General features: G+C 36.8%; 3 protein-coding genes across 5 annotated transcripts; 2 read left to right on the forward strand and 1 right to left on the reverse strand.

The window, feature by feature from the left end:
• Positions 1-398: 398 nt before the first annotated feature.
• Positions 399-986, reverse strand: LOC127808967 (uncharacterized). Its single transcript, XM_052347764.1, has one exon. The coding sequence runs from the start codon at positions 984-986 to the stop codon at positions 399-401; it is 588 nt and encodes a 195-aa protein (XP_052203724.1).
• A 15,194-nt stretch (positions 987-16,180) lies between these two features.
• On the forward strand, positions 16,181-17,008 carry LOC127809088 (protein FAR1-RELATED SEQUENCE 5-like). Its single transcript, XM_052347813.1, has one exon. It carries the CDS (start codon positions 16,181-16,183, stop codon positions 17,006-17,008), a length of 828 nt encoding a protein of 275 aa, XP_052203773.1.
• Positions 17,009-32,972: 15,964 nt separating this feature from the next.
• Positions 32,973-59,234, forward strand: LOC127800978 (probable magnesium transporter NIPA3). 3 transcript variants are annotated; one of them, XR_008022918.1, is made up of 9 exons: positions 32,973-33,219; positions 33,332-33,388; positions 39,097-39,187; positions 39,381-39,541; positions 39,629-39,756; positions 41,660-41,797; positions 42,438-42,485; positions 57,775-57,867; positions 58,140-58,187. XR_008022918.1 is itself a non-coding variant. In XM_052335700.1 (9 exons), the coding sequence occupies exons 1-9, from the start codon at positions 33,087-33,089 to the stop codon at positions 58,513-58,515; spliced, it is 1,056 nt and encodes a 351-aa protein (XP_052191660.1). In that variant the 5' UTR covers positions 32,974-33,086; the 3' UTR covers positions 58,516-59,234. The 3 variants fall into 3 exon arrangements, 2 of the variants coding, with proteins under 2 accessions (XP_052191674.1, XP_052191660.1); XM_052335700.1 differs by lacking the exon at positions 42,438-42,485 and adding an exon at positions 58,382-59,234 and having other exon boundaries at positions 32,974-33,219; positions 58,140-58,260; XM_052335714.1 differs by lacking the exon at positions 58,140-58,187 and having other exon boundaries at positions 42,438-42,491; positions 57,775-57,873.
• Positions 59,235-60,948: the final 1,714 nt, after the last annotated feature.

The following is a 60,948-nucleotide window of genomic DNA, read 5'->3' on the forward strand; positions in this document are numbered from 1 at the left end:
TTTTGTGTTTCCTGGAAAGCCATAAACAGACTAGCAGATTCATTCTCCTGCTCATCTATAAAATTTGCTTGTTGTGTGGACTGACCTTGAGATTGACTTTGCTTGGCCCTACAATTTCTTTCTATGTGACCAGGCTTTTTGCAAAACTTGCATTCTATTTGAGGTTTTCCTTTGTACCAACAATCCTTCTCCAGATGATTGGTCCTTTGACAAGTGTTGCACGGTGGAAACTTGCCATTTTTTCCAAATTCCTTGGACCCCATAATACCTTTTCCTTTACCTCATTTGTTTGATGTAGGCTGTTTTGAGTCTTTAGCAGGCTGTTTCCCTTTATGCCTGGCTTGAAATGCCCCTTCAGATACTTCTTCCTCCCTTATACTTGTTCTCTGCTCTTGTGCTTACAGTTTACTAATCAACTCAGCAATTGTTAAAGTCTTGAGATCACAAGATTCCTCAATGGCTGAAATCTTGGACTCAAATCTTGCTGGCAAACTGATTAGAATTTTTTCTACCACCTTACTATCTTCATAAGTCTCTCCAAACAGCCTTATCTTATTTACAAGCTCCATGAGCTTAGCAGAATAATCTTTCACCGTTTCACCTTCTTTCATCCTTAGCATTTCAAATTCACGTTTTAAAGTTAGGAGTTTAACAGCCCTTACCCTGTCACTTCCTTCAAATTCTGATCTTAGCTTTTCCCATGCTTCCTTAGGACTTTCACAAGTCATTATTCTGGTGAAGATAACATCTGACAGTGCTGAATGAATGCATGTGAGAGCCTTTGGTTGTTTAGCTTTCTGTTCTTCATGATTCTTAATCTGAGCCATTGTTGGATTAGGCAGCAAAGGCAGAGGATCTGCTCCTACTTCCACTGCATCCCACAAATTTAAAGCCTTGAGGTATGCCTTCATCTTTATCACCCATATGTGATAATTTTCTCCTGTAAACATTGGAGGACCCGTCCCTAGGAAATTGCTGGAAGCCATCTCACTCTCTCAAGTGTTTGATCTCTCACCTCACAAACACTCTCAGAATTTTCCTCACAGATCCCTCAAGAAGACAGCTCTGATACCATTTGTTAGAATTATAGCATAGAAAGGAAGAAGCACACTTTCCTGTTTTTCAGAACTTTATAATGCCTCATTGATACTTGCTGATATATATACACAAAAGACATAATCCCATGATTTAAGGAGGGGTCATACCTATTACAACTTTCCCTTTAGCAACCCTTACAAAAAACTTTCCATAAAACAAGGACATCCATTCCTTTTTACTAACCCTCCACAGCCAAATATCATTACAAATATTCTAATCTAACTTGGGAGTATCTAGAAAAACCCGACTTCAACAAAAACAAAGGAGAAAATCAGGTGTTTTTGCTGATTTTTTTTAACTTTTCTGAGAAAAACTGAAACTTTGCTGATTTTTTATGCATTTGCTGAAATTCTTGTTTTTGCTGAATTTTATAATCAGAACTTTTTGGGTCTAACAAAATAATGTCAGAGTGGCTTTTTGACTGCGTTGGATGATATTATTGCTGAAATTATTTTTTTCTGTATTTTTTTGGATTTTTATATTATTTTTTATGCATTTTGTATGTCTAAAGAAAATAAAAAAATTAAATTTATAATGCTTTTTGAGAAAAAAAATTAAGCACAGAGTCTAAGGATCAAACATTGTTTTAAGTTTTTCTTTTCATTTTTTGACAACTGACAGCAAAATTAAACATTTTCAGTTTCTGTTTCGCTTAGCTAAATCTTCCCTACTCATTTTTGGCATCTTCTCAGCACTAAACCCTCTCTTTTCACATTTAGTAACGGGCATCTTCCTTTCGCTAAATTCTCCCCCTTTTCATTTAGTAGCGACGGGCATCTTTCCGTTGCTAAATGAGAAATGAGAAGGGTTTTAAAAAAATTTAAAAAATATTTTAAATAAATGTTTGAATTTCCGTCGCAACATCGAACATTTATTTATATATTATTTTATATTTATTTTTGAGTATAAAATATATTTTTCTCTATATATTATTATTATTATTATTTATATTTTATGATGTTTCTCTTTTGCTTAGCTAAACCTTCTCTACTCATTTTTGGCATCTTCTCATCACTAAACCCTTTCTTTTCACATTTAGCAACGGGCATCTTCTTTTCGCTAAATTCTCCCCCTTTTCATTTAGTAGTGACGGGCATCTTTCCGTAGCTAAATGAGAAATGCGAAGAGGTTTAAATTTTTTTCAAAAGATTTAAAAAAATATTTTTAAAAAACATCATAAAATATAAATAATAATAATAATAATAATAATAATATATAGAGAAAAATATATTTTATACTTAAAAATAAATATAAAATAATATATAAATAAATTTCAAAATAATTTTAATGTCTTTTAGCGACGAAACTAATCTGTTGCTAAAAGATTTGTAATTAATTTTTAATTTTCTTTATTTTAGCGAAGGATTTTTTTTGTCGCTAAATATAAAAAATATTTAGTGACGTGTCTTTTCGTCGCTAAATTTGCAAAGATCTTTTCTATCGATAAATTTTTGCGATGATACATCCTTCGCTGGCCTATCGCTAATTAGTGACGAATTTTTTCCCGTCACTAAATAGTATTTTTCTTATAGTGGCACCTCTATCTCCTCTTGGCACACCCTACACATCTCCCCTCCTCCCTCCTCTATCGACGCCTTCCTCAACCCTGCCACCACCAAATCCACAGCCCCAAGCCACCCATCGTCATCATCGTCTTCTACCAGATTGCCCGTTGCCATTGTCATCTTTTTCATTTTTGTCGTCTCCTGCCATCTCCTTTGTAGTTTTATCCTACTAACCATTTTTTGTATATGTATGAGATAATTGAACTTCAATTCAAATATTGTGTGTTATCTAATTTTGGATTTTGTAATTATCAAATTTATTTGATTATTAATTATTGTGTCTTATCTGATCTTGTAATTTTGTAATATATATCAAATTTATAGAGAAAACAAATATATATTTAAGTATTAATATTTATACTTGATATATGTTGATAAAATATAAAAATTAAGAAATTTTATATAATGTCTCAACTTATATATTAAAGATTTTTATAAATTAAATTTAAATTTAAGCATAAAGTATTGTATTAATATATTTTTTAATAATTATATATATAATTTATCAATATGTAATTGTAAGTATTTAATCAGACATTAATTTATAAAAATTTTTTATTAAAAATTAGTATTTTTATAAATTTTATTTATATTATTCAATAGTATGTATATTTTAATCTTTTTATCAATATCACATTTTACAAATTAAATACATAACTATTAATTGATAACTTAAAAATATATTTATCTAAATACATAAATACTACCTAACTTAAAAATTTTAAATAGTTAAAAAGGTGAGGCTCCTTAAAAAAAAGTTTAGTCAAACTGGCCCCCACTTGACAACCTGTCACAATTGAACCGACAGTGGAAGAGAAGTAGGTCTCTCGGTTGTGTAGTTGTCTTTGTCATTATCTACAGGGGTTGCCATCTCCATCGTTGGTGTTCTGTTCTTAAGACCTCGTATCTGTTCATCTCCCTACAAGGCTGACCACCATCAAAGTACTAAAAACCATTGCCATTATCGTCGCCGGTCTTCATCGTTGTTTGTTGTCGACCTACGTAAAGCTTCGACGTCGGCATCTCTCGTTGTCTTTGGTTCTCCGTACAGATTCTGCACGTTATTGTAGACCATTTATTCCTGATGACTATTTGTGTTTCTTGGCGGGAAAATGCTACACGAACCGACTGATGAACAACTTAGTAGACAACTCTCAATTTAAATTACAATTTTTCCCTTTACTTCCCCCCCGGTCATTTACTTTCCCCCCACTTCATTTTCAGTCTCTCTTTTCACTCTCCCCCTCTCTCTTTCTTTCCCTCTTACCACAATAGTTCGCACCATCGTCTCCGGCCAACAACTTTGGCACCGCCGTCACTCTCCACCATCGCTTACACCACCGTCGCCCCCGCTAAACAGATTGCATAGAAACTGGCAGTTGCCAATCACCTGGTTGTCCACAGAAACCGCCAGTCGCACCAGCCATCGTCGCTCAATTTGTTGTCTCTCCCTTCATTCGCCGCTTGATCCGCTATCGCTCCTGCCACCGCCGCTCGATCTCCCTTCCTCCGCCGCTTGATCCACCGTCGATCCCACCATTGTTGCTCGATCAGCCATCGCTGCTAGATTTGTCGTCGCTCCCGCCACCGCTGCTCGATCTGCCGTCCGTTGCCTCCACCCGCCACCGGCCATTATATATTTTGATTAAACTGTAGCCTTGCACGTCAATTTGGGCGATCTCATAATTTTTTCCATTTTATGTTGTAGATTTGCCAATGAAATGCAAGTAGTTGAACCTAAAATTTATTGGTCGTTGGGATTATTTGGTATTGCGTGCATTTGCATTCAAGTGTACTTGACTATTGTTGTAAAATTTTGAACGTTTTGTTTCGTTTTGTTTGTGTTTATACTTCCTGAATATGTGTCTTTTTGTTTTTAGTTGTGTGCATCCAAAAATTTAAGAAAGATAAAGAGGGGAAAAAATTTTAGAATTGGTACATTATTTGAAGAATGAAATTTGCATTTGGACACTAATTACCTTTGAGTTCTATGCCTTAACTAGGCAAGGCTTTCTGTTTGAAGAAGTTTTTGTTTTGATATTTGCATATGCACAAAAATTAAAACTACGAAGTAACTTAGAGTGGGTAATACTTAATTTTAAAATAATTGAAAATACTAGTAGCCATTGGTGTTTACATATTGATTGTAGGACTTGATTGTGTCCTTATCAATAAGTTTAGTGTTTAGAGTTTCCCTGACTTTCCATTTTTTGAAGTTTCCATGCTTGCTTGGAGGCTAAAATTTCACTTGATGAATGACTTCTTTGTTTATGTGAAAGATAAGATCTTTTTGGATCCCTCTGCTATTGGGTTCTTGTTATAGACACCAGCTATAAATATACAAAAGCCTTGGAATTTTGCAACCGTGCCCATGATCTTCCAATTTCTTCATCCTATTCAACTTTAAACACCTATGAGCTCTCTTTATTGCTTTTTAATGGTTTTGAGCTTGTGGTGTATTCGAGTTGCTAGAAGTTCACTTGATGTATTGGCTGCTTCAACCAGGCATTTTGAGATGCTTTTATTAGCATGGATTTAGCTTTCTCTCCATGCCTTATGTCTGGAGAAACCAAAAAAAAAAAAAAAAAGTGATTTAAAACCCATGAGCTCGGTCTTCTATAATCTTGTGTGTTCTAAATGACAGTGTTCGATACAAATATACATAGCAATATTTCGTGTTAGATCAAGCAAAAGTCATACAACAAAATAATAGAAAATAGAAAAATTCAATCCCTTTGATTAAAACAAAGTTGCAGAAACGAGTGAGTGGCCGGCGGAGGAAGGGAAATCGAGCGGCGGTGGCAGGAGTGACAGCGGATCGAGCGGCGAAGGAAGGGAGGGACGACAGATCGAGCAACGGTGCCTGGTGCAACTAGCAATTTCTGTGGACGATCGGGTGATCGACGACTGTCGATTTCTGTGGAGATCGAACCGCTGTGGAGGGAGCGACAGCGGATCGAGCGGCGAAGGAAGGGAGGGACGACGGATTGAGCGGTGGTGCCTGGTGCGACTGGCAATTTCTGTGGACGATCGGGTGATCGACGATTGTCGGTTTCTATGCGATCTTGCTGGTGGGGGCGACGGCGGTGCGAGCAGCAGTGGAGGGTGACGACGGTGCCAAAGTTGTTGGCCTAAGACGATGGTGCAAACTGCTGTGGTAGGAGGGAGAAAGCGAGAGTGAGAGAGAATGAAAAGAGAGACTGAAAATGAAGTGGGGGGAAAGTAAATGAACTGAGGGAAAGTAAAGGGCAAAATTGTAATTTAAATTGAGAGTTGTTCACTAAGTTGTTTATCAGTCAATTCATGTAGCATTTTCCTTCTTGGCGAATGTTTCGAATTAAGCTACTTGTAGAGAAGCGTTTACCGAAAGCTTTTCTGAAATTATTTATTTTATTTTTAATTTATTTTTTCAACTTTTATCTTTCTAGAAGCCCGCCCATTTTCTCTTTCCCCATTTCCCCCCCTCTCGCTCTATCTCTCTCTTTTACTGTCTCTCCCACACTCTCCCTCTCAAAGCCACTGCTGCAAAGAGCACTGGCCGGAGCCCCCCCTCCCCGCTTGCCCTGCCACCGCCACGAGCACCTTCTACCGTTGTGCCCCCCATCGCCACGAGCACCTTCCAGTGTCGCCCCCCATCGTGAGGACAGGCGTCGCCCCCCCCCCCCCACTTACCCCACCACCACTACGAGCTCCACTATCTCGCCTCTCACCGCCGTCGCCCCCCTTCTCTACAAGTAGCTTAATCCGTAGATGGATTGGTTACAATACATGGCGCTGCCATCTGCCAATGGGTGTGGGCTGGTGCCATTCTTTGCTTTCTTCATATGGTTTTGGCTCTCATCTCTTCCAAGTCACGTTGCATCCATCCCTCCATCTCTCTCTCTCGTGCGCACATGCCAAGCTTCGTCAAACCCATTTAAAAACAGGGGAAGTGTGGGTTCATGTTGGCGCAGTGGTATGAGTTCCAGCAATAGGCTATCATATGCAAGTACATAGTCTATGGCCTCGTTGTGGCCTTCTACCTTATTCTCCCCATCTATATGAGTGTTGCCAGGTGCTTTGGCTCTACTAATGGTGGAATCTATAATCAGTTCTCAAGTTGTAAGTGGGCTTCTTTCTTCGTTTTTTTTTTCTTTCTTTCTTTCTTTTGTTGCTCTCAGTGCTTGAGTTAGTGATTGTGCTTTGCTCGTGCTTGTTTTCTTTTTTCTTTTTTCTTTCGTTGCTCTAAGTGATTGTGCTTTGCTTGTGCTTATTTTAGAGGTTTAGATTTGACATTTGAGTTATTCGCTCGGGGGGGGGGGGTTGAGATGGTTTTATGTTAGCCAAGTTATAAATGGATTTTTGTTGTGTTAGTAATTATGTTAATGACTTGTGCTTTGAATTATGTTTGTTTTAGGGGTATAGAGTTGAAACTTGAGTTTTTTTTTTTTTTTTTTTTTTTTTTTTAAGATGGGTTATGGTTTAGCTTGAAATTAGGATAGATTTTAGGTTATGGAGATAGGTGCCTCTAGCTAGCACAATCTATAGCCATTGGCGAAAGTCCCCTATCGTATGTTGAAATTTGTTGTTTTGCTAGTTATGTTGCTGATTTGTACTTGAAATGCTGTATCTTTTAGAGGTTTACACTTGAAAGTTAATTTCTTTTTAATTGGGTTTTGATTTCAATCTTGAAATTTGGGATGGATTAATTTATGTTGTGGACACTGTATTCACTCATTTGTATAATTTACTAGGTTATTTGGAAATGTGGCATTATTTGCTTGAGAAACTATAGATGAACTGGAATTAATCTTATTGTTTGCTTGATACCCTTGGCTTGTGTCAACTCACTTGCCTCCAAGAAAATTATTACTTGGCTATAGATATTTCAAAGGGGAATGTTGGCCTGAATTTTCTTTCTTTTTGCCTTGATTGGTTTCAGTTATAGGATTCAATCTTCAGGCCTTTCATTGTAAGGGTGAGATGGATCCAAAACTAGGGAAATGTAGAAGAACTGACGAGAAGAAGTGGAGATGCAACAGGGATGTTGTTCTCAATCAGAAATATTGTGAGAGGCACATGTATAGAGGGTGCCAGCGTTCAAGAAAGCATGTGACAGATTCTGCCATTGCTTCACAACCTGGTACATCCATTGATGCCAGCAAAACCACTAAAACATCCAATTCCAGTAACATTACTAGTACAAAGAGCAACCTTTCAATTTCAAGTCCTGTAGATTTTGAATTTTCTATCCCCTCTTCAAATATCGGCACCAACAGTTCTGCTACAACATCTCCCACCACCAACTCTGTTAGTGATATCAAGAAAGCATGTGTGATAGTATTATTTGAAAGTTGAGGGTGAATCCTCCTGTAGCAGTAAGGTTGCTCCACAACAACCTAGGTATTACTGTCGTTGCATATGTATTTGTATAAAATCTATGGATTTCTATATGATGTATTATTGTATTTTTTTAATTTCGTGATGTTTCATCTATTATTGAGAGATTGTAATTATTGAACTTGCTTTGTTTTTCTTCATTTGCTGCTCGTTTCCCTTGATTATATTATTTCTAAGATGGAAATTTACTGGAATTACTGGCACTGCTTGTTCAGGATAATTAGATTTGTGCTGAGTGTGCGCATTTTTTTCATCCAAATGAACTTTTTCTCCCATGTAGTCTGGCTTGATTGGTTAAGTGCTTTATCTATTATTTGTTATTTTCATCAGTTAAGTGCAAATTGAGCCAAAATGCTTTCTAAATCAAGACGCAAAAGAAGAAATAAAAGATGATTATCATAGTCAAATATTAAAGCACAAATAGTTTTAATTTACAGCGACACTTTATGCCATCATATGATCTCAAGAGACATTTGCTCTATTCTCTGTTTAATTCAATGTCTTGTAAGTCTCCCCTCAACGCTTGTTTTTGGCATTGGCTGCCAATAAAGCAACCATCATATAAAAAAGATAGAAATTTCTTGGTAATAGAACAAAATCCAATTCCAAAATGCAATGAGATAAAATGGACATCAACGCGCACTTAAGTGCTCCAACTTGCTCAAATCCTACTCCATCAACCTGTTTTGAGACATCTTTGACAATTCACATGGGACTCCAATACAAGGAAATGCTGATCCAAAAAGCTTAGTTGTGAATTCAAATAAATTTACAACATGCAAACATGTTCAATACATCAGTTGGCAACAAAGGTTCCTTGTTAACAGCAACGCATACAAATACAACAACAAAATCATTGGTAGAGAATATAATTTAAAAAAATAAAAAAAGATCACTGGTATAGATACAAAGAGGGAAGAAGATCAAATACAACAATAACATCCAATATGTATCAAAATATATACACATACATACGCACAAATAGATGCGTGGTACAGAAAGAGAAGAGAGACTTAGAGAATGGAATCACGATAAATGAAGTGCAATCACTGTAACGACCCGTTGGTGGGTCTAGAGTTTTACTTGAATTATGACTTATTATGTGTGATAAATTAGCCTCAAGAATTAAATGCTATAGAATTGTGATTTGCCTAATTTAAGGGGTTGGGTTTTTAAAGAAAAACTTGGGGTGAAGCCTAGTGCATTGGGTTGTGTTTTATTTAAGAATGAGGTTGTGAAGCCCTTAGGCCTAAGAATATATATATTGGGGCCATTGTGTTGGGCTAATGAAATGGGCATTGGGCCCATGAGCATAAAGTTTTGTGTATTTTAATTAATCAAAATGAATGAATTATGAAAAGTCTAATGAGGGCTTGACGTTGTTCATTGTGTGTGTGAAGAGTAACGGTGAAATGGGAATTTCATAAATGGGTATTATTATAAATGAATTTATGAGTGTTATGGAGTAAAAAGGAAAATGAAAAAGAAAAGAAAAAAAGAGGCAAAAGACCAAAATAGGTTTAATGTGTTGTGGTATGTTTGTAAAGGAGAGGGGCAAAGTGGTAATTTGGCTAAGGGGGGTGGTTGGAAAGCTGAGTGGCGTCCATCCCTCCCCCATGCTTCTTTATTTTCCTTGTTTTCTTTTCTTTTTCCTTCCCTCTTCTCTCGATCGGCCATCTTCTTCTTCATCTTCTTCTTTCTTTCTCCTTCCATTGTCAATCTCCATTAAAGCTTCAAAGGTGGAAGTTCTAGTTGGTTCTTCTTTTCTTTGGACCAAGCAGCATTAAGGCAAGTTCTTCTTGCATTTCTTTTTGGTTATGCAAGTTCTACTCCATTTCTTTTACATGGCAAGTTCATTTTCCTCCTTGTTTCGTTTTGGAGGCAAGTTCTCGTTCTAAATGCAATTTCTTGTTCCTCTTATGTTGTTTCATTGCAAGTTCATGTTGATTCTCCTTGTTAATGCAAGCTTGGGTTCTTTTTATCTTGGGTCAAGTTGGTTTCCTTCTTGGTTCCCTTGTCTTCGAATCTTCTATTTTATTAGAAGATCTAATCATGAGTTATATTGATTGGTGGATTATTTTCTCATTTCCTTAACTTGGTGTTTTATCATTGGTGGGTCTTTTTGAGAGTTTTCGTTAGGGTCTAGTTCACCCTAAATTCTCAAAGGAATGACACCTGATTGATTAGGAATGTTAGAGAAGCAAGGTTTGGTGTATCTTGCTTGGGATGCTGAGTTTTGTGGGTTATCGTTGTTATTTTTAAGTTTCAGGTCTATGTTAGTCGACCAAGTATTTCTATCGATCGACCAAGTATGTGTTTTGTTCTCTGTTAGTCGACCAAATATTTCTATCGGTCGACCAAGTATATGTTTTGCTTTCTGTTAGTCGATCAAATGTTTCAATCGATTGACCAAGTGTTTTAGTCGGTTGACCAAGTGGGTAATTTAGCTTCTGTTAGTCGACCAAGTGTTTCAGTCGGTCGACCAAGTGTTTTAGTCGGTTGACCAAGTGGGTTGTTAGTCGACCAAGTGGTTTCAGTCGGTTGACCAAGTGGTAATTTAAGTTTCTATTAGTCAACCAAGTCCCTATTTAGTCGACTAAGTCTTCTTCATCGGTTGACTAAGTCCTTAGTAGGTTGACCAACTCTTTTATTCTGTCAACCGACAGAATGTATTAATTTTCTCTTTCTGGTCCGATTCATTTCTAATGCTTGTAATTCTTCCCCAAAGCTCTTGTGATGTTTTTGTTAGCTTCAAAATCATTTCAGGGATATGTAGGTGTTCCAAAAATGGGGAACTTAATTAATGGTGAGAATTAAAAATGAAAATCACGAGCTTTTAATGGTGAATTCATGTAATCAACTTGTTTGACCTTGAGAAATGGTATGGAAATGAATTTCAATAAATGATGCTAAATTATGTGATGAAAATACCATTGGCTCATGTGAGGATATAATCTTGAAATGTCTAAGTTTGTATGATGATCATGATGAGAACCTTTCTAATAATGAAGCATGTTTGATATGTTTACTTGAAACCTACATGAGCATTGCATGGTATTATTATTTGTGCACTTATTATTTTGCGCAGCGGCTATGTACTGCGGGGTGAGAAAATGATATCCTAAAAAGCACCTGACGCGGGTAAGGTGGCCATAAAGCTGGTAGGCGATGTTTTAGCCATGTGAATGAAAGGCCTTGAGGGCCAATATGCTGCATGGAAAATTATATATTCATGAGAAATGAAATGACGCATGAAATGCATAATGACAAAGGCATGGAAATGATAATAATGATGGGATCTAATGGGAAATGCTACTCGTACTTGGAAAGTCGGGTCTATTCCACTTTGGTTTATCCATGCCTTGACTCTATTGCTTCATTTGTTGTAATATATACTTGCTGAGCCTTGTGGCTCACCTTGTTTATTCCTGTCATTCCAGGTAAGGGAAAAGCAATTGCTGAGGGCGAGTCCAGTAAGACTAGAGCCCGAGTCTAGTTGTGTACAGAGATATCCCAGCAGAAAAGGTTCATGGGAGTGATTTGTTTTGAGGGCATGTAGAGTGAGATTTATTTTGTAAATGATATTCGCCCTTATATTTTAATTGTATGGCCTTGAGACTAAAGAATTGTGTAAGTTAAATCGCCATTGAAAATGCTTTCTTTTGGCTCCTGATGATCAGTGAGCAAGTAAAATATATATATACATATTTGATGTTTAATTTGAGTTTTTGCTTTTGTATCCATTTATGTGACGACCTCCTTTCGGATTTTCCTATGCTAGCGGGATTATTTGGGAGAAGGCCGTTACAATCACAATCAGAACTTTCATAGCTCCCAAGCAAAAGAAACGATTTGGTCGTCTTTACAAACCCTAACTCCCTATTATGTGTGGTGCAAGTGGCAGTAGGTGGGGACAAATGGCAATGTTGGGGAGGGGGGGAGAGAGGGGGCAACCTACGGGCGGCAGTGGTTGGTCGAAAAGGCCAGCAGGTAGGGGCGACGGAAGGCGGTGTGAACGGTTGGGGGCCAGTGGGTGAGGGTGATGGCGGAGGGAGGGGCGACAATGGATGGTGCTCACAACGGTAGGGGCGTGACTGCAGAAGGCTCCCAGTGGTGGCGGGGCAAGCGGGAAAGAAGGCGACGGTTGGTGCTCTTTACAGTAATGGATTTGAGAGGAAGAGTGTGAGAGAGACAGTGAAAGAGGGAGAGAGAGAAAATGGGCAGGCTTCTAGAAAAATAAAAGCTGAAAAAATAAATTAAAAATAAAATAAATAATTCCGGTAAAGCTTTTGGTAAACGCTTCTCTACAAGTAGCTTATTAATCCTTTCTGGTGATTGTTGCTTTATTTTTTATGATTGTTATTCTTCCAGTGACTCTTGCTTTACTTCCAATGACTGGTTGTGCTTTCTAGTGACTGTTTGTGTTTTCCGGTGACTGTTTATGAAAAAAATTAATATATATTCATTAAACTTTAAAAATGTAATTATCTACTCATTAAACTTTGAATTATTACTAGTTACTTATTGAATTTTACTCAACATCAATCATCCATCACTCATTACATTACTGTTTGATCTTGTAATCGAAAAATGACCATATGGCTAATTGAATCCAAAGTGACTAACGAAAAATGTCCATGTGGCTAAAGATTTTAATATATACTCACTGAATTTTAAAAATATAATTATTTACTCACTGAACTTTGGGATAACTTTAACATATACTTACTAAACTTTAAAAATGTAACTACTAACTTATTGAACTTTGGAAGCAAACCACGTGGAAAAACCATAACCAAGAAACAGATAAAAAGGCCTACTCAGATGGTTCAATTCTGAAAACAAACTAAAAGTATAAACTCAACCAAAAAATCACCATAAAAGCCCTCGTTAGGTGCCTCAATTCTGGAAGTAATGCATATGCAAAAATTCAACCAAGACAACAGATAAAAATAGGCTGCTCATATGCATTAATTTTTAAAGCAAACCAATAGCAAAAACTCAAACTAATTAATCAACATCCTTTAACCAATCAACAAATGAAAAAATTGTAATTTTTTTACCTCCATTAAAAACAATGAAATCCACAAAGATGTATGAAAAATTTGTGGATTTTTGGCGTAGAAGACTATTTTTGTAATCAATTTTTAGCTCTTGATCTCATTATTGAATACCTCTTTTTGGATTTCGTTGTTCTTAATGGAGGTAAAAAATATGCAGTTTTTTCATTTGTTGATTGGTTAAAGGATGCTGGTTGATTAGTTTGCATTTTTACTGCTGGTTTGTTTCAAAAATTAATACATTTGAGCAACTTGTGTTTTTTTTTTTTTTTGGTTGAATTTTTGCATCTGCATTGTTTTCAGAATCAAGGCACCTGAGCAAACCTTTTTATGGTGATTTTTTGGTTAAGTTTATGCTTCTGATTTGCTTTCAAAATTGAACCATCTAAGCAGGCTTTTTTATCTATTTTTTGGCTTTGGTTTTCCCATGTGATTTGCTTCCAAAGTTTGGTAAGTAGTTACATTTTTAAAGTTTAGTGAATATATATTAAATTCTTTAACCATGTGGGCATTTTTGGTTAGCCACTTCAGATTTCGTTAACCACATGGGCATTTTTTATTTACAAGATCAAACAGTGATATAACGGGTGATGGATAGTTGACGTTGAACAAAGTTTAGTGAGTAAATAGTAATAATCTAAAGTTCAGTAAGTGTATATTAAATTTATTGAATTGTTTGCTTCATTTTTTGGAAACTATTAATTTTTTTGGTGATTGTTCATCTTTTTGTGGCTATCCATCTTTCGGATGCGATCTTTCTCCTATTTCTTCCACCAGATTTCGTGAAAGCAGTGATTCACAAAACCCCTCATATTTCTTCAATCCACTATGCCCTTCTTGTCTTTTTTCCTCAATGTTTAGAACCACATTTAACATAGAAAAGTTTGATGGGAGGACTAGTTTTGCTTTGTCAAAGGTTAAAACGTGAGCCATTTCGATACAAAATGGTTTGTACAAAGCTTTAGAAGAAAATCAAAAACTGCCAAGCACATTGATTGCAAAAGAAAATGAAACCCTCAATGATAAGTGCCTGTCTACCATTCAGTTGTGCTTGCCAAATGACGTTCTTACAGGAAGTCATAAATGAAATACAATTGTTGGACTTTGGGGAAAATTAGAGTCTCTATACATGACTAAGACTCTGATCGATAAGCTTCATCATAAGCTATAGTTTTACAGCTTTCAAATGGAAGAAAGTACATCAATTAAAACACATATTGATGAATATAACTCAATCTTGTTACATTTGGAGAATCTTGACATTAAAATAGATGAGGAAGACACCTCCTCTGAAGTTGTTATGCTCTTTACCATCCTATTAGCATTTTTGAGACACAATGCTTTATGGCAAAAACCTTAATGATATTAAGGCATCATTGCATTCTAAAAGACCTAGTTGACAATGAGATATATACTTACTAAAGGGGATAATCAGGCTGAGGGTTTAGTTGCCAGAGGCAGACCAAAAGAAAGAAAGCAAGATAACAACTAGAAGAAGAGGCAGTCCAAGTCCAAACACAAGATTGACCTACAATTACTGTAAGAAAAAGGGGCACATAGTGAGGAATGCTAGAAACTGAAAAAGAAAGAAGAAGAAAAAAAACCCTAATACTATCAAAACTAGTGTTGTTGATTTTGAAAATTCTAATGTGGATGTTCTTGTTGACACCAATGTTGAAGGAAAGATAAAAGATAAATGGATAATGGATTCTCAATACTTGTACCACATATGCCCAAATAAGGACTAGTTTTAGACTTATGAGTAAATTAATGGTGGGATTGTGTTAATGGGTAACAATGCAACATGCAAGGTTATTGGCCTAGGTATGGTCAAAATTCATATGCATTATGGAATAATAAAAACATTGACAGATGTACATCATGTTCTAGAATTGAAGAATACAGGATTGTTATGTTGCCTGTGGCGAGCAAACTTATGTTGCCAACCGCGAGCCCCACCTCCCCAAAATGCACGCCCCGCCCACAATTGGCCCCCCTGAACACACCCCCTTAACATACCCCCCTACCCCCTGAACGTACCCCCAAGTCACATCAAAACTAATACAAGCATTTTATAAAAAATAAATTAATATTATTTAACAATTTAATAAATTAATATAATTTATAAAAAATAAATTAATAATAGACTTAACACTTGATTTGTTAAGGGCGTCCCTTTATGTGATTTTATGTAATTTTAAAATTATTACAAATTAATTATTATTTTTCATCAAAATATGATATTTAAAATTTAAATCTCTTGAAGACTCATAAACAACCCCTACTCCCAATTTTACTCAATGTAAACCCCTCCCTCAAACAATACATGCGCGCAAATAATTGTCTTTCCTTCCCCCCCTCCCCCGCCCCTCAAATCACCCAGCCAGGACCCCCACCCCCAAACACTCAGCCAAGATCCCCCCGGCGCATGCGCACACAAACAAATAATTGGCCCCCATCCTTATTTCCCCTTGCTCCTTCCCCATAAAATCTTCCAATAAATCACTCCCTATCTTCCCCTCCCCCTAGGTAGCTGCAAATCCCCCTCACCTTTCTGCCCACCCCATTTTGGCCCTCCTTCCACGTGAACACCCCCCCAATTAAATCCCTAAACCACCCTTCTTCTTCCCCATTTAAACCCCACCCCTCCGATGAAACTCTAAGCATCAAAATCTCATTTTCAATTTACATTCATTATGTTCCTTTCTTAATATATTTTACTCCACCATCACCTTTGGTATGTTGCTTATATTTTTTCATCTCTTAAATTTTACCTCGCTCATTTTGTCTAATGAGCATTGTCATTTACTAGTAGTATTGAAGACATACTTTGTAATTAATTTATTGATATATCTTGTGTTGTCCTAATATGTTATTTTTAACTGGAGCGTTAATTTTTTTTTAGGGATGTAATCACAAAGATCTGATAATGTGTATCTTCCTCAAGTTTCCATTGGTCGAATTCCAAATATTGGCCAAGTATTTGAATCACACGAGGAGGCTTACACTTTTTACAATGTATATGCACGAGAAGCGAGTTTTAGCACTTGAATTGCAAATAGCAAAAAGAATAAGGAAATGGGTGAAACTATATGGAAGTTATTTGTTTGCTCTAAAGAGGGAAAAACAGACGAGACCTATCAGATGTCTCGTAAAAATGCTGTGCCACGGGTTAGCGAAAAAAATCGTGGACATACACGGCTTGAGTGCAATGCTAGATTGTCGGTGGTGAAGCAACAAACTGGCAATAGTTGGGTGGTTAGCCACTTTGTGGAGGAACACAACCATGGTCTAACTACTCTTAGTAGAGTACATTTGTTAAGATCACATCAAAAAGTCTCGGCGACAAAGAAGGCACTTGCACAACAATTTTCGGAAGCCAATATACCAACATATCAACAAGTGCCACTGATAGAGATAGAGTCGGGAGGTCCATCATCAATGGGTTGTACTAAGAAAGATATTAGGAATCATGTTAGCTTGTTACGTCATCATGATGCTGAAACACTAATCGAGCATTTCACATTTGAGAGAGAAAAAAATCCAAACTTTTTCTTTGATTACGATACAGACTCGGACAATAGGATGCTTCGTTGTTTTTGGGGTGATTCTGAGTCAAGAAGATCATATGCCTTCTTTGGCGATGTCGTGGTGTTTGATACAACCTACAACACCAACAAGTACTCGATGATATTTGCCCCATTTTTTGGTGTAAATCATCATGGCCAGACCATTATTTTTGGTTGCGGATTGTTAAGTGATGAGACGATAGAATCATTTGTTTGGTTGTTTTCGAAGTTCTTAGAAGCCATGCTAAACCAAGCGGCCCCTGTTGTTATAATCACTGATCAAGACGCTGCAATTTCAAAGGCTATCTCAATGCTATTGCCGCTCACTCTGCACTAATTTTTCCTGTGGCATATTTTGAACAAGTTTTCAGAAAAAAATCAACGTCATGCTGTATAGTGAGCAGTATCACAGGCTGGTAAAGATTATTAAACAGTCTGAATCGCCTGAGGAGTTCGAACAACGGTGGATTGAGATAATGGAAACCACCAATTTAGGTAGCAATGAGTGGTTGATCAACATGTATGAAATACGCAATCGATGGGTACCAGCGTATGTCAACCATGTATTCAGTGCAGGAATGTCTAGTAGCCAAATGGTTGAGAGCAATCACTCATTTTTTAAGAGATATGTCAACAGAAATAACTCATTGATGGACTTCATCACACGTTTCAATAGAGCGTTAGCTCATCAACGCCACGAGGAATTAGTTGCCAACCATATTGATCTCAATGAACAACCGAGGTTGACCTCAGTTGTTATGTTGGAGCAATAGATGGTACAGATATACACAAAGCATATATTTTTGTTGTTCCAGAAGGAAGTTGAGCAAAGCAACTTCTACATTTGTTCAAAGAGATCAAACTCCGTAACGTTTTGAGCAAGGAAAAAATTTTGATAGGCACCGAGAATTGATTTATCACCAGAGTATGATTTCATATCATGCAGTTGTCGAATGTTTGACTTCGACAGTTATCCATGTCAACACATGTTGTGCTATTTGAAGAAAAAACAAGTCTTGTTGTTACTGAAAAAATATATTTTAAGGAGATGGACAAAGAATGCAAAGATTGGACCTGCACACGAACCTTTAACTGGTTCATCAATCGATGATGGTTCTAGTCAATCCTTAATGGCAAGGCATGGGTTATTATCACACAAGGCTTCATTGTTGGTCAATGATGCGTCTTTAACAGATGCTCGTCTCACCTTTCTATTGAATGAATTTGAAAGTTTGCACATTAGGGTTCAAGATATTAACAATGGCGAAAATATTGGGATGAGCAAGAATATGAGCAAAAGTCGCGAAGAGATCTAAGTGGTACATGATCTGAATGCCGTTAGAATGATAATAGGGTGCGGAAAGTGATTAAAGTCATCTAAAGAGAAAGCAATGTCCCAATCTACCAGAATATGCTGCATTTGTAATGTTAGTGGCCATGACAAGAGGACTTGCCCGACATTGCGTGATAGGTAATGTATTTGTTAGATTATTTCTCCAAACTGATTTAACTCATTTTAAAAGTTGTGTTGCGCATCTCATATTACCATTTTTTTCCAATCATTTCAAGTCAGATGGGTTGGATGACCCATATCACCCCTAGTATTCTTTTGATGGCACGCATAATGATGGGTTCACTAGTATTACCAATAACAACTATGAAGATATAAACGTCAATTTTAATAATTATTTCCCGTGATGGTTCAGTTTATTTTAAGTCGATGTAAGATTAGTAATTTCCTATTTCAGTTGTTATGGATGTTAATATTGTTAGTGATGCGTTTTGAATATTGTGTGACTATTTGATTAATAAGAACTATTATTCTTTAATGTAATGGTTATTAAGTTTAGACCTTAATTTATTCAATTTAATTAGTATTGTATTAAAAATAATTCAGTCACATAATTTAATTTGAGGGTTGACGTGATTTAATCAATAGAATTGTATATAAAATCACACGTAAAATAATATAAAATTAATATTTTAATTATACTTTAAATTTTAAATATCATATTTTGATGAAAAATAATAATTAATTTATAATAATTTTAAAATTACATAAAATCATATAAAGGGATGCCTTTAACAAATCAATTATTAAGTCTATTATTAATTTATTTTTTATAAATTATATTAATTCATTAAGTTATTAAATAATATTAATTTATTTTTTATAAAATTAGTTTTGATGTGACTTGGGGATATGTTTAGGAGATAGGGTGGGGGGTACGTTTAGGGGGTGTGTTCAGGGGGGCCAATTGTGGGTGTGGCGTGCATTTTGGGGAGGTGGGGCCCGCGACAGGCAACATAAGTTTGCCCTCCACGGGCAACATAGCAATCCTGTTGAAGAATAATCTCATCTCCTTAGGCACTTTTAACAGCAATGGGTGCAAATAATTAGTTGAATGTGGAGTTTTGAGGATTTCCAAAGATGCCCTAATAGTAATAAAGGCCAAGAAATTTGGATGTTTGAATGTGTTGCAAGCACTATAAGAAAAACACCTTTTAGCGACGAAATTTAGCGACGAAAATTTTTCGTCATTAATTATCGATAGGTCAACGAGGGCATAGTTGTTAAAATCGTGAGTTTACGAGTCATCAAGTATAAAATGAGTCAACTCGCATGTAGAATCAATTTTTGGTAGAATCGAACCTGTCTCGCGAGTTAGGCCAATGAAATCGGCAAACTCGGACCGAGTTTACCGAGTCAAGTTTCTAGGTGCTAAATCAATGTGCTTTCTCGATTTGCCTCATTTTTGTTCTTCTTCTAAAACACTATAGGCTAGCAATCGCGTTCCCCCTTCACCCCGTTGCTGCAACGTGCTTAAATTGGCTTCCCCCTTGCTGTGACAAGGTTGATCGGTGTCGCCGCCAGCCCGCCAATGCTTGCTGCTGTGTCCAATTGCTGCGTCTGGTGCCTGCATATTGCTGTGTGCTCGACTCCTCTGCGTCCGATTGTTTTGCTATAGGTGCAATACAATAATTCCTATGCTTGTAACTTATTTTGTTTCCATCGTGGGATCTATTATTTATCAAAATTATGGGTTTGGTTGGCTGTTTTTGAAGGTAATGGTGGTGAATTGTGAACAGGGAGTTCGGGTATTTATCAAAAATGTTTTGTCTAACAGAAATATTTGATGAAATGAACAATCAAAAGGCATGTGATTATGCTGATTTTGGCATTTGTGCTTTCCAATCTGGATTTGTAAAAATTATTGGTGGCCTTGAGTTGTCTGCTATGACTATGCATATATATATATATATATATATATCTTGTTGTTTAAAAGTTAATTCATGCCCGATGGTCAAAGTGAGTGAAACATTATATATATAAATTTTTAACAATGCTTGTTGATTATGATAGTAATATTTGTTGTTTGAAATTTTAATTATGAATAGATGAATGATAAATGATAAGTTTAATATTTAAAAATATTTGTATTATTCAGTATTTTTTAAATTGATAGATAAAATAATTTTAAAATAGATACATATATTTCATTTATAATAAGAATTATGTCATTATAAATATATATTTACATAAATTAAAGGGTATTTTTAATTATCTATAAAATCTTACGATTTTATGATTTAATTTTACTATCTGATTTTATGAACCATTTTACAATCCTACTTAAAATCTTGATTTTAACAATCTTGAGCGATGAAATAGCCATCGTTAAAATTTTGTGACGGATTAGCGACGATTTATTCCATTGCTAATTTTTTTTATATATTTTTAAATTTAACGATGGAATTAGCGATGAAAAGACCTGTCAGTAAATAATTTTCAATATTTTTTAAATTTAGCGACGGATATGTCTGTTCCTAAATAATTTTTTTGATTTCAATTTTAAAATATAATTTTTAATATGAAATTTTTATTAAATTTTTTAATTTAGCGACAGATAATTTTGTCTCTAAAAGAAAATAAATTTAAAAAAAAATTAGCTATGGAATAATTCTGTAGCTAAATGGGAAAAAAATTAAATTAAAATTAAAATTTTTAGCGACGAAATAATTTAGTCGCTAAAAGAAAATAAAATTAAAACTTAATTTAAATGGATAATTCCGTTGCTAAATGGGAAAAAAATTAATTTAAAATTAACATCTTCTAGTGACGAAATAATTATGTTATTAAAAGAAAATAAAATTAAAACTTAATTTAAAATTTTATAGCGACGAAATCATTCCATCGCTAAATGAGAAACAATTTAAAATAAAATTAATATCTTTTAGCGATGGAATAATTCTGTTGCTAAAATTAAAAAATTAAATTATAAGTTTTAGTGATAGAAAAATTCCATCGCTATAATATAAATAATTTTTAGTAACACAAATTTAACTAATTTTTAAATTTTTCAGTGACGGAACTATTCCATCACTAAAATGGAAGAAATTTTAAATCTTTTAGTGACGAAATTATTCCGTCACTAAACTTAAAAAATTAAAAATTAAATTTTAAGTTTTAGCAACTGAATTATTTCATTGCTAAAATATGAAATTCATAAAATATTTAAATTAAAATTAAAATCTCATTGGAGACAAAAAAATTCATAGTTAAATGTAGAATTTATAAAAATTTAAATTAAATTCAAAATTAGTGACAAAATATTCCATCATTAAGTTTCAAAATTAATAAAACATGAAATTCCAAATTAAAATCAAAATATGAAGGAAATTTTCTGCGGCTGTTATATTTTATAAAACTTCCATTTAAATTAGTAATAAAATAAAATTAATAAACATTAAAATTAAAATTAATATCCATTTAAATTAACAACGAAATATTCTATTTGCATTTGAATGCAAGACAAACAAAGTAATTCATAATCAAATACAAGATAAAAAAAATTATTCGGATATAAGACAAATACAAGTAAAACATGTCCAAATACAAGACACAAACAATAAAATATATCTGGATACAAGATACAAGCATATATTTGCATATTCAGATATCATGGAAGGCACTGGATTATTGTTTATCTGTATAAAAAGTATTAATATAAATAAACTTAGAGTTACTTCCAAAATTTGTTAGATTTTGAAGATATTTTCTATCAAATATTTGAAATTATTTACTTATAAAATTATTTCTCTAACATATAAATTGTGAATCATTTTTTTTCTCTAGTTTAACATTAAGTTGGAGTCTATAAATCTTATTCATATATATTTTTTTGTTTATTTAGTATAAATATATAATTTATATAGTATTTTTGGTTTATTATTTTTTTGTTTAGTATATTATTTATATATTACTTAGATATGAATTAATCATTCTCTTTGAATAAGATCTAAATTCCAACTACAGTCCATTATATATTTTACAATTAGAATCTCTCCTTTTTTTTTATCTAGTTCCTCCATCACTACAAACCCCATTTAGGTTCAAGCATACTACAATTTTTAGTTATTGGGAGAATCCAAGTACTCTTTTTCAGATTCAGAAAATAACTCACAGAGATCTTTTTTCCTTTTGGAAGATACATGAGCGAAATAATCAATCTATTGATATTGAAAAATCTAGAGTCTTCTAATGTATTATTTATGGGTTTAATAAAATTCATAGGTATAGGAAGAAGCCCTATCACATAGAGATTTTTTCTTTCGACTATATTTCGATTATTAATATAATATATAAGCACTGCTACTACAAAAAGTATTACACCATTGATCGTGAAATATTGATTGCTCGTTGAACACTATGAATTGCGTGAAAGTAGGATACTCCAAATTCGGGGTTTTGTTTATTATTTATATATATTATTTTATGTTTATTATTGAGTATAAAATATTATTTTTTTGTGTATATATTACTTATATTTTATTATTTTTTATTTAGCGTCGGGGAAATTCCCCCCCCCCCCCCCGCCTCTCCAGCCAGCCAATCGCCCCCTCGTCAACCTCCTTTCAAATTTGAAAATCCCCCCTCTTATTTAAATCCCCTCCCCCTTCTCCCTTTCCTTTCTGTGCACTCCTTGCCTTACTCTTGCCTTACTCTCAAAGTTTTGTCCAATTTTTTTGTTGAAGTCTAAGTCTTCATTTGGAAGATACAAGTATCACCAAAATCTGTAATGTATTTTATTTCCTTTTTTGTGCATTATATTTTTAGTATTTTGTTATTTTAACTTTTAAATGCATATTTAAATGTTTCTTAAATGAAAAATATCTATGTTAGTTATAGATTGTTTCTTTTTAACTTATATGTTAAAAAAATGATCGTAACATATCATTTTTAACTATTAATTTATAATAATTAGCTGTTAGTTGATTAATATCTCTGTTAGTTACTTTTTAATTATTAACTGTTAATTTTAATATCACTGTTATTTATATTTATTGCATGTATATTATTGTTTATTTTACATTTATATAGTTGTATATTATGTATATATGATTGTGTATTTTGTATATATTATTGATCATTTAAACGATAAATCATTAGAAAATGTGTAAACTAAACATAAAAAATTATTGCGTCATTTTTAAAAAATTTATATGAATTTAAATTTAAAATATTTTCATTTTTATTTTTGTCTCTAAATTAATGATTACATAAATAAATTTTCAATTTCTATTCAATTAATTAAAATAAATTGTTAATTATCAAAAAATTTATTTATATTTATTATTATTAAATAAATATAAAAAATTATGTTTAAATTTTATTTATATAATTTATATTTTCATATATATATTTTATTATTTTTTAATTTACGTTTAAAATTTTAATTTTTTTTCTTGAATCAGTGATGAATATAATTCAGTCGCTATCGCTGAATCAACGAGAAAAAATTTTCATTGTTGATTTAGCGATGAATATTGATAAAATTATATCCGTCGCTAAATCCATTCATCGCTAAAATTTAGTGACGGAATCTGTTCGTCACTAAATTCGTCATTGAATAAATTAATAACGGAATTTGAAGTTTTAGCGATGGAATTTTTCGTCACTAAAAAATAGATTTTTTATAGTGAAGGATCTATTGTGAATGGTTTTGCTATAATTTTAGCATCTTTGTCATATTTAGATACAACCAAATTGTGGCACATGAGAAAGGTTTAGCAATACTCAACAAGAAAGAGCTCATTGGAGGTTAGTTTTAGCACTGTCAAAAGATGATTAGTTTCAGCATTGCCACTTGGTGAATCGATGATTACTTTAACCTTTGGGTCCTACTAAAATGAAGTCCAAGGGTGGTGCTAGGTATTTTTTGACTTTCATTAATGATTTTTCAAGGAAATTTTGGGTTTATTTCTTAAAGCACAAGGACGAGGTGTTTAAGATCTTTAAGCAATGGAAGATTTTGATTGAAAAGCAAACATGGAAACACATTAAAAGGCTCAGAACAAATAATGGTCTTGAATTTTGTGGTGGAGAGTTTAATGAGTTCTACAAGAATAAGGAGATTGTGAGACATCGCACAGTAAGAATGACTCCTCAACAAAATAGTGTAGCAAAATGTACAAACATAGTCCTTCTAAAAAGGCAAAGTGTATGCTCTCAAATGTAGAATTGGATAAAGACTTTTGGACAAAAGTTGTTTCTACTACTTGTCACTTGGTGAATTGATCTCCTTTAATACAACCATTGATTTCAAAACTACTAAGGAGGTATGGTCAAATACTCCTACTAATTACTCTAATTTAAAAGTTTCTAGATGCCCTACATATATGCATGTGAATGATGAGAAATTAGAGCGCAAGTGTAAAAAATGCATATTTTTGGGTTATGATTTGGGAGTTAAAGGTTATAAATTGTGGGATCTTGATCCTAAGCCTCTAAAACTTTTAGTTAGCAAAGATTTTATTTTTTATGAAAATTACATGCTTCATCTGAGAAAGGAATTTGGGGTTTTTGATATAGGTACACATTAACAATCAACTAAAAATCTTGAATAATTTAAGGTTGAGGAGTCATAGAGGGTCATTCATCCTACACCACATTTCACTTCACAACTTGAGTCTTCATTCAATCCAATTGAAAACTAGCAGTCATTTAGGCCACAACCATACTCTATTGCAAGAGATGGAGAGGGTCCTGACAAAGAAAACAACCAAGTATGCTACTTATTTAAAATTGGTTGCCTATGCCTTGATGGCTCTTGAGGAAGTTAATGAAGGAATTTACAGATCATAAGCACAACAAAAAAATAAAAATTTGTAATCATAAATTCTTTTAAGATCTCTCCAAGAGAATAAATTATAGAGGAGAGGGTAAAGGATTACCTTTTGAAGCGAAGATTTAAAACCAACACTTGATGGAGGCAATCACGAAGTTGTCCAAGCGTTCAGCCTCTAACTGTATCCACATGACCAAGCAACACCAAGAACCTCCAAAGGGGTGGCTTCCTAAGGCTTGAAAAGTGCTAACTCGATAGAGGTGGCATTAATGGTTTCCATGCATCTCATGGCCTTTCGTGGCTATAATGAAAAGAACCACTTAGGCCATGTTTGATTAGGCATTTTTTCCCTGGAAAATGACCATTTTCCACCCAAAATTCAAGTTTTGATGTGTTTGATTACCCAAATTTTTCATAAAAAAATATTTTCATATTTTGGTCACGTAATGGATAATTCCCACTTTTGTTGGAAAACAAATTCTTGGGGGGGGGGGGTTGGAATTTTTTTTCCAAGGAATTGAAAAATGGAGGAGCTAAAGGAAAGCTCGATCGGCAGTCACAATGGAACAATGATGGCATCGTGAAGGAAAAGGAAAATGTCTGGCGATCGACAAATTAAGCTAAAGGGAAGCTCAGCCGACGATTGCGATGAACGAGAGGCAACGACTGACTAAGCGAGAGAGGGGGCGAGCGAACGAGAGGGTGAGCAAGAGCGACGGCCAAGAAATGGACAGCGATGTTGGTAGCAGCCAATGATGGTGACGATGACAGAAACGGCCAGTGACAGCGGCTCCTTCAAGGGATGTAGGTATATCTGTGTGTGTATATTTATTTTATTTTTTGAATATTTTGTGTATGTGTATTTAGTTTATTTTTAAGCAATTCCCTGGAATTCAATGACAATCACACACCAAAAGTTGAGAAAATATTACAATTTCTAGGTAAAAAATAAAGATAATTAAACACCTTCAATTGACATTTTTCCTAGAATTTAATTCTAGTCAATTCAATTACCTAGAAAATATTTTCTTTTCATACAAATTTCATACTTGCAATCAAACGCACCCTTAGGGTTATTTATAACCCTTGGGCACAAAACCCTAATTGAAGGGTTTAGGTCGCATGGTATTTAAGCCCATGTTTTAAAATATTTAAAGCATGAAATTGGACATTTCTTTCCATTGTCTTTTTGGTCTTTATGTTTTAAACACTTTAAAACTGCCCATAAAACTCCTTAAATAACCCCAATGGCCTTAGATTAGTCCATAAATAAGATCCTAATTAATTATGTACCAATTTCCACCAAAACCTAAGGCCCAATTAGGTAACCTAGTCCAACTAGGATTTTAGGTGAAATTTGGCAAACTTAATTTATGACTTCTATTTAACTTAACTCTTCACAAGGGTTTCCTTAAACCCTAGACGAGCCTGTCATTACCTAATGATGTTTTCCATTATGTGTGTGACTCGTTAGGCTTTTCCTTATGTTGGAAATGACCTTTCTTAAAGGGCATAGCCCAAAAATGGAGTCTAACAACCCATAATGACCCTCAATTAGTAGAAGAATCAAGTTGTGATTGCTACTTTTCAATCTTATCATCAGTTTAAAGTGTCTCCATCAAACAAGATATGAAAAAAGTGTCAATCCATTTTTAATTTGATCATGATATTCTTTGGTCTTCTGAAAAGATGACTTCCTTTGGATCAACATCTATCTATGGCCACAAACTTCAAGTCATTTTTAAAAAAAAAAACCCATGAGACATCTCCCATTAACTAGGGTCCAATGAATCCAGTCACTGTCGCATTCACATTCACGAATCATACTAGATGTACATCACTTCTTGGACTACATAAAGGGGTATTATGACCAAAATACCTCTCGCCTCACATGCACCTCACGCGCCTTTATGCGTCTCATGGGGGACATTTTTGTCATTGGTACACCTTTATGTACCCCAAGATGTACACAAAGGTGTATCAATAGCATTATTCCACATTCATACCCCTTATTGAGATGTTTCCATAATAGTGTCAAAGTATACAAATCTACATGAAAGACACTATGGTGATCTCAAGTCGAATGATCACTTGCACAACTGCCACAAAAGGTTTCCTTATACACTCTTTGCAAGATCCATTTGGAATCCTCAAGTTAGGTCATTGTCTAGTGAACTTGTTCTCCAACAATTCCGTGTGCTAGTTTAGGCATCTAATGTAATATCCCGAAATTTGAAAATAAATAATAATTATTCAAATCGATGTTTGAGGACATTATTGAATATTTGGGAATTTAAGAGAAATTATTTATTTATGTGGTTTTGAGGAAAATAAGGAATTTAATGTAATTGATTAAATTATTTGAAAGTAGTTAATCATTATTATTTATTGTATTTGTGGGTTTAAAAGAAATATTAATTTATTTGGGTATTTAGATATTTAAGAAAAATGTTTATTTATGTTATTTTGAAGAAATAACTATTTATTGGGGAATATTTAGGAAAAGATTAAAATAAAGTAATTTGGGAGAATTTCTGGAATGTTTAGGGTATAAGTGTAAAAAGGGAAATGGGAAGTTAGGGGTGTATGTGGAGGTTTCTGGAAGTTGTGGGTTTAAGTGTAAATTTTCGGAAGTGGCTGAAATTTACTATAAAATTAATTAAGTGTGTCTATATTGCTAAGGAAGCAGCCAGCTCAGTGGTCGCGAGCGCGCGGGTGCTGGCGTGAGCCGCGGGATCGAGCCAAGGGGTGGACGCGCGCGCGGCTGGGGAAGAAATTAATTGTTTTGGGCAGCAGGAGGGGCGCTAAAACGGCGCCGTTTTAGGGTGCTAGTGCTGGCCCCTTGCGCGGCCACGTGGCGCGCGGTGGTGAGCCCAGACGGCTGCCTCTCCCACACCTCTGTTTTGCACGCTTTTTAAGGCCAAATTGGCCATGTTTTTCTGACGATTTTGCTGCTATAAATTGCTTCAATTGAAGCTAAAATTTAGATTAAAATTGGAGCAGAACAGGGAGCTCGGGAGAAGGAAAAAATGGCACGAGGTAGCAAGAAGAGAAGAGGAAATGGAGAAAAAAATTAGGAAAATTGATTTTTCTTCATGTAAATGAAGATTTGAAGGGTGAGGTTAGTTAATCAGCTTGTATTAAATATTTTCTACAAATTGAATCATATTTTAAGGCTATATTTTGATTTATTTTAGTATTAATATTATTTTGCAGTGCGCGAGCGTTTAAGGCCAGAAATCTACAAAATAAGGCAAGCACTCTTTACCCTCTAAATTGTAGTGACCTCATATACCTGTAATAGCTTCGATTTTATACCGATTTAGTTAGGTTGTCGAGAATACGCGTGTGGGTTTTAAATCGAAACTTAGTTTCATTAGTAAAAATTATTAATTTGTGCAGCGGTTGAACTAGGAGATGGGAATATGCTATTAAAAGGTAAGCTCATAACCCTCTCCTCGTGTTCTTTAATTCCCATAAAAGACCTCGTGATTTCTCGTATTTTATCACCTTCCTTACTTTAATTCGGCACCTAACCTTATTTGTTGAATTATTATTCATTTGTTTTAATTTAAATTAAATCCGAGGCTTCTAGAATTTTATTCGTTGTGAGCCTGCGGGGGTTTGTACCACCTCCACTCCTTTTGGGAATGATGCTGAACCAATTTGGGGACTAGGTTCCTAAACGTGCAGGTTTGTTTACGATTTTTTCGGATTTATTTATGATTTTCTTGGATTTATTTATGGTTCGGTTAGAGCTATCGAGCAGTAGGGCAGGGGTCGGTTGTTGGTGACATTGGGGTAGACTATTGTACGGCCCTAAAGTGGACCGTCGGGTAGACACTCCTAGTCACTGGCCGTTGACCGGTGCCGAGTACTGCTGACTAGCTCTGCTAGTATGTGATTTATTGCACAGTTATATTCATTATATTACTGTTCATAATTTGATATGCACATGGGTACGAGTTGCATGTTGGGATATTCATTTATTGAGTATGCTTGGACATGACATTCTAGCTTGGTCAGGTTGCATCCGGCACGGGCATATGCATCGCGTGTGGTTTACTATGTGGGTGGATTATGGCCTGATGCCTAGATGTATGGGCGCCAGTGTATCACGTTGATGCTCACTATGCCATTGTATTTCTATGTGCATTGCATGGCTACTGATAGTTATTAGTTCTCGGACGGGAGGACCGTTCCGAGGGAGCCTATGGCTCGGGTGTCGGGAGTACCGACACAGACACACGGGTGGCGGGAGTACCGACCCAGGATGGCACGCACAGGATGCTGGAGGTATTTGTTACCGTCTAGGGCAGTGACGGATTAGTATGGGATTTAGGTGTCAGGTGTCTTATGTGGGCCCCAAGGACCGGTATGTGCTTTTATTATGATATACTATTGTGTTGTAGCGTCTCATAACTTGTGTGTATTTGGGGGTTGGTGTCCTGGGAGAAGTTTATTGGTTTTGTGCAGCCTTCAGCCTTTCTTTTCTTATGCTTGCTGAGTCTCTCGACTCACCTTGTTTTTCCATCATTTCAGGTAGTCGCAGCGTGGGCCATGGGCACGAAAGTCAGCTTTTAGCGGTAGAGTCAGTATGGTGTACAGGCAGTCCTGTCAATCCCTATCAACTCTGATGTCTGAGTAGGGTTTACTCTATTATTTTGTACTATGCCAGGTCTTTTCTCGATTCTCGTGTATGTCGGCACAGGAGTCTATGTTTATTTATTTACCATGTGACCGCTGTGCTAGCGAGGTACTCGTAGTGCATGCATGTGTTTAGCTTCGCTTCTGCTGTTCTTATTTTTTTATGTATGCATGCTAGGATGGGTTTTGGTCTTATGTTCCATTCTTTTTCTCTTCCGTTGGCACTCCCGTTCAGATAGTCCGGGTGGTTGGGATATTCGGGCGGGGGTGCTTACATCTAATGCCCATAGTCTATAAGATCAACTACCACCTTCCTAAGGTGATTTCCAATCTCAATGACAATTTTGACCATAGACTTTTTAAGGTATACTTTTGTGTATATCAAAGATCTTACAATTAAAGTCACACTTTAATTTTTTTCTATACAAAGTATTCCTATGGAATTTGTCTTTAGGCATTCAATATAATTAAATATAAAAAACAAATATGTGCTAATTCAATATCATGAATATGAAATAAATTGATATATTACTCATAATATATCAAACCTTAATGTATCATGTACAACTTAACACTTAAGTTGTAGGTTATACACTGACAATGTCATATCTTAGTGTATCAAGTACAAGTTAACACTTAAGCTATAGGGCATACACTAATAGTTGATAGTGTAGGTGAACCTTGCACATATTCGCAAGCTATTTTAGATGAGAATTCAAGAAAGTGGCTAGTAGTTATGGATGCAGAGATGAAATCTCTACACAAGAATGAAAATTAGGTGTTAGTACCATAACCCAAAAAGAAAAGGATAGTTGGTTGCAAATGGGTCTTCAAGAAGAAAGAATGAACTCTTGGAGTTGAAAATGTCATATTCAAGGCAAGGCTTGTTGCTAAAGGGTATAGTTAAATATAGGGAGTTGACTCCAATGATGTTTTATGTCTTCTGGTGGAGCATTGTTCCATTCGAGTCTTACTATCCTTAGTTGTCATGCATGATTTGGATCAGGAACAATTGAACGTTAAGACATAATTCTTACATGGTGATCTTAAAGACCAGATTTATATGTAGTAGCTTGAGGTGTTAATTACTACATGAAAAGAAAATCTTGATACTTGTTAAAGAAATCCCTTTATGGTCTCAACTAATCTCCTAGGCAATGGTATAAAAAATGTGATGTTTTTATGGTTAGTCATAATTTTTCGAGGAGCAATTATGAGAGTTGTGTTCACTCTAAGAAGCTAGCAAATGGATCGTCTATGTATTTGCTACTACATGTGGATGATATGTTAATTGCTGCTAAAGATCTATTTGAAGTTCAAAAGCTGAAAGCACAGTTGAATCTTGAGTTTGAAAATACTTGGGATGAAGATACATTGGGACAGGAAAACAAGTAAGTTGTTCTTAACACAAGGGAAATATGTTGAGAGGATCTTAGATTGTTTTTGCATGAAAGTTGCTAAATCTGTTAGTGCACCCCTTGTAGCTCATTTTCGGCTTTTAGCATCTCTAACACCACAAATTGATAAAGATAAAAATTTCACGATTCATATTTCATACTCAAATGTTGTTGGCAATTTCATGTATGCCATAGAATATACCAATCTTGACATTTCACATGTAATCAGTCTTATTAGTAGATACATGGCAAACCTTGGAAAGTTCATTAGTAAGTAGTAAAATGGGTTTTGGGATACTTGAAGCGAACTCTTGATACTTGTTTGGAGTTTGGGACTGGTGATAGTAATTCAGTTGGCTATGTTGACTTAGACTTCGCTAGTGATCTTGACAAAAAAAAGTTAGGCACAAGTTTCGTGTTTTATCTAAGTATTGATGCTATCAATTGGAAGTCAACTTTGTAGTCCATAGTTGTTTTGTCCATTACAGAATCAGAATATATAGCAATGGCTGAGGTTGTCAAATAAACTATTTGGTTTAAAGGCTTCTGTGATGAGCTCAGTCTAAGGATTAGATGTTCCATGGAAAGACAAAGCACATCTAGATTCAATATCATTTTGTAAGAAATGTTATTACTCAAAGAAATATCATTGCGAAAATTAGTACTGAAGACAAACTAGTTGACATGTTGACCAAGTCTCTTCCTTGATACAAATTCAAACATTGCTTGGACTTGATTGGTGTGATAAACAATTGAGTTTTCCCTTTGAGGGCATTTTAGTAGAGGTGGAGTTATGAGTTCTCTACATTCAACTATTTTTTTGTTGGGAATCCGAGTCAAGGTGGAGATTTGTTGGGTTATGTCTTTAATTCCATTGTGCAAAGCCTATATTGCTATTTGGGCTCATTATCTCTTAGTGAGGTTAGGGCATTGTCTTTCTTTCTTATTAGATCATTTCTATATATATGGAGTATCAAGAGAGAGTTAAAAAAGAAACCATTGTAAACAAACTATTCCATTTTAATGGATTTGAGATTCTCCATCTCGTAGACTTATGCTTATGCCAAACCATATAAATCTCTATGTGTTCTTATTCTTGTTTTCAATATGTACACATATGTATATATACATAAAAAAAAGGATTTGAATCACATTCGTCATAATTTATTTCACATATTACTCTTGAGGTTGATAAAAATGCATTGGTGACCTTTTGAGTTTTCAATAACGACGATTGTCTCCCTTAATTTTTATGATAGCGTATTAGTTTCCCCCATTGTCATTTGAAAACTATTGTTAATATATTTTTTTTCAAAACCCAAAATATCCTTATATAGTCTTATTTCTCTTTCTATCTTTTCTTTACCTTACTTATCCATTTTCCTCTTATATGCATCTTATTGGCAAAGATTGCCTATGGCTATTGTCACTAGTGAAGAAGTAAGATCCTAAAAGTGCATGTATGTGTATGTATAAATCACACACATATACACTCACACATCATAAAATCAAAATTGGTTTGAGGCAATCTTTCTCTCTTTCTCATTTTTTAACCAAAAATTGGATTTGTCATTCATCTCAAACCAAAATGTAGTTTAAGATGCTTTGAACTTAGATAGGTTCAAAACAAAAATGATCTTATAATATATTTATTTTTTTCTTTCCATTTCTCTTACACACACATCTTTAAACCTAAATTTAGATTTAAAACGAAGATGGCCTATGTTTGTTTACTTTTAAAAATAAACAGCATAAATCTAGTTCTATTAAATTTAGGTTGATGACCAACAAGAAATGAGAAGGTTAGAGAAACAAATGAGAAAAAGAGAGAGGGATAATATAAAGGGGATAAAATGATATTTTTACTTTTTTTGAGTAAGAGTGTTTAGTATAATTTTTTAAAACTTAGTGGTGATTTATGTATTTTTGTTAAATCTCCAAGGTGACTTAAGAAATTTATCCTATAAATTATAAGGAGACGAAAATTGCAATAAACAGTAGAAGGGGCCCATATTTTTATCGTCACAATTCTCAATCAATAAGCTTGTGTGGATGATGACACAGTAGCGGTCTCTCTCGTCTCCTTCAATTGGCTCAATAAATAAATACGTATTATTATTGCATTGACTGAGCATTTCGTTTTACGTGTGAGATTGGGAGACTCATCATTGATCATTCTTTGAAGGAATATCCAGATGAAAAGAGAAAGAAAGGAGCGAGTACGACGCACAGATCCATCCCAATGATGGCTTTTTCGAAGGACAATCTGATTGGGTTTCTTCTGGCTCTCTCGTCGAGTGGGTTCATTGGAGCGAGCTTCATTATCAAGAAGAAAGGCCTGAGAAGAGCTGCGGCCGCTTCCGGTGTCAGAGCCGGTGATTTTTCATTTGTTTTCCCCTTTGGATTTTCTCTGAATTTGGAAACTTTTCCATCTGGGCTTTGGATCTTCTCAACTGGGTACCTTTTGATTTTTCGATTTTTGTTTAGGCGTTGGCGGATATTCGTATCTTGCTGAGCCTCTCTGGTGGTTGGGGATGATCACAAGTAAGTTCTTGATTTTGCTTCTCGGTATTTCTTGGGTTATTCCTGTCAAGCCTTTCGTCCAAAATTGTTATTCTCTTTTTACAAATTTCTAGTTTAATCTGCTGGAAGTTGAACATGTGATCAAATAGTTGTTCTGAACTAATTGACATTTTTCTTTTGTTTTTTTCTTCATCATAATACTAATGTTTTAATTTACTAAAGTTGGAATTGTTACGGTTAAAGGAGCTTATCAACTAGAAGATAAGGAGTGGCGGTTAATGATAAGAAGATAAGGAAGCATAAAACTAAGAGGATAAATCAAGTTTAAGTTTTAATATTTTGTATAAATCTGTAAATTATAGAAGATTATTGTTCCTACTTATTAGGCTGTTATCCATTCCTAGTTTTTAGGAGATTTATTAGCATACTCCTTGTATATATAGGGTTTTATACACATGGAATAAAAAAGTGAGGATTTCTATTCTACCTAAACTTTCTCTCAACATGGTATCAGAGCCTGCTTTCTAGGGAATTTTGTTTAGGCCTTCATCGCCGTTTTTTTCCCTGCTTAGTGCCATTCCGACCTGTTTTCTTATTCCGTTTCTTGAAGTGATCAAAGTTAGTTGTGGCTTTCTTCTTCACCCAATAGAGTTGTTTCTTTCATTTGTTTTTCCCTTCATCCGTTTGGTCCATCACCCAATAAGTAAGTCCAAGATCTTCCTAAAATGTCTACCATCTCCAACACCAATCTTACATCAAAGGCGGTTGAAACAAGTAGCCCTTCAGAAGCTCCATTCACTGGATCTAGCAACTCAAGTAATGGGGGAGAACTACAAAATCTCCAGGCGGCCTACCGATTGAATGAAAGAAACTACCTAAAGTGGTCCCAGCTTATCCGGACCTTTCTCAAAGGTAAAGGTCAGATAAGTCATCTCTTAGGGATCGACCCTAAAGAAGGAGATGCCATGTTTGCTGCATGGGATGAGGAGGACTCTCTAGTTATGTCTTGGCTTTGGAATTCGATGGTGCCCAAGATATGTGATACGGTGATGTTTTTAACAACCGCTAAGGATATTTGGGAGGCTGTCAACCTCACCTATTCTAAAGTGAAGGATGCAACACAGATATATGAGGTCCGGACTAAGATTGCAGCAACCAAACAAAGGGTAAGATCTGTTACTGAGTACTCTAATGTGCTGCAAACTCTATGACAAGAATTAGATCATTATCAATGCCTAAAGATGAAATGCAGTGAAGATGCAGCCTTACATAAAAGATTTGTGGAAAATGAGAGAACTTATGACTTCTTGGCAGGTCTTAATATGGAGTTTGATGCAGTCAGGGTTCAAATACTTGGCAAAGAGGATATACCTTCCCTAAATGAGGTAATCTCTCTAATCCGAGCTGAAGAAGGGAGAAGATGAGTAATGCTAGACACTACTCCTATAGAAAAGTCAGCATTAATAGCATTGAGAGGTCCTAACTGGGGTCCTAAGGAGGAAAGGAAGGTTGCTGGAGATAAAACTTCCAACGATAGAGATTCTCGAGACTCTCTATGGTGTACCTTTTGCAAGAAACCAAGGCATACCATAGAAAGATGCTGGAAGTTACATGGAAAATCATCTAAAGGAAGACAACTTGAGGTCCAAAATCAAGCCTATATGGCTAGCAGTCACCAGCAGGCAGAGCACAAGCAAGGGGAACATAAGGAGCAAGCATATGGCTTGAATTTCAACTAGGCAGAAATTGAAAAGCTAAGAAACTTTCTAGACTCTCTTGACAAGAAAGAAAAAGGTACTTACTTTCTTGCACTTACAGGTATGTCCTCTCATTCTCTTACCCCTCATGCTTCGGGAATAACCCAATCTAATTCTTAGATTCTTGATTCCGGAGCAACAGATCACATGACCCCTTTATCCCATTGTTTCATTACCTATAGCCTTTGTTCAAGCTCTAAAAAGATAACCCTGGCAGATGGCTCCTTGACCACTGTTGTTGGTCAAGGAAATATTATCCTTAATAACCATCTAACTCTCAAGGATGTTCTCCATGTCCCTAAACTCTTCACCAACCTCATCTTCATTCAAAAGCTTACCCTATACAACAATTGCAGTGTTAATTTTTCTTCTACTTACTGTGAAATTCAGGGACAGGGGTTGAAGAAGAGGATTGGGCTTGCTAAAGCTAGGGCTGGCCTATACTACTTTGATGGATCAAATGGGGAGGAAAACAAGGACAAGGTGAATCTTGTGTCTTGTTTGGTGCAATCTAATAAGGACCAGATCTAGTTACATCACCATCGTCTTGGTCACCCTTCGTTTTTTACTCTTAGAGTTATGTTTCCAACTTTGTTTAGGAGTTGTGATATTCAAGACTTTCATTGTCCTATTTGTGAATTTGCTAAACATAAAAGGGTGTCTTACCCTTCATCCAATAAACGAACCTCTAGTCCATTCTCTCTTATTCATAGTGATGTTTGTGGCCCTGCAATTGTTTCCAATCTTTCTGGGGCACGGTGGTTCATCATATTTGTGGATGATTGCACTAGGGTAATGTGGTTGTTTCTTATGAAAAATAAATATGAAGTAAACACTATTTTTCCTAACTTCTATAACATGATTAATACTCAATTTGGAGTGCCAATCAAGAGGCTAAGGACTGATAATGCCAAAGATTTTTTCAATCAATCCCTCGCACAATTTTTCCAACAAAAAGGAATTATTCATGAATCATCTTATCCATATACACCCCAACAAAATGGGGTGGCTGAGCAGAAAAATGGGCATCTATTGGCTGTGACTAGGGCACTACTTTTTCACCATAATGTTCCAAAAAATTATTGGGGGGAGGTTGTTCTAATAGCCACTACCCTTATTAATAGACTGCCATCTCAAACTCTTGGATCCTATAGCCCTCTTCAACTCTTAAGCAACTATTTTCTTGATTTACATATATCTAGTCGTTGGAAACCAAAAATATTTGGGTGTGTATCCTTTGTGCATGTTCACAACCCTAATAGAGGCAAATTAGATCCTAACGCTCTAAAATGCATTTTTATTGGATATTCCTCTAGCCAAAAGGGCTATAAGTGTTACCACTCTCCTTCCAAAAGATTCTTTGTCTCGGCTAATGTTACTTTTGTGGAAAACTCTCCCTATTTTGATCACTCTCATGACAGCCAAAAAGCTGCCAAGGGAAATCCAGTCATATCTCTACCTAATCTAGATCCTTCACCTCAAACTACCTCCTCACTAGGTCCGGCTACTACAGAGGATGCACCAGACAAGGCTCTGGAGGAAACCTCACCAAGTACTCCTCCCCTGTAGGTCTACTCAAGGCGGCAGAAGCTGGCTGCTAGCCCGGTGCAGATCCAAGAATCTAATTCCTCCCCTGCACCTATTACCAGCACTGACACCAGCAGGTAGCAATTTTATCACTTCTATTGACTCCACTGCATCTATAACTAAATATCATACACCTCAAAGTGATCCTACCTTTTCCCCTAGTGATCTAGAATGGCCTATAGCCCCCTCAAAAAAGGCACCAGGACCTTCACTCAGCATCCTTTACACCTGGTCCTATCCTACTCCAAACTATCTACCCAACACAAAACCTTCCTAACCAGCCTACATACCATTCCAATTCCTCACCATTTTTCCGAAGCAATAAGGGATGAGAATTGGAGGAATGCCATGGAAGTCAAGATGGCAGCTCTTGAGAAAAACAACACTTGGGAGCTAGTTCAATTACTCAAAGGAAAACAACCAGTAGGATGCAAGTGGGTGTATACAATCAAATACAAATCCGATGGGACCCTAGACCGGTATAAGGCAAGGCTAGTAGCAAAGGGATACACCCAAGTGTATGGCATCGACTATCTAGACACCTTTGCCCCAGTTGCAAAGCTAAATACAGTGAGACTTCTCCTATCTCTAGTTGCTAACCTAGGCTGGCCATTAATGCAATATGATGTAAAAAATGCCTTCTTGTATGGAGACCTAGAGGAGGAAGTTTACATGGACTTACCACCGGGCTATAGTACAGATACTCGCGCGCAGGTAGTGTGCAGACTGAAAAAAACATTGTATGGCCTTAAAACAGTCTCCTAGGGCCTGGTTTGGCCAGTTTACCCATGTGATGCTTACCTTAGGGTATAAACAAAGTTAAGGAGACCATACCCTCTTCATCCATCACTTGGCCACAGGGGGAGTAACAATCCTATTAGTAGATGTGGATGATATTGTTGTGACCGGAAATGATGAAGAAGGTATGACTAGATTAAAGGAATGCCTAATTAAAGAGTTTGAAATTAAAGACTTGGGGAGGTTGAAATACTTCTTGGTCATAGAAGTTGCACACTCAAAAGAGGGCATCTTTATTTCTCAACAAAAGTATATTGTGGACTTGCTAACAAAAACCGGGCTACTAGGTTGTAAGGCTGCTACTACTCCGATTGAATTCAACCACAAATTGGGGGAGGTTCCAGAAGATAAAGAGGTGGATAAAGAATCCTACCAAAGGCTAGTAGGGAAACTAATTTATCTAGCTCACACTTAGCCAGATATTGCATATGCAGTGGGGGTGGTAAGTCAATTCATGCATAGTCTGAAAGAAACTCACCTTAGAGTAGTTTTTAGAATACTCCATTACTTGAAAGGGACACCAGGGAAAGGCATTATGTTCAAAAGGGGATGGAGTATGATACTCGAAGTCTATACTAATGCAGATTATGCAGGGTCAGTGGTGGACATGAGATCTCCGGCTATTGTACCTTTCTAGGAGGTAATCTTGTAATTTGGAGAAGCAAAAAACAAAGTGTGGTGGCCCGATTAAGTGCAGAGACAGAGTTCAGATCCATGGCGTTAGGGGTATGTGAGTTACTTTGGTTGAAAATTTTGTTAGATGATTTGAAGGTCACTTTGGTGGAACTTATGAGACTATATTGTGACAACAAATCAGCAATCAGTATTGCTCACAATCCGGTACAACATGATAGAACAAAGCATGTTGAGGTGGACCGACACTTCATTAAGGAAAAATTGGATAGTGGTCTAATATGTACTCCATATATATCATCTTGTGAACAACTTGTAGATATTCTCACTAAAGAGTTGCCTATACCTGTGTATTAAAAGTTGACTAGTAAGCTTGGAATGGATGATATCCATTCTCAATCTTGAGAGGGAGTGTTGCGGTTAAAGGAGCTTATCAACTAGAAGATAAGGAGTGGCGGTTAATGATAAGAAGATAAGGAAGCATGAAGCCTAAGAGGATAAATCAAGTTTAAGTTTTAATATTTTGTATAAATCTGTAAATTATAGAAGATTATTGTTCCTACTTATTAGGCTGTTATCCATTCCTAATTTTTAGGAGATTTATTAGCATACTCCTTGTATATATAGGGTTTCATACGCATGGAATAAATAAGAGAGGATTTATATTCTACCTAAACTCTCTCTCAACAGGAACTAATGCATTAATGGGTTTTTTATGATTCATCCAATAATCCATATGAAATTTTTATCATTTGGGAAGTGAATCCTCTATTGACTTCCAGAATGACAGAGATATGAGGCTGGCTATTTGTTTTGCTTTTGTAACTACTCTAGCATGTATTTTATTGGCTGCAACGCTCAGTTGATAAGGGCACCGATAGAGATTTTCAATGGGCTTCTGGCCTTCCATTGATCTTTTGCAGTATCCCTCTTTCTGTGTGATTTTTGGTACAGTGATCATTGGAGAGATTGCAAACTTTGTGGCATATGCTTTTGCTCCTGCAGTACTAGTTACCCCTCTTGGCGCATTAAGCATTATTGTCAGGTAATTCTTATGGTGTCACATTTCATTTACAACTTAACTATGTGGGGCCGGGTAATTGAATTCTAGCTCACCAGTCATTTCGTTTAGAGCCAAATGTGGCAATTTTTGTTAATTTTACCATGTATGATCTTTGTGTTGTTGTTGCCTTGTGTGATATGAAGTTGTGTTCTCAAGTTTTGATTTGTGTGTTTAGCGCTGTATTGGCACACTTTATCTTGAAGGAGAGGTTACACCAGCTAGGAATTTTGGGTTGTGTGATGTGCATAGCGGGTTCTGTCCTAATTGTTATCCATGCACCACAAGAGCGTCCTATCACTTCTGTTCAGGAAATATGGACTATGGCAACTCAGCCAGGTTAGACGTCAGCCTGTCTATTTCATTTTCTTTTTTGATCTATTGCAGCATGTAGAAATGACTAACCACATTTACCTTGGTTGTCAGCCTTTTTGCTATATGTGGGATCCGTAATTGTGTTGGTATTCATCCTGATCTTCTATTTTGCACCTCAATGTGGGCATTCAAATGCTCTAGTTTTCATCGGAATTTGTTCACTGATGGGTTCTCTCTCGGTAAATATGTTGAACTACTGATGGTTTTTCAGTATTTCTTTTTCTTTTTCTTTTTTCACTCAACAGGATTGTATAATTCAGGTAAAAAATTGAAGGGAATTGCAATATTTGAGGTTCTAAAACAGTCAATTAAAGCTCTAAATTGAGGAACATAAACCCTGTGTACTTGAAATCTATTTTCCCTATGGTCCTGTTTTGTTAATTAATGGTCCTGAAAAGAGAGGGAAATGGTTGAAAACTGAAATTGTTTAAGTTTTTTTTTCTGTAAATAAATTGTTTTAAGTTAGTGAGCAAAAATATTCATGAAAATATGAATCATGTTTCTTCTTGAAACTTGATTTTCATGAAATTCAGGCTATTATTTCTTAAGAATGGTACGGACAAAAGAGTCACTTTCTATGGAATTAGTAACCAATTATTGGGATTCCACATTTATCCACTCTATTGAATTCTACTTCTATTTATATGGATACACTTTCTCATTTTAATTTGAGGAAATTCAAACAATAAATTCTTAGGGGTGTTGAAATGTGAAAACTAACCTCTGTTTTGAAAATTTTTACCATAGAAAATGAAAAACTGAATATGTTCAAAAAGTGAAAATTTGTCAATCAAAAAATAGAAGACTATATATCTAGTCCATATTTAAACTAGATGTTGAAAGCATTTGTATAATGTTTTCTACTGTTTTCCTATAAGAAAGGTGTTATAGGTATAGGAAATATGGGTTTCCAACCAGCCAAAATCATATTAATTATACTTTAACTATTATCAATATAAATAGTAAAAATATAAATTTTAAAATTGACTAATAGTAAATAATATTAGAATATGAACAATATTACTATTATAAACGATAAAATTGTTTATGTCAAAAATAGTCTATAATAAATTTATCATTATATTATAAATATCAACAATATTGGTATTATAGATAGTAAAACCAGGAAATGAATAATAATATTAAGATGTACTAATATAATAAATAGTATTATAATATTAGCAATATCAATAATATAAACAGTAAAATGTTAAAAATAGTAAAGTTAATTAATGATAAATAGTAACAATTGTAATAGTATAAAATTTCTAAAATAGTAGAAAATAATTAAAATTTATAATTAATATCACTAATGTTTACCAGTGATATTCTAATATCAACAATATCATGAACATCGTATTAGTAGAAAATCTTATGAAATTATCAAACTAATTTATTCACAAATTTAATTTAATAATATTACTAATAATTTTTTATGATCAAATTATAATATTAGCTATCTCATGGATATTGTTTTGATGGTATTAATTATAACAATAATAAGATAATTGATAATATTTTAATATTATAATACTATTAATGACATGATGTTATATTATATAACAACTGAACCCATCTTACGGATAACCATTTTGAACATGTTTAAAGTGTTTAACCTAATGCATAAGGACAAGTTACTTGTTTTCAGTAACCTTTCACTCACTTTACCTTGCCAAACATAGTATGATGTCATTACTTTTCTTTTAATAGATTATCTACTTGACCAGTTTACTTAGAACAACAGATATGAAAACTTCATCAAGACTTCTTTTAATCTTTGATGGTTGAATTGGTTATAAAATTAGACCTTAATGTATTTTTGTTTCTTCTACTGAATTTTGTCTTACACTTGTTGATTCCACAAACTGAACCGAAGTTTTACTTTAATATGAAGTCTTGAAATCTTTTGCAAGTGAATTATAAAAAATAAAAAAAAATCTATATCAAGGGATGTGGATTGCCTCAATGGTTCTTTGAAGGGGGTTATTATTGATCAATCTATTATCTTGGAAAGGGGAAGTAGGAGTTCATTTTTGTAGCCAGTATATTACTAACATCAAATCTTTCTGGTTTGGTGTACAGGTGATGAGTGTTAAGGCCCTTGGAACTTCACTGAAATTGACTTTTGAAGGAAAGAACCAGTTGATCTATCCAGAGACATGGTGTTTTATGTTTGTTGTCACCACATGTGTTGTCACACAGATGAATTATCTCAACAAGGTTAGTGATGACTTTCTACAGAAATTGGATTAGGATGAACTGCCTCATAGCTTGTGGATGTCCATATTTTGTAGTCAACTAGTTCACATACAATGGGTGATTGAGAAGTTAATCCCCTTCGGTCCAGACAATGACCCTTTGTTTGACGTTCCACTTGTTTAAGGCCATGGGAAGATCAAGAAAAGGTAAACCCAAAGAATCAGAGAAGTTTGTCAGTTTCAAGTTTGACCTACTTTGGTCCCTTCCAGTTAAGTCTTAGTGTCCAAATGAGCTGTTACCAAATGAGAAAGCAGATACAGGTTAGCTAGGCATTCCATGAAGGCAAAAATATGCCATTACATGATATTAATTGAGTCTAGGTTCTCTCTGGAATTTTTAAGGGGAGGAGGATAAAAACTGTCTTGATCAGTCAGATTGTTACTGTATGAGATTTAAAGCTAGGAACAGTGTAATCAGCACAGAATCATATTTTTTAGCAAAGAAGCAACTGTAGCATCTTGCAAGTATGGGTTCTGGCCATCAAGATCTCATTTAGAATTGAATTTTGTATGTTTAGCAAGCTCAAGAAACACATGACAGTGTGATTTTTGATTTATTTAAACCCAAAGATTTGACTTTGGACAAACCTTTGGTTTTGCAGAAGTTCTCCAGAGACCTTGTGAAGGACAGAAATTTGTTATGAAATTTGGTAAGGGTGAGCATTCTTGGAGTTTTCTGACTTGTTTAATTGGTCAGAGACACATTAAGATTGAGATTCAAGACAGTTTACCAAGATGAAGAAGCTTCAATCCTTATTCAGTGAATTAAACAGAATCATTTATCTTAAAAGTCTAGCAATAATATATCCAGACCTTGCTTCCTTTTGTTCACCTTCATAATTTCATCCAAACAAGGAGTCCAACAACAATCCCTGGAAACACCATTTATTGAATCATTGATGAGCAATTATACGAAAAAATCCTTCACCCATGAACCACTTAGACAATTTGCTTCCAGGACCATGCAGCATGGTGTAGGTTGAAGGGTGGACCATGAAAGTCCTTTATCTATTCTGTCAGGGAAAAATGGGGGAAGAAAACATAATAAATTAAACTGACTTTGTTGATGTATCTGACAACCAAGTGTAGAGCCCTCCCATTAAGAAATTTATAAGCCTCATTTGGTTATGGTTTCTATGTTTTCTGTTTTGGAATCAAAAGTTTTGAAAATTTTGAAAACTCCTTTGTTTTCATATAAAATCATTTGCTTAATATAACTATTTTTGGAACCAACTAAAATATCTTTTTATTGTTGCCTTAAAACTAGGGTATCTTGAGAACAATTATGTAAAAACAGTTTCTAGAATTAGTTCAGAAAATATATTTTCTTGATATTTTTTTTGGTTTTGAAACCATGAAATAGTTTTTGGAACCATAACCATATGGGCTTGTAGTTTTCCCATAAAAAGAAACAGGCAGAAGTAATCAACTTCATCTCACTCATGCTGTCATTTCCCATTCAGATTTCTGTGCATCTCTCTTACAGAACAATTTATTTGATTTTCTTCTCCTATACTTTTTAGCTTTGGATAGACAAACTTGTTTCTCTCATTTCAGTCTTTGTTCTGTGTCATCTAAGTCTCAAGTCTAATTCTCTTTGCGCAGAAAATATTATAAGAAAGTTAAGCTCCTGCCACTATCACTAAGCTGTGCCTCCATAAGTTATTTCCTTCAATTGTTAATCATCACCAGTTCTTAACAGCCGTCCAAGAATGGACAAAGCCATCAAAAAACAAAGACTGATGAATCATGTATCCCCTAAGCACTGCTACCTATGGCAACCACTCATCATGTCAACACCATCTGTGCTCTCTGCTTCCTCACCAACTAAACTAACTACTTCAGGAATTTTCATCTCTGCATTGCTTTCTAATCATTATGTTCATTTAAAAGCTTCACATGCACAAAGAATTTTTATTTTAATGTCTTTCCTTACCTTTTTTCTCTCTGATGCCTTGTGCAATTTAGCACAAAACTCTTAAGCCAGGGGACTGATAATCTAGGGAAATATTGATCATTGTTTGTAACATTGTGTGAGAGGAAGAAACTATATAAGTGGGCTTAAAACAGTGTGAGATCAAAGCTGGAACAATAATTTGAAACTTAGGGTTTGGGAAAACTTCAAATGTTGAAATAGAATAAAAGTGGCTACTTACAAGTGTCCTAAAGACTATTTTACTAGGGTTACAGGAGGGATAAATCCTAGCTGTTGATCAGAAAGGAATCCTCCTAATCTTAGCTACCCATCCATATTAAAAGTCACGTGGTAGACACATGACTACTTATTAAAGCTAATAATATAAATAATAACCAAAAGCTAATCAAATAAGAAAAATGAAAACACTAATAAATTAAAGAATTTGGTCCTGCATTAGTTTGCTTGAGAAGAAACAGATAGATAAGCATCTAAACTGTGTGCTAGTGTCTTTGTGCTCCCTGAATGCAGAGAAGATATCTGATTCAAAGGCTTGGTATTTCCAAAGTGAGTCTCACTTATATACAGAGGCTGAAAAATAAGGAACATATTTTATAAAAGGAATGTTTTCATTTGGAAAGAGTGATTTTGACTTAAAAGATAACTTCACCCAGGGGAAAAGAATAGAGATGGTTATTAAAAATCAACTTCTCCTACCAATTTTAGTTCGTCTAAAAAACATTTGATTTGCTTTAGATTCACAGCCATCAAAGCATCAAAAACAGAGAAACACCAGATAATACTTGCACAGCCTGGTGCATTATCACCCAAAAACTTACAAAATCCAACCTAGCTCCATCCCTTTGTGGGGTTTACAAGAATTCTGAATAAACTGGAAACCCCATGAGAATTCTTTGTTGATTATTTGATCTTTCATCAATAGCTGTTTAGAGCTTTCTGTCCAATTTTGTGTGTATGTATGAGTGAGTGAGATAGATGGGGGGGGGGGGGGGGGGGGGGGGGGGGGGGGGTTATGAATAGAGAAGAGAAGAAGAAGAGTGGGCAAGCCTAGAAGCAAAACATTCTTTTTTTTATGTTACTCAACAACGTAAGTTACAATCTCTCGTATCTCTCGCCCATTTATGGAAGAGAGAGAATAATTCAACTTGGAAAAGTGAATTAAAGAAAATCAGTATTTACAACTAAACTCTAAAAGTTTTGCAATTACTAATTCCTAGAAGCTTAGGCTTCTTGCTTCATTCTTCATTTCTCCTGTACTATGAAATTAGCCGTCTTGGTCACCATTGGTTCTTGCCAACTGAGAAGAATTCACATCTGGAGATTAATGATCAAATGTACTCCCCTAAAAATTATGGGCCCAGACAACAAAACTCATCTGGGTGATCCAGGAGGCATCTTTGTCATGAGGATGGTTCCAATAGACAAGAAAGTGCCTATGACTTCTGTTGGGAGAAATGATGACCTCGAGAGAAGGAAGAGAGAGAAGATAAGGAACATGTGCTGAAGCTGAAGGAGATGAAGTAGCACCTATAAAAGAAAATATGTCAACAGACTAGGAGGCTCAAAATTGTTTCTATAAGGAAACAACTCCTAAATTCTGTACACAAAATCAAGTTATATCTGGAGTCAACAAGTGAACTTTGAGTTGGGTCCAAGATTTTGAACAACGTGAAGGGCCACTGGCTGGAGGATAAAGTTTCCCGAATGAATATATAGGGTAAGATTGAGGAGCACATAAACCATGACACAATCCCTGCATTGAAATCTAGTTTTGTGTGATGCACATCAGCAACTAGAAGCATAGGAAAGGAGAAGAATGAGAGGAAGAAGCCAAGCAGGAAAATATTCTCTGTTCATATGAATCTGAGTAATAATGTAATTTAAACTTCACACCTGGGTAATATATTTCAACCAGGAAAATAGCTGAGAAAGTCATAATTCCAAGATTACTAAATCCTTATTTGATTAAAACTTTGAAAATATAATAATTCTCATTGAAACCTAGTTAGGTTTGATGTAAATTACATTGGCCTTACAGAAGATAAGGCCATAAATAGAAATGAATGGAGAACCAGAATTCATGCAGCTAACCTCACGTAGTGGGATAAATGCTTGGTATATTTTTGTTGTTTGTCTATAATAATTCCTAAATTTTTAGACCCCTTGCTTTCTTCTTTGTCTTTTTCTCTATTGTAAGTACGGAATTACCCTTCTTGATCTCCATCACTGAGGACCAATTGGTTTAGCGAAACCTAATATGTTTAGAAGTATTTCTTTCACCAGTGGGAATGGCAGCTTATGACTACACCTTATATAAATTTTAGGACATCCAACCATTAAATTTTCTTTTGAATCTTGAAAAAATGATACTAGAGCTTGCTGGCTTCATTTCACGGAGAATTGGAGTGAAAAAGTAAAATCTGCACCTTACAGATTGTTATGTTATGAGAATAAAATAATCTGTGTATTCCACTAAGTGTACAATTCAAGAGTATATATACAAGTATTTAAAGTTAATTACACTAATACCCCTTACTTATCTTATTTAACATTCCCCCTCAAGCTGGAGCATATATATTGAGCATGCCCAGTTTGGTACAAATATAATTCACACGAGAACCTCTAAGCGACTTGGTAAGTAAATCGGCCAATTGATCGTTGGAACCCACATATGTTGTAACTATATCTCCAAAGAGCACCTTTTCTCTAACAAAATAGCAATTAATTTCAATATGTTTGGTTGTCTCGTGAAACACAAAATTAGAAGCAATATGCATTGCAGCTTGGTTGTCACAAACCAATTGCATAAACTTAACCTGTGTAACTCCTAACTCCTCAATTAATTGTTTCAACCACACTAGCTCACATGTTGCTACGGCCATTGCCCTATATTCAGCTTCTGCACTGGATCTGGCGACAACAGTTTGCTTCTTACTTTTCCAAGAGACTAAGTTTTCACCCACAAATACACAGTATCCAGATGTGGATCGTCTGTCACTAATTGATCTTGCCCAATCACCATCCGTATATCCCACAATCTGGCCGTGTCCATGATTTTGATACAATACACCCTAACCAGGGGCAACCTTAATATATCAAAGAATACGAATCACTGTATCCCAGTGGCTATCACAAGGTGAATTCAATAACTGACTTACTACACTCACAGCAAATAAAATATCAGGACGAGTGATTGTGAGGTAATTAAGTTTTCCAACTAGTCAACGGTAGCGCCCAGGATCAAAGAGAGGCTCCCCCTGTCTCGGTAACAACTTGATATTTGGATCCATAGGGGTATCTGTGGGCTTACATCCAAGCAATCCTATCTCATCTAACACATCTAGGGCATACTTCCTTTGAGAAATATAGATGCCTTGCTTTGACCAAGCTACCTCAATGCCCAAAACATATTTCAAAGGACCCAGATCCTTAGTTTGAAATTGTTGATGAAGATGTGCCTTCAATTCAGTGATACCAACATCATCATCCCCTGTAAGTACTACATCATCAACATATACCACTAGAAGACTGTGGCGGCCAGACTAAGAACGAGAAAACACAGAATGATCAGCTTCACTCCGAGTTAACCCAAACTTAAGAACAGCTGAACTGAATCAACCAAACCAAGCTCGAGGAGATTGTTTTAAACCGTATAGAGATTTCCGAAGACAACACACTAGCCCAAACTCCCCCTGAGCAACAAAGCCAGGAGGTTACTCCATATACACCTCTTCCTGTAAATCGCCATGAAGGAAGGCATTTTTTATGTCTAATTGATGAAGAGGCCAGTGAAACATGGCAACAAGAGATAAGAAAAGGTGAACAAAGAAGATCTTAGTAATAGGAGAAAATGTATCGCCATAATCAAGACCAAAAACCTGAGTGTAGCCTTTGGCAACAAGCCGAGCCTTAAGACGATCAATCTAGTCGTTAGGGCAAACTTTAACAGTGTAAACCTAGCGACAACCAACAGTAGACTTACCATTGGGAAGAGATACCAAGTCCCAAGTCCCGGTGGAATGTAAAGAAGACATTTCTTCAACCATAGCAGCCCGCCACCCTGGATGGGAAAGCGCTTCGGGAACAGATTTAGGTAGAGAAACATAAGATAAAGACAAAACGAAAACAGAATATCTAGGGGGCAAAGAATCATAACTAACAAAGTGTGAAATGGGATGGAAAGTGGTGCGATGACGAGTACCTTTACGAAGAGCAATAGGTAAGTCAAGATCAGAAGCCAAAGGCGACGAACCAAAGGAGGAAGAACTAACCGGCACAGAGGATGAGTCAAGAGACGGCTCCCTCGGATTAGTGATGACAGGCAGTGCTGGTTGGGCCACAGGTTGTGGACATCGTTGATAGACCTGAAGATCAGGGCGATCAAGGCAAGAGGTAACGGGCGGTGGAGATGGAGATAATGAAAGGTCAAGAAAAGGAACAGGCAAAGGTAAGCCAGCAAACACGGACTTAGAGACCTCGGACGAAGAGGCAAAATAAGGAGATGACTCAAAAAAGGTAACATCTGCTGAAATAAAATATCGAGTGAATTGAGGAGAGTAGCAACGATATGTCACGGCTTGTGACTCGGATAGGCTGGCTGGTTTAGAATTAATCAACGATAGGAGTAGTAAGCTGAGTAGAGAGAAGGGAAGAAAGAGATAGTGAGGGAGATCAGATGAATATAGAGGAAAAGAAAGAAATCTGAAGTTGATTGATAATCTCGTTGTTGTTGCCGAGGGTCTAAGAAGGATATATAGGCCTCGACAACCCGAGGATTCCTTCCCTAGACGGTTATAACAGCCTATTTTGTCCTATTCACGCCCTTTACACATGGGCTACTTTTGGAATATTCTCTCTAACAAACTAGTACAGCTGGAATTTAAAACAGATAGCAAAATCCAAAGAAAGCAATAACATAATGCAATGAAAGGAAATTAGGACAAGTATCGCCGAGTGTGACAATTCCCGCCCCTTTAAATCATTTCTTGTCCTCAAGAAATGCTAAGTAGGTTGGCAGCAGTGGGAAACTGTTGGAGAAGACTTGGTAGGTACTCCCAAGTGTTGCTTCCCTGCTCTCCGTGTTGCCACCTTACTAACACCTGGATGAGGGGTACTCCCTGGCGGTAGATAACTCTCTTGTCGAGAATGGCCTCAGGCTTCTTCGAAATCTCCTTCTCCTTGGCATTGGTGGACAGTGCAGTATCCACTGGCTCAGCCCCAGCGGATTTCTTCAGTAAGGAGATGTGGAAAATGGGGTGTATGTGGGTCCCTTGGGGAAGTTGTAGTCGGTAGGCCACCTTCCTGACCCGAGCCAATATGGGATAGGGACCAAAGTATTTGGGGCTCAATTTGGACACCGGTCCTTGGGTAAGGGCCTTCAGATGAGGGTACTTTAACCGGAGATACACTCTCTCTCCCACTTCGAACTCCCTCTCACTTCTTTTCTTGTCCACATACTGCTTCATCCTATTTTGGGCTGAAGCTAGTTCCTGCTTAATCTACTGCAGAACCACCCTTCTTTGTTGCATGTATTCTTCCATCACGGTTGCAGTCACCTGTCCTTGTAAGGCGGGTAGAAAGGGAGGTTTGTACCCATAGTTGGCTTCGAAAGGAGACATTTTCAAGGCTGTGTGGTAATTAGAGTTATACCACCACTGGACCAACGCTAACCATCGATGCCAGCTCTTGGGTTGCAGGATGCACATACACCGCAGGTAGGTTTCCAAGCTTTGATTGACCCTCTCCGTCTGGCCATCCGATTGCGGGTGATAAGCTGTCGACATATTAAGTTTGGCCCCCATAGACTTCATCAGTCCCTGCCAAAACTCACTTGTGAAGATCTTATCCCTATCTGAAATGATAGTACTTGGAACTCCATGCAGCACCACTACTCTGTCCACAAAGGACCTTGCCACCTCCTGCGCTGTGAAAGGGTGGGACAAGCCTATGAAATGGGCGAATTTTGTCAACCTATCTACGACCACCAGCACGCTATCCTTCCCTTCAGATTTAGGCAATCCTTCTATAAAATCCATAGAGACACTAGCCCAAGCTTGGTCCAGAATAGGCAGGGGTTGAAGAAGACCGGGGTAGGGTACATTTTCATGTTTGCATTTCCTGCATGCGTCGCAGGCCAGGACGAATTTCTTGACATCAGTCTTCAACTTGGGCCATTGGAAGAGTTGCTTTACCCTAAGGTAAGTATTTTGAACTCCTGAATGCCCTCCCAAAGGTGATTCATGCAAGGATTGCATGATCTTTTTCTTGAGACTTCCCTTATCCCCAATAACGATCCTGCCATTAAATCTGATCAACCCTTCTTGTAAAGCATAACCTTCAGTATCAGCAACTCGCATTGCTAGCTTTTCCAATATCCCCCTCACCTGTTCGTCCGCTTCATAGCTGTCGACAACTTCTTGATACCATGCTGGAACTACGGTCGTGATTGCACTCAGACTCCCTTCTTCTTGGCACCTTGAAAGGGCATCAGCAGCTACATTCTCCTTGCCCTTTCTATACTAAATTATGTAGTCCAACCCCATCAATTTTGCCATTCCCTTTCTCTGCAGTTGTGTTTGGAATTTCTGCTACAACAAATGCTTTAAGCTTTCATGATCTGTCTTGATTATAAACTTCCCATTCTCTAAGTAATGCCGCCACTTTTCCACCGCCATAAGCACTGCCAAGAATTCCTTTTCATAGATGCTTAATCCCAAATGCCTTGGGCTTAATGCTTGACTTAGAAATGCCAACGGCCTTCCTCCTTGTGACAGCAAAGCCCCAATGCCCCCTCAGCAGGCATCTGTTTCCAATATGAAAGGGTTAGAAAAATCAGGCAAGCCCAAAGTAGGTACCCTGCTCATCTCAATCTTCAGCTTCTCGAAGGCTTCCTCAGCCTCTTTTCCCCAGCTGAATGAACCCTTCTTAAGTAGGTTGGTCAGTGGTTTACTCACTACTCCATATCCTCGCACAAACCGGCGGTAGTAACCGGTAAGGCCAAGAAACCCCCGTAGAGGCCTTACCGTTGTGGGACGTGGCCAAGCTAACATGGCCTCCACCTTTTTGGGATCAGTCCTAACCCCTTCTTTTGATATCAAATGGGCCAAATACTTAACCTGATCTTGCCCAAAGGAACACTTCGACCTTTTGATGAAGAGCTAGTTAGATCTAAGGACTTCTAGGGTGGTTTTGAGGTGTTGTAAGTGCTGGTTAAGGTTTGGGCTATAAACAAGGATATCATCAAAAAATACTAGTATGAATTTCCTTAAATAGGGTTCGAAGATTTGGTTCATTAGGGCTTGAAAAGTGGCTGGGGCATTGGTGAGTCCAAATGGCATCACCAAGAATTCAAAATGTCCATGATGGGTTCTAAAGGCTGTTTTATAGACATCATCAAGTTTCATTCTTATTTGATGGTATCCTGAACGAAGGTCCAGCTTTGAGAAAATTTTGGCATTGTGTAGTTCATCCATTAGATCTTCTATCAAGGGTATAGGATACTTGTCTTTAATGGTTGAGGTATTTCGTTGCCGGTAATCCACACAAAAACGCCAAGATCCATCCTTCTTTTTAACAAGGAGGACTGGTGATGCGAAAGGGCTTTGGCTGGGTCTTATGGAGGATTGTTTTAACATTTCCTTCACCATTTTCTCAATTTCTGTTTTTTGGATGGGAGAATAGTGGTATGATCTGATGTTTATGGGTTCGGTATTGGGCTTTAGGTGGATTGAATGGTCCAAGGCTCGGGTTGGGGGTAGAGTATCAGGTTCAGTAAATAAGTCCTCAAATTCTAATAGCAATTCATCAATAGGGGCCTGAAAGTGTACCTGGCCAAGCTCACATTGCTGGTTGTTGACAGTCAAGTATAATTCCCCATACAGCTTCTGCTCGCCCCCTTCTTCCACTGTTGTAATGGAAAACAGTTGAGCCAGTTGGTTCCACTTACTCCTGAACACCCGGTGAAGCTTCTTCCCTGTTATCATTCGGCAAGTCCCAAACTCTCTTCCCCCAGCGAGAGTCATTCTTCTTCCTTCTTTGTCAAATGATACCTCCATCCTATTGAAATTAAAGCTTATGGGGCTCACTTCTTTCATCCAGTCCACCCCTAGTACCACATCGCAGCCCCCTAATTGAAGCAGCCTTAGGTCTGCCTCAAACTTCTCCCCTTGCATCTCCCAATTAAACCCCTGGCATACCGATTCACTGATCACTTTGTTCCCATTAGCCACCGTCACACTAAGGGGTTGAGTTTCCTTGGGAGAGCACTTCAATCTTTTCGCAAACCCTTCATCCAGGAAGCTATGCGTGCTTCCACTATCAATTAAGATCAACAAGTTGTCCTCCTTCACCTTCCCTTCCACCTTAATGATCTTGTTATTGGTCACCCCTTTTAACGCATGGAGTGAAATCTCACTTGTGTCTTCTTCCCCAAGCTCATCATCCTCTTCTCTTTCATCTTCTTCTACTTCTGACTTCTCCTTCGGGCCCCCTTCTAATAACAACAGTTGCCGCCTACATTGATGCCCAGGATAGTATTTATCCCCGCATCTGAAATACAACACCGGCTGCCTCCTCGATTCATTATATTTTCCCCCTGAACTAGGCCCTCCTGTGTTCCTAACACCTTGGCCTCCCCTACCCCAATCTCGGTTATGTACCTTATCTCCCGGATGGGCTGAGTTTCCCGTGACTGCCCGGTGCTGTTGTCTCTGCTTCCTCATTAAAGCCTCGACCACCATTTCTTGTAGTCGAGCGCTTTTTGCCGCTTGCTCCACTGTTCTAGGCCGAATCATTTTAACCATAGGTCAACTCATCTCTGAGCCCACTCAAGAAGCTAGAGACGAAATAGGCTTCTGAGAGGTGGGGGTCGTTGTTGATCATTAATGATCTCAGCTCTTCAAACTGCCTCAGGTAGGCATTCACATCTCCTATCTGCTTTAATTTGTTGAATTCTTCGATGACATCTGACGTACTCTTTTCTCCAAACCTCTCGCATAACCTCCCCGTGAACTCCACCCAGGTTGGGTTGTTCCTGACCCTTATCCACCCTTGATACCGGGCGTCTACCAGGTCATCAAAGTAGGCCGAAGCCAAAGCTACCCTCCTTTCCTCAGGTACATTGTACCAGTCGAACATGTGCTCACATTTTCTCACCCACCACCGGGGATTATTCCCATCAAACACCGAAATCTCCAACCTAGGTGTCGGGAAACCCCGGTTGCTGTGGACGATTCTGCCCTTCCTGTCCACCTTCCATCACGTTTCTCATATTTCCTTTCGGTTCCAGCCCAACCCCTTCATCCCCTGCTACTCTTATCTCTCCTGACATCTGGTATTAATGGCTCTGTTCAATCTCTAGGAGGAAACTCAAGGGCTAATCTCACCGCATTTTGGCGAGTGAACATAACCATGAACTATTGGAGTTGGGCTTCCAGCTCTACTCTCATTTGCGCATTATCCTCCCGCATTTGAGACAGAGCTCTGTCGAGCCTTCTCTCAAGTTCACCTACCGAATTTTCCATTCAGCGGTCCAGTGTTAAAATCGCCTCGTGATTTCGCTTCGATCCTTGCTCTAACTAATCTACGTGCGTCTGGAAGTCTGTCACCGTCGAGCCGAGCTATTGTAGCTGCGACTCGAGGCTCTTCATGCGGGTACCGTCCGCCATAAATGGATGCTACGCTAATCCAGCCAAGACCGCGGCTCTGATATCAAATTGTCACGGCTTGTGACTCGGATAGGCTGGCTGGTTTAGAATTAATCAGCGATAGGAGTAGTAAGCTGAGTAGAGAGAAGGGAAGAAAGAGATAGTGAGGGAGATCAGATGAATATAGAGGAAAAGAAAGAAATCTGAAGTTGATTGATAATCTCGTTGTTGTAGCCGAGGGTCTAAGAAGGATATATAGGCCTCAACAACCCGAGGATTCCTTCCCTAGACGGTTATAACAGCCTATTTTGTCCTATTCACGCCCTTTACACATGGGCTACTTTTGGAATATTCTCTCTAACAAACTAGTACAGCTGGAATTTAAAACAGATAGCAGAATCCAAAGAAAGCATTAACAGAATGCAATGAAAGGAAATTGGGACGAGTATCGCCGAGTGTGACACGATACCCCTTCTGAAGGCGAGAATAACCTAGAAAGACATTTAATGGAACGAGGAGAGAGCTTATCGCGACCTGGGGCAAGATGGTGAACAAAGCAAGTACTCCCAAAGATACGAGGGGGGAGAGAATATAAGTCAACTCGAGGAAAAAGAACATAATGAGGAATCTGGTCATTAAGGACAGAAGATAGCATGCGGTTAATTAAGTAGCATGCAGTTAAGATAACATCACCCCAAAATTGAATCGGAACATGCATATGAAGAAGGAGCGTGCGAGTTGTCTCAATAAAATGACGATTCTTGCGTTCAGCCACCCCATTTTGTTGTGGGGTTCCAGGACACGAAATTTGGTGAAGAATCCCATTAGATGCCATATAAGATTTCCAGGACACGAAATTTGGTGAAGAATCCCATTAGATGCCATATAAGATTTAAATGGGAGAGACAAATATTCAAGAGCATTATCACTACGAAGAACATAGATAGGCAAATTAAATTAAGTTCTAATTTTAGCACAAAATGTAGTGAATACTGAAAATAATTCTGAACGCGTTTTCATTAAATATAGCCATGTAGTGCGAGAGAAATCATCAATAAATGTTATAAAATACCGAAAATCATCTTTTGAATTGACACGACTAGGACCCCATACATCTGAATGGACTACTAAAAAAGGAGAACTAACACATTTATTGACTGTACTTGGGAAAGAACTACGATTATGTTTCCCAAGTTGACAAGACTCACACTCTAAGGAAGAAATACGAGAGAGATTGGGAACCGTCTTCTTGAGATTGGGAAGATATGGGTGCCCCAGTCAACAATGGATCTGTAGTGGGGAAGTAGTCGTCGTGCACGCCATTGAGGAAGTAGGGGAAGATAGATAGTAGAGGCCATGAGACTCAAGCCCCGTGCCAATCGTCCGTCCAGTCCTCCGACCCTGCACAAGAACAGAATCGGACAAAAAAGTTATTGAGCAATTAAGATTATGAGTGAGTTGACTGACAGAGAGCAAATTAAAGGAACATTGTGGTAAGTGGAAAACATATGACAATGGTAAAGTAGGGAGAGGTGATTCTGTGCCAATATCCGTGACTGAGGCTTGAGAGCCATTAGCCAATGTAACAAGAGGTAGAGGTTGTAGAGGTTGAATATGAGATAAGAAGAGAACGATTACTAGACATGTGATTAGTAGCACCAGAGTCGAAGATCCATGGGCCAAGAGAGGATGAGGAGGACTTAGTAAAGCAAGCAGTAGGGTTACCGGAGAAGATGAGGAGGACTTAGTAAAGCAAGCAGTAGGGTTACCGGTGTCAGTAAGGGACGTGATAGGTGAAGTAGCCTATTGTGTTGCCCAGAACTGAAGGAACTGGGCATACTCCCCCTCGGTGATAGTCACTAGTGAGGAATCACTGGGTGTGAGAGATGTCTGACCCTCTGAAGTACCAACAACCATGTTAGCAGTACTGGCTGCCTGAGGTGGACGACCATGTAGGCGATAGCAAGTCTCTCTAGTGTGACCAAGACGATTACAATAGGAGCACTGGGGCCGAGGACGACCACGATCAGTCTGGGTCATAACTAGGGCGGAGTGATCTCCAGGTATGGACACGCCATGATCAGCAGTAACAGAAGAGGCTCTAAGTAGCCTGGCAAATAGCTCTGTCAAAGGTGGGAGAGAAGCACTGCTGAGAATCTATGGCTTAACAGTTTCAAGCTCCGTACGAATTTCGTGAAGACAGAGGACAATAAATATGTGATCATGTTGTTGCTGTTGTTTCTTGATATCTGTATTAAATGGCATCAACTCATTAAAATCAGTAATAGAAGCTTGGAGTTTATCCAAATATGTGGTCATATCCAAATCAGCCTGTCGTAGATTGAACAAAGCACCAATCACATCATAAATACGAGTGATGTCACTCGTATACAGCTCACGAGCCTGAGTCCACAGGGCACTACACTCCTGAAAAGGTCGAAATATCGGCATCAAAGTCGGCTCAATAGTCTGCCACAATAAACTCAGTAACTGGGCATCCACCTTCCGCCAAAGAGGTTGATCTCCCTCAGGAATAGTTGAAATAGTCTTTGATAAATGATCCTCAAGACCATGTCCAAGAAACCAAATCTCAATTGCAGATGACCAAGCAGAATAATTTTGTCCACTCAATTTCTCCGTGGTAATACCTAGTGTGCCCGAAAAATGGGGAATGGTTATAGGTGTGGACATGGTGGAGCGGCTTGTGGATGAAGAGTGCGTTGGAGATGAAGACATTGTGCAGAAAACACAACAAATTCGGAGCAGGTCGGGTTGTACGTTCGAGGAGAAGGCAGAAGAGACCTAGAACAACAGTAGCTGGATCTGGGGTCGGCCGCGAAGAGGATGGTCGGATCTAGACCGGCGAGGCGACGGCGACCGGTGATCAGAGAAACCACCGCGAGAGCCAGCCGAAAGAAGAAGAGGCTGCGAGGAGAAGACTGGGCGTCACGGATCTAGGCTCGCTATGGGCCGTGCGATCTGGGCGATGACAGATCTGGGTAATGCGAGGCCGTGCAAGCTGGGCGGTGGCGGATTTGGGCTGCGGCCGTGCGATCTAGGCTACGACAGATCTGGGCAACGCGCGAGATCTGGCCACGCAATTTGAGAGATGGCCGTGTGATTGGAGGCAGCGGCAACGGCAGCGGTGGCAGCGGCGGTGGACGGCGGCTGGGTCTAGGGTTTGTGTCTCTGATACCATGTTATGTTATGAGAATAAAATAATCTTTATATTCCACTAAGTGTACAATACAAGAGTATATATATAAGTATTTAAAGTTAATTATACTAATACCCCTTACTTATCTTATCTAATGCAGATAAAGGAGTAATTTCTTTATACATACTCTTATTTACATTAAATGAAATGATCTTAGTGCTGCCTCGATACTTTACTGTTTATCATTAGGGAGTTTTTTAATGATGTTTTATGTCCAAAGATATTCTTCAGGCAGAAAAAATATATATAATTTTTTCCTCGGAATGTCCAGTGGTTGGTTGACATTTGAGAAGGTGAAAAAAATTAGATGATAACTATCTTTTTTGGTTGAACAAATTATCAGTGCTCAAATACTTTGCAATGGGATCAAATTTATCATCAGGGGTTTTGAATTTTACCCTTGGATATTCAAATTCTCATCTACTACTATCCGGAGTTTTGATTTGGCCCTCAACTATTAGAGCCGACACTTCACTGTGATGGGTGCAAAAACATGTTTATGTGTACATCTATATACTTGCATACATAAAAGGAGATGTCATAAAATTTGATCCAACAAAACACTAGCATGAACAATCATTTAAATCAGGACTATACTTCAAGTGATTCCATCGCATTGCACTGGTGGCGACTGGAATGTGGTTAAAACCTCTATTGGGCAATGGTGCCATGTGAATTCTGTTTTGAGTTTTGTCCACTCTTATTGGGCTTCTGACCCTGTGAATCTAGCTCCAAACGGTTCGCTCTTTATTTGAAAAGGGTTGACTCACTGTTGAGGGTTGATGGTGACACTGATCTAAAAGATGAACCCTTTGTAAATGCATGGCAATGTAGCAGCTGTATTTAGCTTTGCCTGCCTGCACTAATGTGAGACTGGAGTTGTTACTGTTGTCCTCCAGTTCTAGCTTGTGCTTCCAAGATGGCATTCGTTCATTATAGGCTTTGTCGCTCTCCTCCTTGCATAAGAGAGGTTTTAACCGTTCCCGAGTTTTGGAGTTTATGATGAAAAACATTTTTTTCCTTCATTTCTGCTCAAATAAACAGCAGAAAATAGGAATGTGCAGTTCAAATTTGTTAATGTAGTTGTTGTATATATATAAATAAAATTTACCTGATCTAATGATGTGTTCTTGTCATCTCAGGCTCTTGACACCTTCAACACTGCAATCGTTTCCCCCTTGTATTATGTCATGTTCACCACGCTTACAATAGTTGCCAGTGTTATAATGTTCAAGGTAAATGTAGCTTCACCAAAGTTGTGTGATTTTTGTAAGTGAATCTACCGTTAATTTCCCATTTCCACCAGGGAACAACCTTCAATTCGAGTGACTGATAGGAATCCTTTGTGCAGTGGTGTGAACTAGACATGTTCAGATTTCATATGCAGATATTCTTTTCCTACCAAATCCAGAACCACTTAAGATATTCAAGCCCTAATATATAATTTAAACCATCCAACAAATGGTGTCAATTCCAACATGTAAATATATGATTTTTTTTATTCCAGGATTGGGATGGCCAAAGCGGAGGAAGCATCATATCAGGAATATGTGGCTTTGTTGTTGTGCTTTCAGGGACCATTTTGTTGCATGCAACCAAAGACTTCGAGAGAAGTTCATCCTTTAGAGGTGCTTGTGTTCCTTGCCTTGCCTTGCAGTATTCAGTTTTTCTCATATTAAGACCTTTATCAGCCTTGTGAATATTCAATTATCTTTGATGATTCATGCTAAAAATTTGAAGCAAATGCAGGTGGCTATGCACCCATGTCGCCTTCATTTTCAGCTCGACTGTGCACTGGTAATGGGGAATTGCTGAAGCATGAAGAGGAAGACAAGTCATGTTCAGAGGAAGCATTCATAATAAGACAAGAACTCTACCCATAGTTGGCTGCACTATGAGACACAAAATTGAACCCATTTTTTTTTCCATATTGGGGGCAAGGTGAAGTTCCAGTTCAAAGAACTTCTAGAGGGGGATGCTAATCGGATGACTTGACTTCAAATTGCAGCTTCAGGTCAACTCTATGCCGTGATCATGAATTATCAAGCCCTTGCTTCCATAGGTTATTTGGTAACTAACATCATCAGGATTCACCTTTAGATTGTCATTGTTGAGTATTCTGGGTTGTTGTAACCCTTGCGTCCATAGGTTATTTGGTAACTAACATCATCAGGATTCACCTAGTTGTCATTGTTGAGCATTCTAGCTTCTTGTTGTTGATGCTTTTCCTATTTGAGGGATACCAAGTTGTGCAGCTTGTCCAAGATCAACCGTGTCAAAATTGTAAAAACCTTAGTGTTCGACGTCAGAAAAGGCCAGCTGCCTTCCGGGCTACCCAGCTGTGACCATGCAAAGTTAGAAGAGACGAAAACCAGATGGAAAACTGACTGATTTTGGACCCATCGCTCAACAATCTACACTGAGAAATTTGGTGTACTTCTAGCTGAGTTGGGATCCTTTTCTGGTAGAATGAGGAAATGGATCTTTGTATAGTGTTTGACACCCCTCAAAACAACATTTTCTTGGGTTGATTTCTATTGTTTCAAATTCTTGTGAAACTGAGACTTGGGTTCCCATTATATTTCAACAACTTTGTTAAACACTTCCTTGTCCACCCTGAGATTGGTCATGTTTTGCCTCTGGCTGTGTTTGCTTGCATTTGCTCGTCCAAAATGGATCCATGCAGGAGTGGCACTACCCAATCCAATAAGATGTCCTAATACATGAGGTTTTTTATTTTGTGAAGATTCAAAAAAAGTCGTATTTATACGGAATTCTTTTTCAAATCGATTATTTTTATAATTTGAACCCATGATTTTATCTAATATAATTATAAATCATGCTTTTTGGAATCATGTGTTGAACTTGAATTTAAGCTATATTTTGATGGCAAGTAATCTTATAAATTGAAGAAAGGGCAATTTTATTTTAAGCTATACTTGTAACATAATGAGTTCCAGATTTTTGATAAAGATTAGTTAATATTCATTGGCTCTAAACCCTTTATTCCTTTCTTTTTCTTTCTTTCTCGTATATTTATTTTGTTCAACGTGTTTTTCCCATATTTTTTCTTTCTCGCTCATCTGGTAGTCTTTTTTTCTCCCTTTTGATGTTTTCAAACTGATGGATTTCAGCAAAGAATTACAAAATAATACCAATTTCATAGAAATTCTATTAGGATAATCCTATTTTTAGAAAGTTGCCATGTTTATTGTTGTTTGCTTTTTTTTATGATTCTCTCTCAATTAGTCATATAATTTAGTAAACTAACTATAAAAAGTATTACTGTATATCTCAATCAATCCTATAATTTAGTAATCCAATCATAGGGAGTACTATCGCATATATTTGACTAACATTGATAAATAAGATGATTTGAGAATTTTTCTTGCAACAATTCTTGGTTCATGGTATCATAGCCATTGATTTTTGTAGCTCAATGGCAACCAAAAAAAGAAATGTCATAACCTTCCAATCCTCACGCTGAAACTCTAAGTCGCAACCCTCAATTCGTAACCCTTCAAAACATAAAACTCTAAGCCATTAATCATGGTTGAAAATCCATCAAACAACGAGCATTTACCACTTCTTCCATCCTAAATTGGGTGATGTTGATGTCTACTACCCTAACAACCCTTGACAATCACTCTTTGTAAATTATTCAATACAAACTAAATGGAACCAATTTTAAAGAATGGTTTCAATCGGTTTTGCTAGTCATCAAGGACAAAGGAAATGTTGGATATCTTACAAGAGCAACGTCTATGCCCGATGTTAAAGTGGCCAACTACGGAACTTGAGAGGCAAAAAACTCTATTATCATGGCCTACTTAATCAACTTAATGGAGCCCAAGATTGGGAAGACGTATCTGTTCTACAAAACGACTAATGAAATTTGAGAAGCTATATAAGAGATTTACTCAAACAAACAGAAGAATACTACACAATGTTTAGATCTGCAATTCAGACAACAAGACAAGATAACCTCACAGTCACTAAGTATTACAATGTTTTGACTAAGTTATGGCAAGAAAAGAATCTGTTCTACGAAATTAGTTGGGAATGTTCAAATGACGAAGTGAAGTATAATAAGATGTTAAAAAAGGAACAAGTCTTTGACTTCCTCAATAGCCTCAACATCAAATTGGATGAAGCTCAAGGTAGACTACTTGGTGCTAAACCCCTTCCATCAATTTGAGAAGCCTTTGCAGGAGTCTGATGAGAGGAAAGTTGAAAGAAATAAATGCTTAATCCATATAATTTAACAATGATGTGAGCTCTTAGAATTTAGCTCTTGCCACCAAAAAAATAAAGAA

Source organism: Diospyros lotus, chromosome 1 (assembly GCF_014633365.1).
Source record: "Diospyros lotus cultivar Yz01 chromosome 1, ASM1463336v1, whole genome shotgun sequence".
NCBI classification, from domain to species: Eukaryota; Viridiplantae; Streptophyta; class Magnoliopsida; order Ericales; family Ebenaceae; genus Diospyros; species Diospyros lotus.

Coding starts and splice junctions, on each gene's coding strand:
- LOC127800978 (XM_052335700.1), top strand. CDS start 33,087: ATGATGGCTTTTTCGAAGGACAATCTGATTGGGTTTCTTCTGGCTCTC. Junction 41,798..57,774: donor AGATGAATTATCTCAACAAG/GTTAGTGATGAC, acceptor TTGTCATCTCAG/GCTCTTGACACCTTCAACAC. Junction 57,868..58,139: donor CCAGTGTTATAATGTTCAAG/GTAAATGTAGCT, acceptor TTTTTATTCCAG/GATTGGGATGGCCAAAGCGG.
- LOC127808967 (XM_052347764.1), bottom strand. CDS start 986: ATGGCTTCCAGCAATTTCCTAGGGACGGGTCCTCCAATGTTTACAGGA.
- LOC127809088 (XM_052347813.1), top strand. CDS start 16,181: ATGGGTGAAACTATATGGAAGTTATTTGTTTGCTCTAAAGAGGGAAAA.